The sequence below is a fragment of the Megalobrama amblycephala genome, linkage group LG21 (genome assembly GCF_018812025.1).
Source record: "Megalobrama amblycephala isolate DHTTF-2021 linkage group LG21, ASM1881202v1, whole genome shotgun sequence".
NCBI lineage: Eukaryota > Metazoa > Chordata > Actinopteri > Cypriniformes > Xenocyprididae > Megalobrama > Megalobrama amblycephala.
The window spans coordinates 1,892,525-1,964,613 of record NC_063064.1 but is presented as its reverse complement, the minus strand read 5'-3'; the positions used below and the strand labels follow the sequence as shown (position 1 = coordinate 1,964,613).

Genomic DNA, 72,089 nt, shown 5'->3' with positions numbered 1-72,089 from the left:
TCTAGCAGACTTTCACCTACTTCTGTCTCCCTTCCTGATGTGGCTGACTCACCAGTTGGAAGAATCTGTTTTTCCCATCTTCCACATAATAATAAGAACATCCGTGCGTTATTTCAGAAAGAGATTGTTTCTATTCCAAATGTTACATTTTATTGGAACCGATTTGTAAATGACATTGACTGGAAAAAGGTTTGGATGATTCCTCACAGATATTTATTAGTAAACAAGGTGAAAGAAGTATCTTTCAGAATAATTCACAGATATTACCCTGCTAATCATTACATGATTAAATTTAAAAGGGACATCAATACAAACTGTTCTTTTTGTGAAGACCACCCCGAAACAGTTTTGCACCTATTTTGGTATTGCCCACACACCAGAACATTTTGGCAAAAGCTCAGCAGATTCATCATTGACCATATTTATAAAGACTTTGCCTTATTGTGGAAGGATGTTATTTTTTGTTTTTATAAAAGTCAAAGTAAAGAAAAAACGTACTTCCTTATAAATTTATTAATACTTTTGGCAAAATTTCACATTCATAAATGTAAATTCAGCTCTAAAAAACCTTGTTTTGTACTTTTTATCCATGAAGTTGAACATTATATTAATCTGATTTCTGGCTCAAACAACAAAAAGGCTGTTAAAACTATCAGCATATGGTCCTCCTTCACTTTGTAATGACCTGTAAGCTTCCCCTGGCTATTTTATTTTATTTTATTTATTTTTTATTTATTTTTCTCTCTGTTTATCTCTATGTTTTTTGTATGTTATGTATATTATGGCTAATCACCTGTGATTTGTACCTTTTTGCAATTAAAAAAAAAAAAAAACTCCCGCACAGCTGTCAATCATGACTTTACACCCTGTTTTTATAGCATCAAATAACTAACTAAAACCAAAGTTATCTGGAAAAAATGAACACTGGAACATGAGTGTGATAAGAACTACCTAAAATTACAGAAATTATCTTTGGAAAAAAAATATTTAAATTGTAATTTGATTGTTTAGTTTGGCTCACACCCCATTCGATTACACAGAGAGGGTGGGCTTTTGACCTATACTGCAGTCAGCCACCAGGGGGCGATTGAAATGCTTTGACTTCACTTTTCAGGACTTGTGCGGCACACTTGTGCTGCGTCCCAATTTGCATACTTATACTATCCCTAAAAGTATGTTCTGTTTTAATTTCACTCTTTCACTTCTTCCAAATCATTTTGTGGTTCAAACATGGCTGAACTAAAACATTAATTCCACTTGCCATTCTGTACGTTGTGTACAGTGTGTTTGACTGAGTGGATCTCTGAGCTGGTGTGGGTGAGTGGAGGCGGGGACAATTTGCATATTCATGGATCCGCGTATTCTAAATGAAGCAAGGGAGTAACATTCAAGCTATTTTAAGGCATGAACACATTTTTTAAATACATAAAAATGTTTAAATATGTAATTTTGCTGACCAAAAATGAGTTTTAAGGGATAAAATTATTGACTACAGTGGAACATTGTAAAAGTTCAAACAGTTTCTGAAGTCTAACTTTAAATTTTCATTTTCATCAGAAATAGATCAGCTCATAATGTCTTGCTCACACAAATGTAACAGTATCTGATCGTTCTCTGTCCAGAAGGAGGTGCTACATGAACATCAGCAGTCGGAGAGGAACGTCTCGGTTACGTATGTAACCCTCGTTCCCTGAAGGAGGGAACGGAGACGTACGTCAGTAGTGACCGACGAATTGGGATATCGCTTAGAGAGCCCTATCAGCTTCGTGTGAACTAAAACAAGCCAATGGAATTGGCGTGCGATATTTGCATAAAGCGCACCGCCCCCGACAGGTGTATATAAATAGGAAGTGGATGCAATCGCACTCTGTTTTTCGCTGAGGAGACAGCTGGTGTCCGCACAACAGCGAGGGTACAGAAACTGTGGCGACGGGACGTACGTCTCCGTTCCCTCCTTCAGGGAACGAGGGTTACATACGTAACCGAGACGTTCCCTTTCAGTCGGTCACGTTCGACGTACGTCAGTAGTGACCGACGAATTGGGATCCCAACTAAAGCGCCACAGTTACGAAACCCCTTCCAGTGCCCAGCGCAAGCTCGGCTACCCATAGCACCAGCTGGAACGGTGAAGGGGCGAGCTTACGCCGAGAGAGTCTACTGCTGTCTTACCGAATACCCACTAAGTAAACTAGACTACACTGGGGAAGCGAACCCGAAGGGACGCTGCGGAGGCCACTACCTACCCAATGGGGGAGGAGTTTACGTGGAGAATACACATATGGACTGGCCCGGGGGCAGTACACATATGGGGTCCCTGGGATGGCTCCACCTGGGTAGGGGGAGACTCATCTGACAGGTGACAGCAGAGCTGGCTCTGCTAAGGGAAAGACACGGGCTCGCCGTAGGGAGTTTAGACCCGTGGACAATTACACATATGGGACCGCTCACGTAGAGGGGTCATGACATATGGGCCCCAGCCAACAGACAGCGTCAGCGACGGATGTAGGCCTGGCATCAGACACTCCGCAATGTCCGAGCCGAAGGGGAGGCGGAGGAACTCGACAGGGTTCGCCAAGCGGGGAACACGACTGGAGTAAAAGTATGCACGTATCCGGCCAGGGGGCGGGAATGGCATTGCAAGCCGACACTTAGAGCGGGTACAACACGTCTACCGACTAGTAGATGCGAGTACACGTGAAGATACCGGCTCTACACGTAGGCTATAAAACCTAGCGAACGTGTTAGGTGTCGCCCAGCCCGCAGCTCTACAGATATCTGTCAGCGAGGCGCCATGAGCCAGCGCCCAGGAAGAGGCCACCCCTCTGGTGGAGTGGGCTCTCAACCCGAGCGGGCAAGGCACGCCCTGGGATTCATACGCCAAGGCGATGGCATCCACTATCCAGTGGGCCATCCTCTGCTTGGAGACAGCCTTTCCCTTCTGCTGGCCTCCGTAACAGACAAAGAGCTGATCTGAGGTCCTGAAGCTTCGCGTTCTGTCCACGTACACACGCAGAGCGCGGACGGGACAGAGCAAAGCTAGGGCTGGGTCTGCCTCCTCCGAGGGCAGCGCTTGCAGGTTCACTACCTGATCTCTGAAGGGAGTGGTAGGAACCTTGGGCACGTATCCAGGCCGGGGTCTCAGGATGACGTGAGAATCACCGGGCCCGAATTCTAGGCACAAGTGTTTCCCCAGGGACTTACCCTCAACTGCGTGGTGATGTGCAGCGATAGCGGCAACATACACCTTCAGGGTGGAGGGAGACAGCCTTCGCTCCAACCCTTCTTGCAGGAAGGAAAGCACAGATCTGACCGAGCATGATCGGGGGTCCTCTCGGCGAGAGGCGCACCATTCGACGAACAGGTTCCACTTCAGCGCGTAGAGACTCCTAGTGGAAGGAGCTCTAGCGGAAGTGATGGTGTCTACGACCGCTTGCGGGAGATCACTCAGAACCTCCGCATCCCGTCCAGGGACCACACGTGGAGGTTCCACAGATCGGGACGCGGGTGCCACAGGGTGCCCCGTCTCTGAGTCAGGAGGTCCTTCCTCAGAGGAATCGGCCAGGGAGGGGCTGTCGCGAGGAGAATGAGGTCTGAGAACCAGGTCCGAGTGGGCCAGTACGGAGCCACTAACAGAACCTGCTCCCCGTCCTCCCTGACCTTGCACAGGAGTTGTGCGAGAAGGCTCACTGGGGGAAACGCATATTTGCGTAGACCCGGGGGCCAGCTGTGTGCCAGGGCATCCGTGCCGAGCGTGCCGCCGGTCAGGGAATAGAACCACTGGCAGTGGGCAGTTTCCGGGGAGGCAAACAGGTCTACCTGGGCCTCGCCGAAACGCTGCCAAATCAGCTGAACCGCCTGGGGTGGAGCCGCCACTCGCCCGCAAGTGGAGGCTGCCGTGACAGCTCGTCGGCCGCACGGTTGAGCACACCTGGGACATGAGTGGCCCGAAGGGACCTCAGATGCTTCTGACTCCACAACAAGAGATGGCGGGCGAGTTGCGACATGCGACGGGAGCGTAGACCACCTTGATGGTTGATGTACGCAACGGCCGCAGTGCTGTCCGAACGGACCAGTACATGCTTGTCTGACAACAGCTCCTTGAAGCAGGACAGAGCAAGACGTACTGCTAGCAACTCGAGGCAATTGATATGCCAATGCAGCTGAGGCCCCGTCCAAAGACCCGACACTGCATGCCCGTTGTACGTGGCCCCCCATCCCGTGACAGAGGCATCTGTGGAGACCACAGCATGCCTGGACACTTGTTCCAGGGGTACTCCGGCCCGCAGGAACGAAGGGTCCGACCACCGGACAAGGGTGCGGCGGCAGCTCGGTGTCACGGGGACACGGAGCGTGCCGCGCTGCCACGCCCATCTCGGGACCCGGCCGCGGAGCCAGTGTTGAAGCGGTCTCATATGGAGCAATCCGAGCGGCGTGACCGCGGCTACAGATGCCATATGCCCCAGGAGCCTCTGAAAATCTATCAGTGGAGCCGCTGTCCTGCGCTTGAGCGAGCTCAGGCAGTTCAACACCGACTGGACGCGCGCCTCGGTGAGACGCGCAGTCCGTGCGACCGAGTCTAGCTCAAGACCGAGATAAGAGATCCTCTGCCCGGGGGCGAGTTTGCTCTTGTCCCAGTTGACCCGAAGACCCAACCGGCTGAGGTGAGCTAAAACCATGTCCCTGTGTTCGCACAACTGCTCTCGCGAGCTGGCCAGGATCAGCCAGTCGTCGAGATAGTTGAGGATACGAACGCCCTGTTCCTTGAGGGGAACAATGGCCGCCTCCGCAACCTTCGTAAAGACACGGGGGGACAGGGCCAGCCCGAAGGGTAGGACTTTGTACTGATATGCCCGACCCTCGAACGCAAACCGCAGGAAGGGTCTGTGTTGAGGCAGAATCGAGACATGAAAGTACGCGTCCTTCAGGTCGATTGCTGCAAACCAATCCCGGGGACGGACGCATTCGAAAATGCGCTTCTGCGTGAGCATCTTGAACGGCATCTTGTGGGAGATACCGGTTCAGGACACGCAGATCCAAGATTGGCCGTAGCCCACCGCCCTTTTTCGGTACAATGAAGTAGGGGCTGTAAAACCCTGACTTCATATCGGCTGGAGGGACCGGCTCGATTGCATCCTTCGCCAGGAGGACAGCAATCTCCGCCCGGAGAACAGGTGCACTGTCCAACGACACCTGAGTGAAGTGGACACCCCTGAAGACCGGGGGACGCCGGGCGAACTGAATCGCATAGCCGAGTCTGATAGTGCGAATGAGCCAGCGGGACGGGCTGGGAAGCGTGATCCACGCCTCCAGACTCCGAACCAGCGGGACCAAAGGCACCACAGACGCACCGGGGTGGGGCAGCAAGGTAGAGTGGGACCCAACTCGGACGGCATGGGAGCGGCCCGGAGTGTGGTCGAACTCTGGGAGGCAGCAGTGCGTATGGGAGACGGCGCACGGGGCGCGGGCTGCACCATCACACTGCCACCTGCTGCCGAAATGGGAGGGGGCTGCGAGTGGCGAGGCGGGGCCTGGCACACTGGCAGGCGCACCCTGTTGTGACCTGGAGTTTGAGGAAACTGCTCTTTTTGTGATAAAGTGGGTACCGCTGGACTCCGGGGAGCCAGCGGCGGTAGATGGACAGACATCACAAATTCCCTCCGGCCCTCCTCCGGGGGTGGGAGAGAAGGTGGAAAACTCTCCCGAAGAGCAAGATCCTTCCCGTCCGGGCTGGGCACCACGTCCACGACCGGCACCCTGCTGCTTGGCTGGTGTAGGCTGCTGCTTTGCCGAACCAGCAGGGGCGGAGGACGACGCAGGCGGGGCCCTCGGCGACGGGCGGGCTGAGGCTGAGCCACGGGCGGGTGGGTGGAGGCAGCAGCGGACCGCCGTGGCATGACGTGTTTGATAGCCTCAGCCTGCTTCTGTGCAGCGGAGAACTGTTGGGCGAAGTTCTCCACCGCGTCGCCGAAGAGGCCGACCGGGACACGGGGAATTCAGGAACCGCTGCTTGTCGGTTTCCCGCATGTCCGCCAAGGTCAGCCAGAGATGGCGTTGCTGGACTACCAGGGTAGACATCGCATGACCAACAGCGCGTGCTGTCACCTTCGTCGCCCGGAGGGCAAGGTCGGTGGCAGCGCGCAGCTCCCCAAGCAGTTGTTGGTCAGGCCCTTCCTGGGGCATCTCCGACAGCATTTTTGCCTGGTACACCTGCAAAAGGGCCATCGCGTGCAGGGCGGAGGCAGCCTGCCCACAGGAGCTGTAAGCCTTCTCAGTCAGACCGGCTGAGAACTTACAGGCCCGGGACGGGAGGCGCGGCTCACCACGCCAGCCAGTGGCCGTTGGACACAGCTGCATCGCAACGGACCGCTCGACTGGCGGGATCCTCGCGTACCCCCTGGCTTCTCCGCCATCCAGGGAGGAGAAGGCGGACGAGGGACCGGGCCTCGCACGAACACTATAGGGTGTTTGCCAAGACCTGGTCACCTCATCGTGCACTTCCGGGAAGAAAGGCATTGGGGCGGGACGCTGGACCTGACCAGCGCGACCCCCCCCCAAGTACCAATCATCCAACCGAGATGGGCCGGGGCAGGGTGGAGGGTTCCACTCGAGCCCGACACACAAGGCGGCCCGGGAAAGCACAGCCGTCAACTCGGGATCCGACTCGGCCACCGCTACCGTCCCGGAGGGCGGCAGCGCGTCCGGATCTTCCTCCCCCGAGGACTCAGGCTCACCTTCCGATGCAGAGATCGACATCTGCTCCGCCGCGGGCGCACCAAAGGTAACGGCTGGACAGTCCATAGAGGGCCCAGCGGAAACCAACGGTGGCACAATGGGTTGCGGTGCTAATGAGGCGGCAGGGGCCCGCGGAGCGTTTCCGCTCGGCGGGGAAGCCCTGACCGTAATCCTCAGGTCGCCCTTCCTATACGCCGCCGATCCGTCATTCCGCCCGGGGCCGGAAAAAACGGTCGAACGGGGCATAGGGGAGGGGGCCCCCGCTTCCTGAGACCTCAGGAAGGAGAGCCTAGACCTCAGCACCGCGATAGTCATATTCCCGCAATGGGAACATGAACCATCCACAAAAGCTGCTTCAGCGTGCTGAACGCCCAAACACGAGATGCAGCGATTGTGCCCATCAGCAGGGACCAGGGAACGACCGCAACCAGTAACGCACAGACGAAATGACATACTGTCAGGGTTCGTCTGTAAAGCTCTTTTAGAAGGGGAAAGATCAGCTCACTTGTGCTGAAGCACACAGGGAGTGACGCGATGCGCTCAGGTACACCACTCCCTGAACACACCGAGGAACCGGCCCAAATCGCAACACGCACACACACTTTTAGAGTGTTGCTGTTACAACAGCAGTTGAGAGCTTATAGCTCGGCTCCTCGGAAACTCGCGACCTCACTGGAGTGCCTTCACTACCAACACGGACAGCTCGCTGTAAATCCTCTTCTGAGGCAGTTTTAGTTTTAAACAAAAGTCTGAAGCAGGACACCAGTGTATGGCTCCGAAGCGAAAGACAGAGTGCGATTGCATCCGCTTCCTATTTATATACACCTGTCGGGGGCGGTGCACATTATGCAAATATCGCACGCCAATTCCATTGGCTTGTTTTAGTTCACACGAAGCTGATAGGGCTCTCTAAGCGATATCCTAATTCGTCGGTCACTACTGACGTACGTCGAACGTGACCGACTGAAAGGGAACTAGATATTCAAATTGCAATTCAGCATGAAAAATCCAGTCTGATAGAGTTCATGCAAATGCTTTTGTGTGCTAAAACACTTTTGTGAACTTTACGGTATGTCTAATGTTAAAATTCATACTCTCTTCCTTTGTTTATTCATATAATATTGTGTACACAGAGTCATATTCTCTGTAAAGATGCACTGGAACAAAAGAAAAGTGATCAAATAAAATGATTTTAAAGCCACTTACAGTTCATTAATTAATGAGCAAACTGACAATAAAAATAGATTGAACTGGGTTTTGTCAGATTGCACTATGAGCATGGATACAGTACATTTAGAGGAACCGGCTAGTTCACTTTTGTCTCGAACATGATTCTGAGAAAACAGGAGGATCTCAGTGAATCTGCATTGCTCAAATTACAGTTCTAGTTCACTCTGTGATGCTTACAAAACAGTCTCTGACATCTGAAGCGTGAAGAGCTGCTGAACGTCTCTCTGATTCTCAAACATCTTCTGTTCTTTGCTGTATTTGTGTGTTTTATATATATATATATATATATATATATATATATATATATATATATATATAATATCCGACAGTCAAGAGATGAAAGCTGCTGGAGTTTCACATATCAAAGTATCTCTAGAAGTGTAAAGACTGTCATCGGACAGTGCTGTTCAGAGTCAGTGTGTTCGTAACCCTGAAATGATGCCCTCACCCTTTAAACATTTCAAGCAGAACAGTTTTACTGTAAACAGACAGCATACAGTCAGTTCATTTAAAAGAACATTAATGAATTTCTTTTTTATGCTGACAACAGGCCAACAGTATATAAGGTGCAACATAAAAGGAAACAAACTGCATGTCTACAACTTTAATATAAATGAAAGATATATGACAGTGCTGACTCAATAAAGACATGTTTGTTCTTTAATTCACATTTGTTCTTTTATTATTTAATAGATATAGTGTTTTAACCATTTGTAAAATTTGACATGTACTACATTTTTCATTTACTAATCCATCTGGAGAAACACTGTGATCCAGTGATCTGCCCACCTAATTAGGCCAAATAAGAGAGAATAAGTAATTATTTGCTTATTCTAATCAATTTATTTATCTTAATTTAATCAACAATTAAAAGTAATATTAAATAAATACATAAAATAGATGAAAATGAATTAATATGATTTGTACATAGCTTTTACAAACAAAGTGGTGGCATGATTCTTGCAGACAATTAATTAATGAAATTCATGGTGGAGGGAGTGGAAATGTTTAGTCACTTGTTGCCATATATTAAAACTGGCCATTTATTATAGCATATTCTTGGTTTTTCACAACACCCTCCCTGACCATTTTACAACCAAAAGTTATTAGCCATAAATAAATAAAATACAATGACATTTCAGCACAATAATGAACAGACAGAGAATTGAGTAGTTTTTTTTTTTTTTGTACAAATGCTGGCCCGAATAAATATGGGATTTTTTTTTTTTTTTTCAATTTAGATGCTTTTATAACAAAATTACTTTTTTAGAACTGTCTCCATTACTGTGTGAATGTTCATATATCACCCGTGTGCAATTTGCGAAGGGAAATATTTAGTGTTACAACTGTACACTATTACAACTGTACTAATCTACCTTGGCATTTAAGGCTGTGTTTGTTAAATCTGACACAGAGACAGTTTGGACTCAAAAACCTTAAAACCAGCATAGAGGGGTTCAGTGAATGTTGTGTTGAATGTGTGTGTGTGTGTGTCAGAGACGCTGTAGAAGGACAGAGTGCCGGCTGGCACATCCACATACACTCCTACTCTGTTAGATTTTGGTGCATAGGTTGGTATGTTATAGCTGACATTATTGTGCCAGACAACAAATCCATTACTTGTGCAGAAAAGACACCAGGATTTGTCATTGTATCCAAACTTACAGACAGCCCCTTCTTTCCTGCTGATTCCTTTATAGGCCACTGCTATACGAGCCCAAGAGCCCTGTTCAACCTCCCTGAAGCCCCATTCAACCTCCCAGTAACAGCGTCCAGTCAGACTCTCTCGACACATAACCTGAGGATTAACAGTAAATCTCTCTGGATGATCAGGATACGGCTGATGATCTTTCACAAATTTGATCTTCCTGTTCCCCTTATACAAGATGAGTTGAGTGTGTGCTGTGTTTGGATCCATTGTGAGATCACAGGCATCTGAACACAAGATGGCAGATAAAAACAGTTTATTAACCTCATTTGTTTCCATTAAATGTGCAAGAGTGAGTCAGAGAAAGAACCTACATTTTCGTAGTACTGGTTTTATCCTGAAGTGCCCTCCATAATCCAAACTAAAAGACAAACAAACATACAGTCAAAACAAATTGTAAGTAGTTTAAATAGATATTCACATAAAGACTATTAATATAAATATTCAAGCCATGCTTATTTGTATAGCCTATTTCTCAATACATATAGTTCTAATGCAGCTTCACAGAGCCATATGTCTCAATGTCTGGAGATTTTCTTGATATCTTGATATCTTCAGGCCCCAGTGAACAGCTTTACAGAAAAATATGCTGCAGTGTTTTTGAGCTCCTAGTGAACAGCCAAAGTTGCTAAAATGGAAATAGTATATGCATATAATCGTAAAGCAAATTATTTAATATTTAGTTGTAAATTATGTGCATTCAATAACTCTGTAACCAATAAATAACACTACATGGGCATCTCTACCATCTTCAAATTCTTAATAACCCAATCTATATATTCTACTGGGCAAACTCAGTGTTTTTATTTGTAATTTCAACAAGCACTTTCTGCCAATTTTACACTTCTACTGTAAATATGTAAAAGCAGCAATGAAGAATATGGTGTAAATACATTTTGCAAGTTAAAATATGGATTTAATTATTACATGCAGACATCGGAAGAACCAGATGAAGAAATAATGATTTTACTTTCAAAGCAAAGTTTGATTATAAGCTCCTACCTAAACTATTAGTGTTCTTAACTTGTACCCCACATACTTGAGTATCTGCAGTTTGTATTTTGGATCATTCAGTTTGTCATTGAGCAGCTGGACTCCTGATTGTCCTGGGTGATTGTAGCTCAGATCCAGCTCTCTCAGGTGTGAGGGGTTTAAACTCAGAGCAGAAGACATATAACTACAGCCTTCCTCTGTCACCATACAGCCAGACAACCTACAGACACACACTCTCAGATCATCTACAGACACACATCAACATTATGACCGGCTGACTGTACATTATCCCTTATATGTTCTTAATACCTCAGTATCTCCAGCAGACAGTTTAAACTCTTCAGTCCATCAGAAAGCAGCTTCACTCCTGAATCCTGCAGGTCATTGTTACTCAAGTCCAGCTCTCTCAGGACAGAGTTTGAGGATTGTAGAGCTGATGACACAATTTCATATGATTGTTTGTTGAGATTACAGCCAGCAAGACTGAAAGACATAATTATGAATTATATGAATAATTTAATTCTACAATTATGATTTCAAAAACATTCTAAAAATAAACAAAATATACTTAAGATGTATCAGTTACACCAATTTATTGTAATTCCATTTACTCACAGGGATTTTGTGCAATTGATCACAGCTGGTATCAGTCTTCTTTTACCCTCATCTGATGTGTTGTATTTCTTGAGGTTCAGCTCATCCAGCACCTCCTCTGATATCTGAAGCATGTAGGCGATTGCTGTGCAGTGAGCAGGAGAGAGTTTCTTCTCTAAACATTTGTCTGATTTCACAAACTCCTGAATCTCTCTGGACAGTGTCTGATCTTTGACTTCCAGCAGACAGAGGAACAGATTGATAGATCTTTCAGTGGAGATTTCATGTTCATCGTTGATCTTCTCTTTAATATACTGTGTGGTTCTCCTGATGCTCTCTGAGCTGTTCACTGTGTGTGTCAGTATATCCTGTAAGAGTCTCTGATTAGACTCCAGTGAGATGCCCAGCAGGAATCTTAGGAACAGATCCAGCTCTCCATTCTCACTCTCAATGGCTTTATCTACTATGCTTTTATGTAGATTATGCACTACATCAATAAACTGCAATGTGTCAACATGTTTTATTACATAATGGTAAAACACATAAAAAGCAGCAAGAAACTCCTGAATGCTCAGATGAATGAAGCTGTAGACTTTCCTCTGATGAATCACTGATTCCTCCTTAAAGATCTCAGTGCAAATCCCAGAATACACTGAGGAATCAGTGACGTCTATGCTGCTCTCTCTCAGGTCCTCCTCATAGAACATCACATTGCCCTTCATCAGCTGATTGAAAGCCACTTCAGCAAGTTTCACAATCATTTCTCTGTTGAACTTAAGGAGTTTCTCTGGATCTTTCTCATCATATTTCTGATTCATCATGTTGATCTGAATCAGCAGGAAGTGGATATACATTTCAGTCAGAGTTTGAGGAATATCTGAACTCAGCTCTTCTTTCAGGAGCTTTTGAAGCACAGTGGATGAGATCCAGCAGAAGATGGGTATGTGGCACATGATGTGGAGGCTTCTTGCTCTTCTGATGTGTGAGATGATTCTGCTGGATTGATGCTCGTCACTGATTCTCTTCCTGAAATATTCCTCCTTTTGAGGCTCATTGAATCCCTGAATCTCTGTCAGACGGTTGATGTATTCCGTAGGGATCTGATTGGCTGCTGCTGGTCTGGAGGTGATCCAGATGAGAGCAGAGGGAAGCAGCTCTCCTGTCATGAGGTTTGACATCAACACAGCCACAGATGAAGTCTCAGTTACATCAGAAACTTTCTGAGTGTCTGAAAACATCAGTGTCATTCTGCTTTTATCTAGACCATCCAAGATTAACACAACTTTACACTTCTCATAAATCTTTGAGTCCAGATCTTGAAGTTCAGGATGAAAGTCCAGCAGAAGTCTGTGAAGACTGTACTGATGATCTTGGATCAAGTTCAGCTCTTGAAATGGAAGCACAAACATGAAATCTACATCCAGATTGGCTTTTCCCTCGGCCCAGTCAAGAATGAACTTCTGCACAGAGACAGTTTTTCCGATTCCAGCGATGCCTTTAGTAAGAACAGTCTTGATTTGGTGTTTCTCCTCACATCCTGGTTCAGGTGAGGCTTTAAAGATGTCATTGCAGTCGATTGGAGTGTCTTGTGAGTGTTGTGTTCTGGCTGATTTCTCTATCTGTAAAACCTTGTGTTCTTCATTCACTCCTTTACTCTCTCCCACTATGATGTAGAGCTGTGTGTAGATACTGTTCAGGAGGGTTTCATTCTCTTGTAGTTTGGTTCCTTCAAATAATATCTCAAACTTTTTCTTCATGCTTGTTTTGAGCTTGTCTTTGACTCTCTGTATTTCATTCTTTACTGGGATCTGCAGGTCTCCAGTCTCCTCCTGCAGGGCTGCTTGTGTGTAACATTGAGCAGATCCAGCAGAACTGGATCCTTTCATGACTCTGTGTGTTTGTATAACAGGATGTGAGACGTTTTCAACAGTGATTACCATTTTACACTATATTCTTATTTTTACATGTTATACACCTTTAAATGTTGTAAATACATGCAAGAATATACAGGCAAATAGCTCATCCTTACACCATGCAAATAGTTGTTATACTTCCCTCATCATAACATCAATCGAAGGAGTCATATAATCTCTATTTATTTTCTTTATAAGATAAATTTAGTATCAGTGTTTGGTTTTACCTGCACTGTAAAAATTCACTCAACTTTTTGAGTTGAACGTTCCCATCGCCTGAGCAGAGGATGATTAAACAACTCCAAAAACAGCTTTACTAGCTTTACTTATATACAGACTGGTCTGATTTTATTTCTTCCATAAGTTGTTTCTGAGAATTAACAGAAGTTTATCTGTAATTAATGTTGATTTTTTTTTAATTAAAATTTTTGAATTCACCATTATAGTGAAAAGCGTTTGCTTTAGTTGAGCACTTGACCCTTGGCTTTTCTTAAATGATTTTTTACACCAAATGCAGCAGTGTTTCATTAAGAACACTTGTGCTTAGATAAAAAAAATGCTTTTACGACATTCAAATGCTTGTTGTACAGTGATTTAAATTACTGTTTAAATGTCTGTTCCAAAGTAAATACAGTAATAATAAGGTTAAAGCACTGTTGAATTATGAAAATATTTTCTTTAAACTAAACAAATTTAGCTGGAAGCACTAGTGTATTAACACTGACACAATCTGAGAATATCCAAATCATCTTTTATGCAATAATTTTAAATAGGGCATTTAGACACACTTTGACATCAACACTCATCATACAAACCTCAACAATGGTGACAAAACAACTACTAAAATTCATGCCGCAATGCATGCTGGGAGCCAAGGATAAGTTTTAATTGGTGCACCCAGAATGCACTGCAGCATGAAGCTGTGATTCATATGCTGTTTCTTGATGTTATTGTGTGTCTGAATGATGCTGTAGCTCAAAACTTACTGTCCAGCATGTTTTTAAAAAATTCTTCAGATCAGATTTTCATGAAACTGCTGGAGCAAATGCTGCAGTATCACAAGATTAGTAGAAAGTTTAGACGCACTAAAAACACTATGGGCCCTATAATACACCCGGCGCAATGCGACGCAAGGCGCAGCGCAAGTGTGTTTGCTAGTTTGCGTCCGGCGCCGTTCGCGTTTTCCCGTTCAGCGCCACGTCCTTAAATTAGTAAATGCATTTGCGCCAGTTAGTGCGCCCATGGGCGTGCTGGTCTAAAAAAGAGGTGTGTTCAGGCGCATTGCCGGCGCATTGCTATTTTAAGGAGCTGAAAATAGACTGCGCCATAGACCAACTCAAACCTGGTCTAAAGTCTAAAGTCAATGGCGTAATATTTTTTTGTTAGAGCGCGTTGGTAGAAACTGCGCCTCTGGGCGGGTCCACAGTGCGCGTTGACTTTGCTTATTACACACAGGGATGCGCATCACACAAACATGCCAAATATTAAAAACAAACGGATTACAGTGTAAAAGAATATTATTGATGAATAGTCATTGCGTGTATAAGAATTAGGCTACCTATTTTCAATTCAGCCTATTACTACTTATAATGATGAACGAAATTGGCTAATTAATTGAACAATCGTGCCAATACACACACATATATATTAACTGACTCATCGCACGAGCAGATCGGTTTCTTCGCTTGAAAAGCGTTCAGCTTTTCCGCCAACAAATTCCGTCATGTAAATAGCAATCCGCCATGGCGCGAGCGCATCTCGCTCTTAAAGGGAATGGGAGATGACACTCTGATTGGTTTATTGAACGTTACGCCCATTACTCATTAAGAGAATAGGGACAACCCATTTCAAAAACGCACGGACCGTTTTTCCGTCTTTAAAATAGCAAAAGTGGATTTGGACACGCCCTGAGTGCACCTGCGCCGTGCGCTTTACACTTTGCGTTTAGATCGTTAAAATAGGGCCCTAAATCCTAAAAATCAGTGATGATGTTTTTAGATATGGTCAATGAAGCAAACCACTTTATAATGCTTATATCTTTAATATGTAGCAAGCATCTGTTTTCTGGCTTTATTCTAACACAATAATTGTGTTTTTTTAAACAGTGTTAAAGAAACCAAAAAAAAAAAAAAAGAAAAAAAGGAAAGTTAATTGGAAGATTCAAGGATCAAGAGCACAACTAAAGGAAATGCTATTCACCAAAATGGTGATTGAGATATATTAGATATATTATTTTCAATTGTAAATAAATAAAGTGAAGCTGGTAAAGCTGTTTAATGGAGTTGTTAATCATCCTCTCCTGAGATCTTGAGTGATTGTTTGCAGTTGATGTTTCAGTGGCTGACATCAGATCAGCTATTATTTACAATAAAAAATGAATTTTAATGGAAAAGATCTCAACGAAACATGGCTAAAACATTTGAAATAATTTACTTGTTTTGCCTGTAGCTCGCATTCCAAATCATTTTGCCAGCATGGGTCACATATTTGTTTTCAAAGCAGTGCCATGATTTACAGAATTTCTACCACTAATAGTACCATTACAGTAAAAACTAAACTCAACATTAACACATAGTTATATTTTCCACCTCCGCTTACATATACTTACTGTAGATTAATGATATAGCCTACTGTAGGCATATAATAACCTGCACGTTTAACCCTTATGCACGGTTCGATTTCTGCCGACTCCCTGTATAGTCAGGGACCCTAACTGGATTCAATACAATTCCCCAAAAATCACACTATGAAAAAAAAAAAAATAATTCAACCAAGTACAAATAATTAACTTTTAATATCAGTCCTTTTTACACATTACAAAGAATAAATATCAGAATTTATGATTTATAAAAATGTTTTTAACCACTATTTTTAAAACTGTCCCTCCCCCCACATGTGGGCCATTTACCATTATACAATTATAATGATAATAATAATAATAATAATAATAATAATAAATATAGCTGCAAGCAGCAATTACGGGGCCAAGCACAAAAGCGGCACAACAAGCCAGCCAACACGGCCATGAGCATCAGACCAACTACAACAGTGAGCAATTAAAGACCTATTAGGATCATTTTAGGCAAAAGAGCTGAAAAATCACATATACAGTCAATAATAAAGATTTACTGGTTTATCACTTTCCACAAATAGGTGGCGCTGTGACCAAATTCATGCGGTATGATCAGAGTGAGTTGACAATGACAAACCGCAAAGTTTGGTGTCAATATGTCAAAGCATTGCAGAGATACAGCTTCAAGAGTGGGTTTTGCATCATGCCTCAAATTCATTGCTCTGGTATATGAAAATGATTTGATGCATCAACTTGAAATCCATAACTTTTTGTCGGCATGGTCTGAAGATGATACGGTTCGATTTTGGTGAAAATCGGAGCAACGGTCTAGGAGGAGTTCGAAAAAGCAAGTTTTTCAGAAAATTCAAAATGGCGCAAAAATTTTAGTCATATGATGCATTCGAATTGGCTTGACCCAAGGAATCAGAGGAAAAGGGAATTTTGTTTCTAGCCCTTACGGTTCAAAAGTTATTAGCATAAACATAAGTGCAACTTTGGACAGCTGGTGGTGCTAGAGGGATTGAGTTAGAGACTCCAAATTTGCTATGGACAAAGGTCAGACTGTCCTCTAACTGTGTGCCAAATTTCACAACTTTCCTTTTTAGACTTCAAGAACGGAAGAAGAAGAAGAAGAAGAAGAATCGAAAATAAAAACAAAAAGAACACCAACAGATACAATAGGTGCCTCTGCACCTTCAGTGCTTGGCCCCTAATAATAATAATAATAATAATAATAATAATAATAATAATAATATCCTAGTCTAAACCTAAAGTAATCTTGACAAACAATATATCATTTGAAAGCTTTCAGACTCTAGTTGTCATATTTGGTGACTGATTTTCAAAAGAAATGGCAGAGCAATAGATAATTAAATAGCAATTGAGTCTTCATGTGTGATGTGGAGCCAAACTATAACACACGCTCTGGGTCTGTACAGTTGCCTTAGAACATTAAAATATGCGGGTCAAATTGACCCGCCAACATCACCAATGTAACCATAATATTGTGTGTATATGTCAAAACACATCAGCATGTTGAAACTTTGCATGCATGTTCATGACCCTAAATGAGAAAAAGCCGCACAAAAAAACATAGGTTAAATGATGGTGAGGGTTAAAGAATTACATGAAATTGATGGTTGAGTTTTTATTGTGTAGAAGCCCATCTTCATCTAATGACTCAAATATTTTTTATTAATTCTCACATTATAAGGCTATATATTAGTGTCACTAGATATAATTTGGCATCTTCCATGGATTTAATATTTAAGCAGAAAAAGATTTTTGTTTTTTTTTAATTTAGAAAATCTAATCCTTTTGTGTATATTTTATAAATAATCTTCACACATTAACAGTTAAAAACTAACTTGATCGAGTGTGTTTATACTCACATAGGATCAGTGGTCGGTGGTTTATCACTGAGGTCAAAGGGATTATCCATGGATCTGTCACTCCTCACGGACACAAGGCTGGGTTCTGGAGATCTCCGGGACTGAGAACATCCTTCTGTTTTCTCATCAAGACTCATTTTAGAAGCAGTGTCACTCTTCTTTCTATCCAGAAAGCTATTAGTCCTGCCAATACATTTACTTTATGAATGAGGAAAATTCACATCCTTCATCCATACAAAGTTGGTCAAAGTTGTTCTAGATTAGTTTTAAAGATATTTCTGAACTTTAAAAACAAATACAATCTCAATGTAATATAGAAAACATGTTCTGAACGTAAATCTGGGATAATTATATTTTTCAAAAACAAAGTAGGCTATGTGTATCCACTGAATACAGTCTGTATATGATATCAGGGCAGTTCACACATGTGTGAATCAAGCAGGTACATTTTACACGAATGGCTTCACTTCAGAAACATATTTATAGTTGTTTTAAACTGTCTAACCAGTATCTTGTGTAACTTTAAATATGTACTTACCAGGAAAAAATATCCTGCTAGTTAATGTTGATTTGTTCAGCTTCTTTCCTTGCCGAAGTAAAGCTGCAGTAAGTTTCTGCTTTCAGTTTCATCTGATCTACCTGTTACACCTGCTTTACTCAGAATTCAAGGAGGAGTTTCATGAAGCAGTTCTAGAAAAAAGCAGAAGTGTCCAATAAAAACAAATGTTTTGAAAAAGGAATAATGCAAGTTTCATTTACATTTATCTTGTTTTTTTGTTTTTAACCCTGCTCACAGCATAAGCAATGTGTCAGAGTAGCATTTGTTTAGAAATTAAAGGGATAGTTCACCCAAAAATGAAAATTTGATGTTTATCTGCTTACCCCCAGGGCATCCAAGATGTAGGTGACTTTTTTTCTTCAGTCGAACGCAAATTATGATTTTTAACTGCAACCGCTGCCGTCTGTCAGTCAAATAATAGCAGTGGATAGGAACTTCAACTATAACAGTAAATAAAACTTGCTTAGACAAGTCCAAATTAACCCCTGCGGCTCGTGACGACACATTAATGTCCTAAGACACGAAACGATCGGTTTGTGTGAGAAACCGAACAGTATTTATATCATTTTTTACCTCTAATACACCACTATGTCCAACTCCGTTCAGCTTCCGGTGAGTGAGGTCAGATCGCGCTCTGACAACGGAAGTGATGTCTCGCGCTCATTGAAGTATATGGGCGAGACATCACTTCCGTCACCAGAACGCGTTTTTTGACCTCACTAGCAGGAAGCTGAACGGAGTTGGACATAGTGGTGTATTAGAGGTAAAAAATTATATAAATACTGTTCGGTTTCTCACACAAACCGATCGTTTCGTGTCTTAAGACATTAATGTGTCGTCACGAGCCGCAGGGTTTAATTTGGATTTGTCTAAGCAAGTTTTATTTACTGTTATAGTTGAAGTTCCTATCCACTGCTATTATTTGACTGACAGACGGCAGCGGTTGCAGTTAAAAATCATAATTTGCGTTCGACTGAAGAAACAAATTCACCTACATCTTGGATGTACTGGGGGTAAGCAGATAAACATCAAATTTTCATTTTTGGGTGAACTATCCCTTTAAGTGAAGTTCCTAAACGTAATTTAGGGAGGAGCGAGCCCATCTAATCTTCCAATCAACAGCCAGAGTATATAAGCAGCTGCTTACCTCTCTTCAGTCTCAGCTGTTTCAGCATCCCTCCACCTCCCCAAACTCCACCTTCATTTCAGGTACCTTGCCCTATGTAATCATATCCTATATTTATTCACTGGGGGGGTGTATCAGAGCTCGAGTTGAAGATGCTTCATCGAGCCCCTCCTCAGTGGACAGCAAGCCAAATTAGCTAACCTAATACCCTAAAGATTATATGGGCAAACGAACTCGTTAAATGTACATTATTTAATGTGTTACTGCAAGTACCATTTAAATCAAAAATATGTAAAGGCTAAAGTTAGATGGTTATCACTGCAAAATTAAGCCCTTATGGGTGATACAAGACCCATTCGCTCTGACCACCTCTATATACTGTATATACCAACCCCAATCCACAAATATTGCAGCATGTGCACTTAAAGCAGCTAGCTAGCCAATAAGTTGAAATGCATCCCCGATATTTTTTTTTTCTTTTGAACAGGATGAAGATGTCCAAAATTTTATGTTGAAATATCTTTTTTTTTTTTTTCATTTAGTACTGTTCTTTGAAAGCAACAGAAGATATTTGCATGTTTCCCTAAAGACAAATTAAGTACAATTTACCTTGATCTTCAAATTCAAAAAGTTTTCACCCCCCGGCTCTTAATGCATTGTGTTTCCTTCTGAAGCATCAGTGAATGTTTGAACCTTTTTTAATGTTGTTTGAGTCCCTCAGTTGTACTCAGTGTGAAAAGACTGATTTCAAAATCATACAGTCACTGCTGGAAAGGGTTCAAATATGCAGAAGATGCTGGAAAATCCAAGATTATGCAGGAGCTGGAGGATTTTTCTGAAGAACAGACCTCAGTTTAACTGCTCAGGACAAACAAGAGACTCATGAACAACCATCACAAAACAAACAAATAGTCGTGGATCTTCCAGGTAACCACACACAGTATTAAGAATCAAGGGTTCACAAACTTGGGTCATATTCATAAATTCAGCTATTTTTTGTCTTGTGGAATATGTAAACATCTTTTATGTAAAATATCTTACTCAGGAAAATAAAAAATAAAATGCATTTTGTATGATCTCTTATTTTGTTAAAAATTATTAAAAATTATTTTGTTAAAATTATTCACATTTTCACAGATTCTGCAAGTGGTTCACATACTTTTTCATGCAACATAGAGTCATATTCTCTGTAAAGATTGGAGCAAAATAAGTAATCAAACAAAATGAATTTAAAGCCATTTACAGTTCATTAATTAATGAGCAAACTGACAATGAAAAAAAACTGAACTGGGGTTTTTCAGACGGCACTGTGTGGATGGATACAGAACACAAAACACTGCATATTTACAATAAAACACTGCAGTAATGGTCCATTTAGAGGAACCAGCTAATTCACTTTTGTCTCGTACACAATTCTGAGAAAACAGGAGAATCTCAGTGAATCTGCATTGCTCAAATCACAGTTCTTGTTTCACTCTGTGATGCTTACAAAACACTCTCTGACATCTGAAGCGTGCTGTCAATCAAGAGATGAAAACTGCTGGAGTTTCTTCACATATCAGAGTATCACTAGAAGAGTAAAGTGCAACACTTTACAATAAGAGTACATGAGTAATCATGTGATTAATGGCAAAATAATCATGCATTCCAATTATTTTCCGCATTAATCCAGAGTAGTCACCTTTATTTTTATAAAGCTTTATACAATACATATTGTTTTAAAGTAGCTTTACAGTGATCAACAGGAAAATGATGATTCAATGATGCAAACAGAGTTGAATTCTGCTGTAAAGCAGCTTTGAAACGATCTGTATTGAATAAAGCACAATAAAAATAAAGCTGACTTGACTTCTAACATCTGTTCCCTATGTTCCCTGCTCCCTTTCTTGTTGAGTCCTCTTTAGTCTGAGTGTTGTCACCTGTTCCTCATGTTCTTTGCCTCCTTTATATTGTGCCCTCTTTCCCTCTTGTCTTTGCCAGTTTGTTAAACCTTGTGTCTGTGTACTAGTCTTTTGTTCACTGAAGCTTATAGCATTTTTGTAGGAGTTACTTGTATCCATTTGTCATTGTAGTCATGCCTTGTTCCTAACCATCTAACCACCTGTCTTGTCAAGTCCTGGTACTGTGTCTTTGGTCTCCCCATGTCCTGTCCAGCAGGCTGAGCTTCCCCGGCCGCTCTTCCATCCTCCCAAGCAGCCAGACCTGTGCAGTGCCTGTGAGTCCACGAGTGACTATCTCCTCAAACAGTGTGTTCCTGCCTGGGCTATGCTGTTTCTCTCCTGTCTTGCACTGCCATACCATCTCTGCTCTCCAACTTCCTGCCAACCTGGGTTGGACTCAGCGGTCGCTCTCTCAACTGGCCTGTCATCGTGCCTCATTCCCTTCCTACTGTTTGGACTGTTTTCACCTTCTCTCCTCAATATCTTGTCTAGCATCTTGTCTTCTCAATAAACCTGTAACATTCATCCTGCGTTTGAGTCCTCCCTCACAGATCCTTGACAATATGCATTTAATTAGTAATCTGACTTTGAATTAAACATTATTACAGTGTCAAAATTTAAACTATAATAAAATCTGTCATCTGCAGACAAATCACAGGTGTTCCTTGTTTGTCATTAGTCCCCCTGTATAAATAGCCCTCATGTTCCATTGTAATCTTGTCTAGCTTTGTTTTATGTAACCCGTTGTTGGTGAGTGTATGGTCAAGTCAAGTCAAGTCTTTGTTTTTGTTCATGTTATGTTTCTGTTATGGATTATTTACGTCAATAAACTACACATGGGCTCTACACTACGCTCGCCTCCAGTGGACTCCCTCTCCGTTACAGATTATTTTGCCATTAATTACATAAATCCTTCCAATCAAATGTGTAAAACAGACTAAAAACTACCACTAATAGTTTGATCTCAACCATTTTTTTTTTGGTTGAGATTAACCATTAAGTCCTCAAATTAAACATTCAACATTTGAAATAAAAAAATTATTTACAATTGACATAAGAACAATTTAAATAAAATTATTTATTTGGTTGATTTAATAAAATAAGTCAAATTAGCTTGCATGAACATGAACTTTGGTATTGAAAACTATTGAACTAAGTTCAAATAACTATTTGTCAAGTTGAGAATACTGAATATTTTAAGTAAACACAACTTAACTGAGTCAAATATGTCAATTATAAGTTAAAAAATTAAGTTAAATGAACATAAACGTTGGTACTGAAAACTTAAAAAAAGTTCATATTACTTTGATAAAGTTCATCCAACTAAACTTTATAGTTGAGTGAACAAAAATAAATAAATAAATAAATAAATAAAAATAAATGAACATTTAAAACTTAAAAAGGTAAGTTATGAATGTCCCTGGGCTGATCTGTCTGTTTTTTCCCTGTCTGTCATGTGGTTGTGTTTGTTTGGAGCACATCATTGTCATCATTGTCTCTGTCCACTTGTTGTCCACTAGATTTTGTTTTAGAGTTGCAGAGGTCTGAAATGTTTTTCAGTGTAATACTAATGCAATCAGCTTGATTCAGTCATATTAATTATTAATGTATAATTTATTTGCACTCTAATGAAATATAGATGTTTCACTAAGCTCATGAATCACATTTTAGGTTTAATATAAATGAATGTTTTGGCAACACTAATCCAAAACAGGAAAAATAAATATAAAAACCTAAACAGCACAATATTAACAGTATACAAAAAGAGTTATTAGTGCACAAAACTGATGGAAGGATGCCATCTTGTGGTGCACCGCAGTGTTGTTTAAGAACTGAAAGCCTGACATGTACAGACAGTTCAAACAGTTGCTTATTGATAAAATAAACTAGTTTGCATTTGTGTTTTATATCATATTTGATACATCTGGCTTTTATGGCTCATTTAGTATGATATATGGTGAGAATATAGAGGAGGAAAAAACCTGAAAACAAAAAACAGTGACGCTAAAAGATCAAATTAAGTATACAGTTTATTGATGATGCAGACTATATACAGATAAACAGATGAACCCAGAATATGAACACAACATGCAGTTACCTGTTAAGCATTTTTACATATAAAACTATTATAAAGAAAACACTTAAACTTTTCGGCGTGTTGCCTTCATGTTCTATATTGAACTATATATTGTACTATAATATCACTGTTTTAGTCATAGGCTGTAAAACATGTCTCCACTTCCTAGAAAAATTAAGCCAAAATATCCCAGAAATAACAGTTGACATCTTGCGTCAATGACATCATTTGGAGCCCGCGGCCTGCCCACACTCCCGCTCAGCCGTGTGTAGTGTAACCAAAGTATGTTCTGTTTTAATTTCACTCTTCCACTTCTTCCGAATCATTTTCTGGTTCAAACATGGCTGAACTAAAACATTATTTCCACATGCCATTGTGTACGTTGTGTTCAGTGCGTTTGACCGAGTGGATCTCTGAGCTGGTGTGAGTGAATGGAGGCGGGGACAATTTGCATATTCATGGTTCCACGTATTCTAAATAAAGCGAGTTACATTCAAGCTATTTTAAGGAATGAATACATTTTTTAGATATATAAAAATGTTTAAATATGTAATTGTGGTGATCAAAAATGAATTTTAAGGGATAAAATTATTGACTACAGGGGGACTTTAAAAAAAAACATTGTAAAAGTTCAAACAGTTTCGGAAGTCTAACTTTACATTTTCATTTTCATCAGAAATAGATCAGCTCATAATGTCTTACTCACACAAATGTAACAGTATCTGATCGTTCTCTGTCCAGAAGGAGGTGCTACATGAACATCAGCAGTCGGAGAGGAACTAGATATTCAAATTGCAATTCAGCATGAAAAATCCAGAGTTTATGCAAATGCTTTTGTGTGCTAAAACACTTTTGTGAACTTTACTGTATGTTTAATGTTAAAATTCATACTCTCTTCCTTTGTTTATTCTTATAATATTGTGTACACAGAGTCATATTCTCTGTAAAGATGCATTGGAACAAAATAAAAGTGATCAAATAAAATGATTTTAAAGCCACTTACAGTTCATTAATTAATGAGCAAACTGACAATAAAAATAGATTGAACTGGGTTTTGTCAGATTGCACTATGAGCATGGATACGGTACATTTAGAGGAACCAGCTAGTTCACTTTTGTCTCGAACATGATTCTGAGAAAACAGGAGGATCTCAGTGAATCTGCATTGCTCAAATTACAGTTCTAGTTCACTCTGTGATGCTTACAAAACAGTCTCTGACATCTGAAGCGTGAAGAGCTGCTGAACGTCTCTCTGATTCCAAAACATCTTCTGTTCTTTGCTGTATTTGTGTGTTATATATAATAGATTGTCTGCTATCTAACAGTCAAGAGATGAAAGCTGCTGGAGTTTCTTCACATATCAAAGTATTTCTAGAAGTGTAAAGACTGTCATCAGACAGTGCTGTTCAGAGTCAGTGTGTTTGTAACCCTGAAATGATGCCCTCACCCTTTAAACCTTTCTAGCAGAATAGTTTTACTGTAAACAGACAGCATACAGTCAGTTCATTTAAAAGAACATTTGTATGAATTTCTTTTTTATGCTGACAACAGGCCAACAGTATATACAGTGCAACAGTGCAACATAAAAGGAAACAAATTGCATGTCTAACATTTTTATGTAAATGAAAGACATATGACAGTGCTGACTCAATAAAGACATGTTTGTTCTTTAATTCACATTTGTTCATTTATTATTTAATAATCAGGCCAAATGAGAGAGAATACGTAATTATTTGCTGATTCGAATAAATGTATTTATCTTAATTTAATCAACAGTTAAAAGTAATATTAAATAAATACATAAAATAGATGAAAATGAATTCATATGTATGTAAATAAATAAGACGTCCACAATGATTTGTACATAGCTTTTACAAATAAAGTGTTGGCATGACTCTTGCAGACAACTAATTAATGAAATTCAGGGTGGAGGGAGTGGAAATGTATAGTGACTTGTTGCCATATATTAAAACTTTTATTATAGCATATTCTTGGTTTTTCACAACACCCTACCTGACCATTTTACAACCAAATGTTATAAATAAAGTACAATGACATTTCAGCACCTAATGAACAGACAGAGAATTGAATATTCAGTACAGTTTTTTTTTTTTTTTTTGCTGTTTTGTGCAAATGCTGGCCTGAATAAATATGGGATTTTTTCAATTTAGATGCTTTTATAACAAAATAACTTTTTGAGATCTGTCCCCAGTACAGTGTGAATTTGCATATACAATAATCACCCGTATTCAACTTGTGAAGAGAAATATTTAGTGTACTCCATTACATCTGTACTAATCTACCTTGGCATGTAAGCCTGTGTTTGTTAAATCTGACACAGAGACAGTTTGGACTCAAAAACCTTAAAACCAGCATAGAGTGGTTCAGTGAATGTTGTGTTGAATGTGTGTAAGTGTGTGAATGTGTGTGTGTGTGTGTCAGAGACGCTGTAGAAGGACAGAGTGCCGGCTGGCACATCCACATACACTCCTACTCTCTTAGATTTTGGTACATGGGTTGGTATGTTATAGCTGACATTATTGTGCCAGACAACAAATCCATTACTTGTGCAGAAAAGACACCAGGATTTGTCATTGTATCCAAACTTACCAACAGTCACTTCTTTCCTGCTGATTCCTTTATAGGCCACTGCTATACGAGCCCAAGAGCCCTGTTTAACCTCCCTGAAGCCCCATTCAACCTCCCAGTAACAGCGTCCAGTCAGACTCTCTCGACACATAACCTGAGGATTATCAGCAAATCTCTCTGGATGATCAGGATACGGCTGATGATCTTTCACAAATTTGATCTTCCTGTTCCCCTTATACAAGATGAGTTGAGTGTGTGCTGTGTTTGGATCCAGTGTGAGATAATGGGCATCTGAAAACAAGATGATCAAAACCGTTTATTAACCTCATTTGTTTCCATTAAATGTGCAAGAGTGAGTCAGAGAAAGAACCTACATTTTTGTAGTCCTGGCTTTATCCTGAAGGGCCCTCCATGATCCAAACTGAAAAGACACACAAACATATGTGACCAGTCACGGAAAGTAGGGACACAAGTCGGTTTTGGGGCATTTTGAGTTATTCACAGATTCTGAAAGTGCAGTCTCCAAGCTTTCCAACGATGTGTGACACATGGAAATCTGATAATATTTGGAGAAGTTGTGGCCATTTGAAGGTAGGCAATCAAGAAAGCTCAAGAGGGAGAAAAACCCCTTTAAAGTTTGTGCAGTTCTCACCTGTTCTCACCTGCTGGGAGTGACAATAGGGCTCATTTACATCTCATTTAAATAAGCCATACCCCCTGTAAAGCTGCATGGACCGCATACTATTAATAATAAAGGTTAATGTGCATTGTAAATGTCAGTAATTTTTTTTTTTTTACTTTTATAAAAATGATTTAGAGGCTGAAATATGTGACTTTTTTGTCAAAACTCTATTTGAACTTGTGCATTGTAGATAACATGTTGCAAGACACTCCTTTAAAATCTGCCCATCATTTTTAATGTTATTATTTTAATGTTTATGTAAAGAAAAAGTACATATTGATGCTAATTTTATTTTTTATTTGCTGGTTTTCCACATAAAACTTGGTGAATTGACTTTTTGAACAGGATTCTGTGATAACCGTGATCATTCTGGTCACTAATCATGAAATGAAATGTTCTCACCTGAGAAGCCTGTTAAAGAAGAATAGGCAATCCAGGAAATAACTGGACTAACAGAGGCCAGAGATCGCTAACTATGGCTATTCAAAACACTTTTCAAGACAATAAATACACGATTGAGGCGATGAATGCATGTATTGACTGAATTTGCGTCTGAATAGCGCTGGCTCCGTGGGCGTGGCCGCATTAGCGGATAATGAGCTGAATCACGGACTTCTGACATGGCTCTCTTTTCATACAGATTACATAAACACAGAAGGTTTGTTTTCGATTTGACTTACACATTTTAAAACTTGACATTTCAACGTTTTTTCAGACATAAGTATAATTTTTGTATGATTAGTATTCACTAAGTTACAGTTCATTTTCTGAGAACTATCAGATTGGACTTCGTTCAGAGGGAGATGAGAGATCACGCATCATGTTAGTTTTCTTTATTTTTCAAAAAGCACAACATTTTGTTTTTACTCTGAGTGTACACAAATAAAAGAAGACATTCTATAGTTTCAATTGATATATATTACTTATGTCTCTATGACAAAATATGATGGAGTATTTTAAGTCTGTTTTGCTGCAATGTGAAAAAAACCCTGCAAACGCGCCGGCGCGTTACCCGACTCCAGAGAGGTAATGTCTTATTATGCCGCTTTCATCGTCGCTCAGATCGTCTTCAGAATCAGTGAGCGCTTGTTCATAAGCATCCGGCTTGTCGAAGAAGTACTTCAAAACATTTTCGGTGTAACGGCCACGGTTCTTCATTGAATTTTGATATCAGCTAGAGCCGGCCAGAGCGCTGCATAATAAGTAGCCACGCTTCCCAGTATGGAAATACACACAGACAATGACACGCCCCTACTGCGTGCTAGAATCTCCGAAAAACAAGCCGATTTCGACCTCAAAATGTACGCTTTTAAATATACCAATACTGCTATCTCAAACACGGAAAGGCTTCTTCATGATCTCAACTAACAGATTCTGCAAAAAAACGAAAATCACCAATTTTGAAAAAAAAATGCTTCTTTCTCATTTTGCTCGAGAGTTGTGCTGCCGACTTGTGTCCCTGGATTCCGTGACGGGTCACATATAGTCAAAACAAATTGTAAAGTAGTTCGAATAGATATTTACATACAGACTATTAATATAAATAGTCAAGCCACGCTTATTTGTATAGCATATTTCTCAATACATATAATTCTAATGCAGCTTCACATATGACTCAATGTCTGGACAGCTTTACAGGAAATATGCGCCCCTAATAAATTTGAGCCCCTAGTGAACAGCCAAAGGAGCTAAACGGGAATTGATATATACATATAATCATAAAGCAAATTATTTAATATTTAGTTGTAAATATCTCTGTAACCAATAAATAACACTACATGGGCATCTCTACCATCTTCAAATTCTTAAAAACCCAATCTATATATTCTATAAGGATTATAATATTATATGATAATAATAATAATAATAATATTACTTTCAAAGCAAAGTTTGGTTAAAAGCTCCAACCTAAACTATTAGGGTTCTTAACTTGTACCCCACATACTTGAGTATCTGCAGTTTGTAGTTTGGATCCTCCAGTTTGTCATTGAGCAGCTGGAATCCTGATTGTCCTGGGTGATTGTAGCTCAGATCCAGCTCTCTCAGGTGTGAGGGGTTTGAACTCAGAGCTAAAGACACATAACCACAGCCTTCCTCTGTCACCATACAGCCAGACAACCTAAAGACACACACTCTCAGATCATCTACAGACACACATCAACATTATGACCGGCTGACTGTACATTATCCCTTATATGTTCTTAATACCTCAGTATCTCCAGCCGACAGTTTGGACTCTTCAGTCCATCAGAAAGAAGCTTCACTCCTGAATCCTGTAGGTCATTGTTACTCAAGTCCAGCTCTCTCAGGAGAGAGTTTGAGGATTGTAGGGCTGATGACACAATTTCACATGATTGTTTGTTGAGATTAGAGCCAGCAAGCCTGAAAGACATGAGAATTAAATTGATAACTCAATTCTACTATTATGATTTCAAAAATATTCTTGTAAAAAGACATTCTAAAAATAAATCAAGCATCGCGTTAGTTCAGGCAGGCCACGTCAGTCAAGCTTGCACCAGCTGTCAGTCAGCTGTTTCATAATGTGTACCAATCCAGTTGTGACACCCATCACAGCGGTTCATTTAAATCCCCATTCATTCTGCCTCTCTCTATTGCTTAGCTGCACGCTGCATTTAACTCCCTCCTCCATCCCCAACTCCACCTATCTGGATTCTTTAATCTAATCTGTTGTCTGTTTACGACTGTCATTTGCAGACAGTAATTTTATTTATCATCCTTCCCTGTGTATTTAGCTGTTTACAACACTAATGTAATTATGTATGTATGTATGATACTAGATCTGTTCTGTACCCCAGGGGGGTTTGACTTGCTGCTCTCCCCGCTCTGTCCAAGCAGGGCTGCATGGACGGGCGTGTGGAGTTTGCCCAGAACAGATCCATACTGCCAACACTAACTGTATGCATTTATCATTATAATAAATATACATTTGATGAAAGTGGCCTGATAGAAACATAAAATATACTCAATATGTATCAGTTACAACAATTTATTGTAATTCCATTTACTCACAGGGCTTTTGTGCAATTGATCACAGCTGGTATCAGTCTTCTTCTACCCTCATCTGATGTGTTGTATTTCTTGAGGTCCAGCTCATCCAGCGGCTCCTTTGACATCTGAAGCATGTAGGAGATTGCTGTGCAGTGAGCAGGAGAGAGTTTCTTCTCTGAGTGTTTATCTGATTTCACAAACTCCTGAATCTCTGTGGACAGAGACTGATCTTTGACTTCCAGCAGACAGAGGAACAGATTGATTGATCTTTCAGTAGAGTGCTTACTATCTTCTTTGATCTTCTTTTTAATGTATTGTGTGGTTCTCATGATGCTCTCTGAGCTGTTCACTGTGTGTGTCAGTAGATCCTGTAAGAGACTCTGATTGGACTCCATTGAGATGCCCAGCAGGAATCGGAGGAACAGATCCAGCTCTCCATTCTCACTTTCAATGGCTTTATCTACTATGCTTCTATGTAGATTATGCACTACATCAATAAACTGGAATGTGTCAACATGTTTTATTACATAATGGTAAAACACATAAAAAGCAGCAAGAAACTCCTGAATGCTCAGATGAATGAAGCTGTAGACCTTCTTCTGATGAATCACAGATTCCTCCTTAAAGCAAATCCCAGAATACACTGAGGCGTCAGTGACATCTATGCTGCTCTCTCTCAGGTCCTCCTCATAGAACATCACATTGCCCTTCATCAGCTGATTGAAAGCCACTTTAGCAAGTTTCAAAATCACTTCTCTTTTGGACTGCAGGAGTTTCTCTGGATCTTTCTCATCATATTTCTGATTCATCATGTTGATCTGAATCAGCAGGAAGTGGATATAAATGTCAGTCAGAGTTTGAGGAATTTCTGAACTCAGATCTTCTTTCAGGAGCTTTCTAAGGACATTGGATGAGATCCAGCAGAACACAGGTATGTGGCACATGATGTGGAGGCTTCTTGCTCTTCTGATGTGTGAGATGATTCTGCTGGCTTGATGCTCATCACTGATTCTCTTCCTGAAATATTCCTCCTTCTGAGGCTCATTGAATCCCTGAATCTCTGTCAGACGGTTGATGTATTCCGTAGGGATCTGATTGGCTGCTGCTGGTCTGGAGGTGATCCAGATGAGAGCAGAGGGAAGCAGCTCTCCTGTCATGAGGTTTGACATCAACACACCCACTGATGAAGTCTCAGTCACATCAGAAACTTTCTGAGCTTCTGAAAACATCAGTGTTATTCTGCTTTCATCCAGACCATCCAAGATTAATACAACTTTACAATCCTCATAAATCTTTGAGTCCAGATCTTGAAGTTCAGGATGAAAGTCCAGCAGAAGTCTGTGAAGACTGTACTGATGATCTCGGATCAAGTTCAGCTCTCGAAATGGAAGCACAAACATAAAATCCACATCTGGATTGGCTTTTCCCTCAGCCCAGTCCAGAATAAACTTCTGCACAGAGACGGTTTTTCCAATTCCAGCAATGCCTTTAGTAACAACAGTCTTGATTTGGTTTTTGTCCTCACATCCTGGTTCAGGTAAGGCTTTAAAAATGTCATTGCAGTTGATTGGAGTGTCTTGAGAGTGTTTTGTTCTGGCTGTTTTCTCCATCTGTAAAACCTCATGTTCTTCATTAACTCTTTCTCTCTCTCCCACTATGATGTAGAGCTGTGTGTAGATTCTTTTCAGGAGAGTTTCATTCTCTTGTAGTTTGGTTCCTTCAAATAATCTCTCATATTTTTTCTTATTTATTCTTATTTAAGTTTTAATTACTTAGAATATTAAGTATTTTCAAATTGACACATTTAGTTACTTTAATTTACTTTTTATTAATTCAACCAAATAAATAATTATTTTATTTAAATTGTTCTTTTATGTCAATTGTAAATTATTCTTTTATCTCAAATGTTTCAGCCATATTTTGATTGAGAACTTAATTCCCATTTAAATCCCTTTCTACTGCAAATAATAATTGATCTGATTTCAGACACTGAAACTAAAGAGCTGAGCAGAGGATGATTAAACAATTCCAAAAACAGCTTCACTTATTACAGAAAAGTTTGACTTTATTTCTTTCATAGGTTGTTTCTAAGAAATAACAGAGGTTTAGCTCTAATTAATGTTGATTTTTTTTAATTGAATTTTTTATATATATATTTTAAGCCATCATTTTGGTGAATAGCATTTGCAGTATCACAAGATCAGTGTTAAAAAACACACTTGTTGTGTTAAAATAAAGCCAGAAAACAGATGTTTGCTACATATTAAAGATATTAGCATTATAAAGTGATTTGCTTCATTGATCATATCAAAAAAACTCATCACTGATTTTTAAGGTTTAGTGTTTTTAGTGCCTCTAAACTTTCTGCTGATCTTGTGATACTGCAGCATTTGCTCCAGCAGTGTCATGGAAATCTGATCATTTGAAGATTTTTTTAAAAAAACATGCTGGACAGTAAGTTTTGAACTCTGGCATCATTCAGACACACACTGATCTGTGTGTGTCTGATATAGACAAATATATATATATATTATATTCAATTGTAAATAAATAAATAAATAAAGTGAAGCTGGTAAAGCTGTTTTTTGGAGTTGTTAATCATCCTCTGCTGAGATCTTGAGTGATTGTTTGCAGTTGATGTTTCAGTGGCTGACATCAGATCAGCTATTATTTGCAATAAAAATGAATTTGAATGAAAAAGATCTCAATGAAACATGGCTAAAACTTTTGAAATAATTCACTTATTTTGCCTGTAGCTCAAAATTAGCCTGTGCACATTCTGAATCATATTGCCAGCATAGGTCACATATTTGTTTTAAAAGCAGTGCCATGATTTACAGTATTTCTACCACTAATAGTACCATTACAGTGAAAACTAAACTCAACATTAACGCATATTTATACTTTCCACCTCTGCCTACAAAGGTCAACTGTAGATTAATGATATAGCTCACTGTAGACATATAATAACCTGCACATTTAACCTTTATGCATTGTTCAATTTCTGCTGACTAGTTGTATGGTCCGGGTCAAATTGACCCTAATTGGATTCAATACAATTCCCCAAAAATCACACTATGAAAAAAACAAACAAACAAACAAAAAAAAAAACATACAATCATGTACAAATAATTAACTATAAATAATTACAATAATTCATAATAATAATTTTAATATCAATACACAAGTATCTGAATTTATGATTTATAAAAATGTTTTTAACCACTGTTTTTAAGACTGCCCCTCCCCCACTCATGGGACGTTTGGCATTATACATTTATAACAATAATATATATGAGTCTAAACCTAAAGTAATCTTGGCAAACTACATCATTTAAAAGCTTTCAGACTCTAGTTTTCATATTTGGTGACTGATGTTCAAAAGACATGACAGAGCAATAGATAAATAGTGATAGTTTCTTCATTTGTGATGTGGTGCCAAACTATAACACACATTTGTTTTAGGGATTTAATTCAAATCAAATATTAACATTACTGCCCAAACTTCTTCTGTATAGGATGTCTACTTCATAAATATTTTGAAAAGTATGAAAAAATATGGTTCAGATTACTCAAACCATATATGTCATGATTTATGGGAAATTGTATGGGAAGCCAATGCAAGTTATAAAGTACGGGGGAGATATGTTGATGAGCAGTTGTATAAGTCAATAGCCGGGCGGCTGAGTTCTGAATGTATTGTAATTTCTTGCATGTCATGTGCAAGGCTCCATAGAAAAATCATTTTCATATCTATGCTCAAAAAGTGGACCAGACAATTAACAAGTAAAACAACTTTATATTTTCACAAACTTTGAAAATAAAAAGTTGTTACACTCAGTAAGACACTGGCACTTCAGGACTAGAGTTGAAGAGCTGTGACATACAACACAGAAGTGTTTTGAATTTTGGGTCTGTAGTTGTTTTTGAATGGCTGTCTATGGGTCAAAAATGACCCACGAAAAGTAAGAAGTATAAAATTTCGTATTGCACATTTCACAACACATCAGTGTGTTAAAACTTTGCATGCATGTTCATGATCCTAAATGAGAAAAAAGTCACAAAATTTCAAGAAAAACAATGTAGGCTAGATAGTATTTTAGATAGATTGAAAAAAGAAATAATAGCTAATTTTTACCATGTGTGGCTGACAAAATATTTTTTTGTATTAAAATAAGTGAGGAAAAGCTCCTTTTTTTAGCTTCTTAGGGTAGTAAAAAACTAAAATAACAAAATATAACCAAGAAATGTTATAGTTTTGGGTCTGTACAGTTGCCTTAGAACATTAAAATATGATGGTCCAATTGACCTGCAAAGATCACCAACGTAACCATAATATTGTGTGTATATGTCAAAACACATCAGCGTGTTGAAACTTTGCATGCATGTTCATGACCCTAAATGAGAAAAAGTCACAAAAAAAAAAAAAAAAAAAAAATTAAATTGAGGTTAAATAGGTTAAATGTTTCCGACAACTCAAAATCAAAACAGGTCAAATTGACTCACAACAGTACACGAGGGTTAAAGAATTACATTAGAGTTTTTAATGTGTAGAAGTCTATCTTCATAATGACTCAAATACTTGTTATTAATTCTCACAATATAAGGCATTATACAACAGTTCTGTCTGGTTCTCGAATCTGATTGGCTGATAGCCGTGCAATATTTCAGTGATAACAGCACTCCTACCTTTTGTATCACTTTTGTATCACTCCGCTTGAAGTGACCATCATGGCGGCCGAGCAAATCCACCGTCATTTTTGCTAATACTACTTGTTGTACCACGAACTGTAGTTTTAATAGTTTTTTTAGACGAGAATGTAGCAGTGTTTAGACCTGAAATATGTGACTCATATTTAATAATAGCACCTATTTTACAATTTGTTTTGACATTTTCGGAGATGCGAGCTCCAGGGCGTCAGCGGCCGTTCAGGGGTCGTGTACCCACCGAGAACAGCTTCATCTCGGCTAGTGCTTCTGGGATTTACCGCTGTCTCTTATAGTGGTTATTAAACATGAGACATAATTCAATTTGAATACATTAAACGGGCAATCTTTGGTATTATTAATCTATTATTTGTTCCAGAGCAAATTGTGCTATGTTTAATTTGATAATAATTACCTTATCCTTTATATAGCATAGCTTCTTATAGCTTCTCCGCTTCCTCTTCTTGCTCCCTTTAAATACATATGCATGTTTTTTGAGTAAAGAAAACGCTTTACAATTTTTTTTTTTTCAAACATCAGATCTTTATTTACCTTTGCGTTGCATAGATGAGATGACCAAACTGCGTGCGCACTTCAGTCACGAGGTGAGGCGGATTTATGAGGTTTGATTGACAGTTTGAGGATCCAGAGTTACGAGGTTTTGTCACAAGCTCTTTAAAATCCTTTTCATTCATTAAATATTTGTAAAACCCACATACAAGCGTAAAAGGTGACCTATATCATTGTTCTTTTTTTTTTTTTTTTTTTTAAATGAAATAAAACAAACATTAGGAAATATAGAGATACGAGGTGTAGCATTTATTTTACTTTTTTATTTTTTGGCATTTGGTAATTATCCATGGCACACTTGACAACTGTCACGGGCACACTAGTGCTTTACATTTGACTGAACTGTACAATTGTGTTTATTTTTTGTTCAATAAATATTTTATATAAATATGTCCATTAGTGCGTAATATGGATTGAGTGAAAGTTACATCAATACGCCATTAGATGGCGGCAACACTTTACAGGTGAATGAGTCAGTCAGTCACAAGAGACTTTTAAATTGAAAGGAACTTTTGCAAAGGAAGTTGTTTCAGCGCTGTGGTGTTGATAGATTTTATGTTGGTCTCAGCATTGAAAGTATGTGGACTGAGGCTCCTTTTTTTTTCCTCTGTCAAAGTTGTATACTATGTTTTAAACATATGGTTTTCTATGTACCAGAACCATTTCCATATAAGGCTCTACTAGGAGTGAATGTGAAACAGGGAATGGTCCCTGCTTAGGAGAAGGTCCTTGGGATGCTAAGGGACCTCATGGGTACCTGACCAGTAGATGACCATATTTAGACTTGTTTTTCTATATGTATCACATTCCTATAACATGATCTATATGATGTATTCTCTTTCTCATTGGCTGAAACTATACTACACCCCTTGTACTCTTTCTATATATTCTCTCTTTTCTTATCAATAAAAGGAGACTATATTCTCCCTCAGCGCTGAGTGATTGCTCATTCAATTGCCAAATAAGAGGTCTGGGATGAGGCACGAATTAGGAGCAAAAACCTAACAGGTGTTATGGATGTTATGGAAAATTCCCATAGCTGTAAAAAGGACAAATACAAGATCGCTTTCTTCAGCGGACATTCAAACGGACTTGTATAAAGGATATAATATTATGGACATCGACTTGAAGAATGAATGTTATGCAATATATCAGACAGGTCTCTCATGCGATCTCTCTCTCAATACTGTACAAAATTCAATGAGTTTCAATGAAGCGACTCAACGTTCCTTCGTTACTAGTTCTAAAGTGACGTTTTAGAATTAGTAATGGAGGCTTGGTCCAACTGTCAACTTGAGAATTGAATCCATGGCGGAAGGAAGTAGTGCTGCACAAAAGAGGGTTTTAAAGACACTCCGTTGTTGTTTTTATTTGTTTACACACTCGTGCCATTGAACTGTTGTATAAACGCAATATCACACAAGTAGCCATGCAATATGGCTGTATATCAGCACGCTGTGATTACCTGCGGCCTCGTGCCTACGGACAAATCACAGCCGTGCTGATATACAGCCATATCGCATGGCTACTCGTGTGATATTGCTCATGTATATTAATGTCACTAGATATAATTTGGCTTCTTCCTTGGATTTGATATTTAAGCAGAAAAAAGATTTTTTTATTTTATTTAGAAAATCTAATCCTTTTGTGTATATTTTGATATTTTGTAATTAATTTTCACACATTAACAGTTAAAAGCTAACTTGATTGAATGTGTTTATACTCACTTAGGATCAGTGGTCGGTGGTTTATTACTGAGGTTTAAAGGATATTCCTTGGATCTGTCACTGTTCACGGACACACAGCTGGATTCTAGAGATCTTCGGGACTGAGAACATCCATCCTCTGTTTTCTCATCGAGACTCATTTTAGAAGCAGCGCCACTCTTTCTATCCAGAAAGCTATTAGTCCTGCCAATACATATACTTTATGAATGAGGAAAATTCACATTCTTCATCCATACAAAGTTGGTCAAAGTTGTTCTAGATTAGTTTTAAAGATATTTCTGAACTTTAAAAACAAATACAATATCAATGTAATATAGAAAACATGTTCTGAATGTAAATCTGGGATAATTATATTGTTCAAAAACAAAGTAGCCTAGCAAAAGTGTATATGATATCAGGGCAGTTCACACATATGTGAATCAAGCAGGTACATTTTACACGAATGGCTTCAGTTCAGAAACATATTTATAGTTGTTTTAAACTGTCTAACCAGTATCTTGTGTACCTTAAATATATGTACTCACCAGGAAAAATATCCTGCTGGTTAATGCTGATTTGTTCAGCTTCTTTCCTTACCGATGTAAAGCTGCAGTAAGTTTCTGCTTTCAGTTTCATCTGATCTACCTGTCACACCTGCTTTACTCAGAATTCAAGGAGGAGTTTCATGAAGCAGTTCTAGAAAAAAGCAGAAGTGTCCAATAAAAACAGATGTTTTACCTTGTTTGTTTGTTTTTTACCCTGCTCACAGCATAAGCAATGTGTCAGAGTAAAACACAAGCTATTCTGAATAAGTATACTAGCAGTAAGGTTAGCAATTAAATGTACATTATTTAAAGTGTTACTGCAAGTACCATTTAAATATATGTAAAGGCTAATGTACAGTTAGCTGGTAATCATTGCAAAATAAATCCTTATGGGTGATACAAGTCTCATTCGCTCTGACCACTTCTATATACTGTATATACCAATCCCAATCCACAAATATTGCAGCACACGTGCACTTAAAGCAGCTAGCCAATGAGTCGAAATGCATCCCCGATAAAATGTCTTTCATGGTCTTCTAAAGACAAATAATCTGACTTTTATCTGATTAAATGCAATGAAATATGTACAGTTGCATGAAAAAGTATGGAAGCCACTTGCAGAATTTGTAAAAATGTAAAAATAACATGCATTTTGTATGATCTCTCTTATTTTGTTATAATTATTCACATTTTCACAGATTCTGCAAGTGGTTCTCATACTTTTTCATGCAACTATATTGCATACGTAATATTCTCTGTAAAGACTGGAACAAAATAAGTAATCAAACAAAATGAATTTAAAGCCATTTACAGTTGACAATGAAAAAAAATTGAACTGGTTTTTGTCAGACTGCACTATGTGGATAGATACAGGACACAAAACACTGCATATTTACAATAAAACATTGCAGTAACGGTCCATTTAGAGGACCGGATAATGTGCATTGTTACACACACAATTCTGAGAAAACAGGAGAATCTCAGTGAATCTGCATTGCTCAAATCACAGTTCTGGTTTCACTCTGTGATGCTTACAAAACACTCTCTGACATCTGAAGCGTGCTGTCATTCAAGAGATGAAAACTGCTGGAGTTTCTTCACATATCAGACTATCTCTAGAAGAGTAAAGTGTAACACTTTACAATTAGGGTACATGAATAATCATGTGATTAATGGCAAAATAATCATGCATTCCAATTATTTGGCACATTAATCCAGAGTAGTCACCTTTATTTTTATAATGCTTTATACAATACATATTGTTTTAAAGTAGCTTTACAGTGATCAACAGGAAAATGATGATTCAATGATGCAAACAGAGTTTAATTCTGCTGTAAAGCAGCTTTGAAACAATCTGTACTGAATAAAGCACAATACAATAAAGCTGACTTGAATTTTTATATATATAGGCTATATATATGCATTTAATTAGTACTCTGACTTTGAATTAAACATTATTACATAATGTCAAAATTTAAACTATAATATAATCTGTCATCTGCAGCATATCACAAATAATATTGGAATTGTGCATGATTATTTTGCCATTAATAACATAAATCCTAAACAGACTAAAAACTACCACTAATAGTTTGATCTAAACCATTTTGTTTTTGGTTGAGATTAACCATTAAGTTCTCAAATGAAACATGACTAAAACATTTGAAATAAAATAATTGTTTACAATTGACATAAGAACAATATAAATAAAATTATTATTTATTTGGTTGATTTAATAAAATAAGCCAAATTAGCTTGCATGAACATGAACTTTGGTATTGAAAACTATTAAACTGTAAGTTCAAATAATTAATTGTCAAGTTGAAAATACTTCATATTTTAAGTAAATAAAACTTAACTGAGTCAGTGCAAAATTATAAGTCAAAAAATTAAGTTAAATGAACATAAACATTGGTACTGAAAACTTAAAAAATATGTCCATCTTACTTTCATAAAGTTCTTCCAACTAAACTTTATAGTTGAGTGAACAAAAAAAAAGTAAAACTTAAAAAGGTAAGTTATGAATGTCCCTGGGCTGATCTGTCTGTTTTTTCCCTGTCTGTCATGTGGTTGTGTTTGTTTGGAGCACATTGGTTCGAATTGACAGTTCACCATGTTCTTCATTGTCATCTTTGTCTCTGTCCACTTGTTTTCCCACTCACTACCTCCTTATTGTTTCACTCTTTCCAGCTGTTCTGTGTTAATTAAATCCTTTAGTCTCCTATTTAATCCTCTATGTTTTCATTTTTTAATCTCTGTTTTTCTACTACACCTCCTGATTTCCCAGACTGTTTTCCCCCGCATTCAGTCCTGATTCTTCAATCTCTCACCTGTGTTTGTGCCCTGCTGCACATGCCGCCTGAGCGCCGCCCGCCTCAACAGCGCCCTCTGCTGCACGACACCGTTTTGTTTTGGCTCTTCTGCAGTTGTCATTTTCTGAAGAAAGATACTCTGAAAATTCCTCTGGAATTGTTCCTTTCTGGATTACACACAGCTTTTGTATTGACTGTATGTTTCTATTATTTTCAAATAAACTTTTGAGTGCTTTGGTGTCCGTATTCTGACAAGTTCACCTTACTTTCATAACTAACTTTAGTTCAAACAACATTAAATTTGTCACGTTAAACATACATAATATTCTACGTTAATACAACTTAACTGAGTCAGTGCAAAAAAGATAACTCAAAAAGTTACGTTCAGTGGATATTTTACAATGTGTTTGAGCCCATGTTAACAGACTGTTGCCACAATTGATAAAATTCAATTCACAGAAATTAATTAGGCCAATTGAAAAATCAATAGATTTTTTCATATTAATTATTAACGTATAATTTATTTGCACTCTAATGAAATATAAATGTTTCACTAAGCTCATGAATCACATTTTAGGTTTAAATGAATGTTTAAACACTAATCCAAAATAGGAAAAATAAATATAAAAACCTAAACAGCACAATATTAACAGTATACAAAAAGAGTTATTATGCACAGCAAGTACAAAACTGATGGAAGGATGCCATCTTGTGGTGCACTGCAGGGTTGTTTAAGAACTGAAGGCCTGACATGCACAGACAGAAAAAAAAAAGAAAAAAGTTGCTTATTGATAAAATAAACAAGTTTACATGTGTGTTTTATATCATATTTGATACATCTGGCTTTTATGGCTCATTTAGTATGATATATAGTGAGAATATAGAGGAGGAAAAAACCTGAAAACAAAAAACAGTGATGCTAAAAGATCAAATTCAGAATACAGTTTATTGATGATGCAGACTGTATACAGATAAACAGATGAACCCAGAATATGAACACAACATGCAGTTACCCGTTAAGAAATTTTACATATAAAACCATTATAAAGAAAACACTTAACCTTTTTGGCGTGTTGCCTTCATGTTGGGTTCATCTGCTCACCTGTATAGTATGCATCAGCTGTACTATATTGAACTATATATTGTACTATAATATCACTGTTCTAGTCATAGGCACTTCCTAGAAAAATGAAGCCAAAATATCTCAGAAATAACAGTTGATATCTTGTGACGATGACGTCATTTGGAGCCCAAGTCTGGCATCAAGGTCCCGCACACACTCCCGCACAGCCGTGTGTAGTGTAACCAAAGTATGTTCTGTTTTAATTTCACTCTTCCACTTCTTCCGAATCATTTTGTGGTTCAAACATGGCTGAACTAAAACATTATTTCCACATGCCATTGTGTGTGTTGTGTTCAGTGCGTTTGACCGAGTGGATCTCTGAGCTGGTGTGAGTGAATGGAGGCGGGGACAATTTGCATATTCATGGATCCGCGTATTCTAAATGAAGCAAGGGAGTTACAAGCTATGACCATCAGCAGTCAGAGAGGAACTAGATATTCAAATTGCAATTCAGCATGAAAAATCCAGTCTGATAGAGTTCATATAAATGCTTTTGTGTGCTAAAACACTTTTGCGAACTTTACTGTATGTCTAATGTTAAAATTCATACTCTCTTCCTTTGTTTATTCTTATAATATTGTGTACACAGAGTCATATTCTCTGTAAAGATGCATTGGAACAAAATAAAAGTGATTGAATAAAATGATTTTAAAGCCACTTACAGTTCATTAATTAATGAGCAAACTGACTACATATACATTGAACTGGGTTTTGTCAGATTGCACTGTGTGGATGGATACAGGAGACAAAACAGTGCATATTTACAATAAAACATTGCAGTAACAGTACATTTAGTGGAACCGGCTAGATCACTTTTGTCTCACACACAATTCTGAGAAAGCAGGAGGATCTCAGTGAATCTGCATTGCTCAAATCACAGCTCTGGTTTCACTCCGTGATGCTTACAAAACACTCTCTGACATCTGAAGCGTGAAGAGCTGCTGAACGTCTCTCTGATTCCCAAACATCTTATTTTCTTTGCTGTATTTGTGTGTTATATATAATAGATTGTCTGCTGTCTGACAGTCAAGAGATGAAAGCTGCTGGAGTTTCTTCACATATCAAAGTATCTCTAGAAATGTAAAGACTGTCATCGGACAGTGCTGTTCAGAGTCAGTGTGTTTGTAACCCTGAAATGATGCCCTCACCCTTTAAACCTTTCTAGCAGAACAGTTTTACTGTAAACAGACAGCATACAGTCAGTTAATTTAAAAGAACATTTGTATGAATTTCTTTTTTATGCTGACAACAGGACAACAGTATATAAGGTGCAACGTAAAAGGAAACAAATTTCATGTCTAAAACTTTAATGTATATGAAAGATAAATGACAGAGCTGACTCAATCTAGACATGTTTGTTCTTTAATTCACATTTGTTCATTTATTATTTAACAGATATATTTTAACATTTGTAAAATTTGAAATGTACTACATTTTTCATTTACTAATCCAAGAGAAGTGAGAGAAACACTGTGATCCAGTGATCTGCCCACCTAATCAGGCCAAATGAGAGGGAATGCTGATTCTAATAAATAAATTTATCTTAATTTAATCAACAATTAAAAGTAATATTAAATAAATACATAAAATAGATGAAAATGAATTATGTATGTAAATAAATAAGACGCCCAGAATGATTTGTACATAGCTTTTACAAACAAAGTGGTGGCATGATACTTGCAGACAATTAATTAATGAAATTCAGGGTGGAGGGATTGGAAATGTATGACTTGTTGACTTATTAAAACTGGCCATTTATTATAGCATATTCTTGGATTTTCACAACACCCTACCTGACCATTTTACAACCAAAAGTTATTAGCCATGAATTATTAAAGTTATTTTATTTTTTTTTATTTTTTTTGCTGTTTTATACAAATGCTGGCCATAATAAATATGGGATTTTTTAAAATTTAGATGCTTTTATAACAAAATTACTTTTTTAGTACTGTCCCCAATGAATGTGCATGACACACATGTGCAAATTGTGAAGAGAAATATTTAGTGTACTCCATTACATCTGTACTAATCTATCTTGGCATTTAAGGCTGTGTTTGTTAAATCTGACAAAGAGACAGTTTGGACTCAAAAACCTTAAAACCAGCATAGAGGGGTTCAGTGAATGTTGTGTTGAATGTGTGTAAGTGTGTGAGCGTGTGTGTGTGTGTGTCAGAGACACTGTAGAAGGACAGAATGCCGGCCGACACATCCACATACACTCCTACTCTCTTAGATTTTGGTGCATAGGTTGGTATGTTATAGCTGACATTATTGTGCCAGACAACAAATCCATTACTAGTGCAGAAAAGACACCAGGATTTGTCATTGTATCCAAACTTACCAATAGTCACTTCTTTCCTGCTGATTCCATTATAGGCCACTGCTATACGAGCCCAAGAGCCCTGTTTAACCTCCCTGAAGCCCCATTCAACCTCCCAGTAACAGCGTCCAGTCAGACTCTCTCGACACATAACCTGAGGATTAACAGTAAATCTCTCTGGATGATCAGGATACGGCTGATGATCTTTCACAAATTTAATCTTCCTGTTCCCCTTATACAAGATGAGTTGAGTGTGTGCTGTGTTTGGATCCAGTGTGAGATCATAGGCATCTGAACACAAGATAGCAGATAAAAACTGTTTATTAACCTCATTTGTTTCCATTAAATGTGCAAGAGTGAGTCAGAGAAAGAACCTACATTTTCGTAGTCCTGGCTTTATCCTGAAGGGCCCTCCATGATCCAAACTGAAAAGACACACAAACATACAAATTATAAGTAGTTTGAATAGATATTCACGTACATACTATTAATATAAATAATCATGCCATGCTTATTTGTATAGCATATTTCTCAATACATATAATTCTAATGCAGCTTCACAGAGCCATATGTCTCAAAGTCTGGAGATTTTTGATATCTTGAAATCTTCAGGCCCCAGTGAACAGCTTTACAGGAAATATGCTGTAGTGTTTTTGAGCCCCTAGTGAACAGCCAAAGGAGCTAAAGGGGAACTGATATATACATATAATCATAAAGCAAATTATTTAATATTTAGTTGTAAATTATTTCCATTCAATAACTCTGTAACCAATAAATACACTACATGGGCATCTCTACCATCTTCAAATTCTTAAAAACCCAATTTATATATTCTATAAGGATTATAATATTATATGATAATAATAATAATAATAATAATAATAATAATGATTTTACTTTCAAAGCAAAGTTTGGTTAAAAGCTCCAACTTAAACTATTAGGGTTCCTAACTTGTGCCCCACATACTTGAGTATCTGCAGTTTGTAGTTTGGATCCTTTCCAGTTTGTCATTGAGCATCTGGACTCCTGATTGTCCTGGGTGATTGTAGCTCAGATCCAGCTCTCTCAGGTGTGAGGGGTTTGAACTCAGAGCTGAAGACACATAACCACAGCCTTCCTCTGTCACCATACAGCCAGACAACCTACAGACACACACAGTCAGATCATCTACAGACACATATTAATATTATGACCGGCTGACTGTATATTATTCCTTATATGTTCTTAATACCTCAGTATCACCAGCCGACAGTTTGGAGATAGTCCATCAGAAAGAAGCTTCACTCCTGAATCCTGTAGGTCATTGTTACTCAAGTCCAGCTCTATCAGGAGAGAGTTTGAGGATTGTAGAGCTGATGACACAATTTCACATGACTGTTTGTTGAGATTAGAGCCAGCAAGACTGAAATACATGAGAAATATTTTGATAACTCAATTCTACAATTATGATTTAAAAAATATTCTTGTAAAAAGACATTCTAAAAATAAATCAAGTATCGCGTTAGTTCAGGCAGGCCACGTCAGTCAAGCTTGCACCAGCTGACAGTCAGCTGTTTCATGACGTGTACCAATCCAGTTGTGACACCCATCACAGCGGTTCATTTAAATCCCCATTCATTCTGCCTCTCTCTATTGCTTAGCTGCACGTTGCATTTAACTCCCTCCTCCATCCCCAACTCCACCTATCTTGATTCTTTAATCTAATCTGTTGTCTGTTTACAACTGTTTTTTGAATACAGTAATTTTATTTATCATCCGTCCCTGTGTATTTAGCTGTTTACAACACAAATGTAATTGTGACTGTAATTATGTATGTATGTATGTATGTATGATACTGGATCTGTTCTGGACGGGCGTGTGGAGTTTGCCCAGAACAGATCCATACTGCCAGCACTAACTGTATGCATTTATCATTATAATAAATATACATTTGACGAAAGTGGCCTGACTGAAACATAAAATATACTCAGTATGTATCAGTTACAACAATTTATTGTAATTCCATTCACTCACAGGGCTTTTGTGCAATTGATCACAGCTGGTATCAGTCTTCTTCTACCGTCATCTGATGTGTTGTATTTCTTGAGGTTCCAGCTCTTCCAGCACCTCCTTCTGATATCTGAAGCAATGTAGGCGATTGTTGTGCAGTAAGCAGGAGAGAGTTTCTTCTCTGAGTGTTTGTCTGATTTCACAAATTCCTGAATCTCTGTGGACAGAGTCTCATCTTTGACTTCCAGCAGACAGAGGAACAGATTGATTGATCTTTCAGTGGAGAGTTCATGTATCATCATTGATCTTCTCTTTAATGTAACTGTGTGGTTCTCATGATGCTCTCTGAGCTGTTCACTGTGTGTGTCAGTAGATCCTCTAAGAGTCTCTGATTGGACTCCAGTGAGACGCCCAGCAGGAATCTCAGGAATAGATCCATGTTCTCCATTCTTCACTTCTCAATGGCTTTATCTACTATGCTTTTAATGCAGATTTATGCACTACATCAACTAAATTCTCCAATGTCCCTCAACATAGTTTGTATTTAGATAAAATGGTAAAAGGCACATAAAATGCAGCAAGAAACTCCTGAATACTTCAGATGAATAAAGCTGTAGACCTTTCCTCTGATGAATCACTGATTCCTTCTTAAAGATCTCAGTGCAAATCCCAGAATACACTGAGGCATCAGTGATGTCTATGCCGCTCTCTCTCAGGTCCTCCTCATAGAACATCACATTGCCCTTCATTCAGCTGTTTGAAAGCCACTTTCAGCAAGTTTCAACAATCACATCTCTGTTGGAACTGCAGGAGTTTCTCTGGATCTTCTCCACATCATATTTCTGATTCATCATGTTGATCTGAATCAGCAGGAAGTGGATGTACATTTCAGTCAGAGTTTGAGGAATTTCTGCACTCGGATCTTCTTTCAGGAGCTTTTGAAGGCACAGTGGATGAGATCCAGCAGAAGACAGGTATGTGGCACATCATGTGGAGGCTTCTTGCTCTTCTGATGTGTAAGATGATTCTGCTGGCTTGATGCTCGTCACTGATTCTCTTCCTGAAATATTCCTCCTTCTGAGGGCTCGTTGAATCCCTGAATTCTCTGTCAGACGGTTGATGTATTCCGTAGGGATCTGATTGGCTGCTACTGGTCTGGAGGTGATCCAGATGAGAGCAGAGGGAAGCAGCTCTCCTTTCATGAGGTTTGTCATCAACACACCCACAGATGAAGTCTCAGTCACATCAGAAATTTTCTGAGCATCTGAAAACATCAGTGTCATTCTGCTTTCATCAAGACCATCCAAGATTAATACAACTTTACAATCCTCATAAATCTTTGAGTCCAGATCTTGAAGTTCAGGATGAAAGTCCAGTAGAAGTCTGTGAAGACTGTACTGATGATCTCGAATCAAGTTCAGCTCTCGAAATGAAAGCAGAAACATGAAATCCACATCCAGATTGGCTTTTCCCTCAGCCCAGTCAAGAATGAACTTCTGCACAGAGATGGTTTTTCCAATTCCAGCGATGCCTTTAGTAAGAACAGTCTTGATCTGGTGTTTCTCCTCACATCCTGGTTCAGGTAAGGCTTTAAAGATGTCATTGCAGTTGATTGGAGTGTCTTGTGAGTGTTGTATTGTGGCTGATTTCTCCATCTGTAAAACCTCATGTTCTTCATTCACTCCTTCTCTCTCTCCCACTATGATGTAGAGCTGTGTGTAGATCCTGTTCAGGAGGGTTTCATTCTCTTGTAGTTTGGTTCCTTCAAATAATCTCACAAACTTTTTTTTCATGCTGGTTTTGAGCTGCTCTTTGACTCTCTGTATTTCATTCTTTACTGGGATCTGCAGGTCTTCAGTCTCCTCCTGCAGGGCTGCTTGTGTGTAACAGTGAGCAGATCCAGCAGAACTGGATCCTTTCACGACTCTGTGTGTTTGTAGAACAGGACGTGAGACGTTTTCCACAGTGATTACCATTTTATAAGATACTCTTATTTTTACATGTTATACACCTTTAAATGTTATAAATTCATGCAAGAATATACATTCAAAATAGCTCATCCTTTACATCATGCAAGTAATTGTTATACTTCACTCATCATGACATCAATCAAAGGATTCATATAATCTCTATTTATTTTCTTTATAAGATACATTTAGTATCAGTGTTTGGTTTTACCTGCAATATAAAGAAGCAAATTCTAAAAATTAATTCTCTCAACTTTTTGAGTTATCTTTTTTCCACTGACTCAGTTAAGTTGTATTTGCACACAATATTAAGTATGTTCAATTTAAGTATGTTAAGTATGTTTGATAAAGTTGCCAAAATTAATGTTGTTTAAACTTATAAAGTTTAGTTGGATTAACTTTACGAAAGTAAGGTGAACTTACTTTTTTAAGTTTTCAGTACAAACGTTCCCTGAACGTTCCCATCACCTGAGCAGAGGATGATTAAACAACTCCAAAAACAGCTTTACTAGCTTCACTTATTACAGACTAGTCTGATTTTATTTCGTTCATAAGTTGTTTCTGAGAAATAACAGAGGTTTAGCTGTAATTAATGTTGATTTTTTTATTGAACATTTTTGAAGTCACCATTATAGTGAAAAGCGTTTGCTTTAGTCGAGCACTTGACCCTTGGCTTTTCTTAAATGATTTTTTACACCAAATGCAACAGTGTTTCATTAAGAACACTTGTGCTTTGATAAAGTAATCAGCTGCTTTTACGACATTCAAATGCTTGTTGTTCAATGATTTAAATTACTGTTTAGATGACTGTTTCAATGTAAATACAGTAATAATAAGGTTGAAGCACTGTTGAATTATGAAAATATTTTCTAAACAAATTTAGCTGGAAGCACTAGTGCATTAACACTGACATAAACTGAGAATATATGAATCATATTTTATGCAATAATTTTAAATAGGGCATTTAGACACACTTTCACACTCATCATACAAACCTCAACAATGGTGACAAAACAACTACTAAAATTCATGCTGCAATGCATGTTGGGAGCCAAGGACAAGTTTTAATAGGTGCACCCAGAATGCACTGCAGTATGAAGCTTTTTGCTGATTGTCACCTTTGCTGAGATTCATACTCTGATTCTTGATGTTAGTGTGTGTCTGAATGATGCTGTAGCCCAAAATTTACTGTCCAGCATGTTTTTTTAAAAAAATATTCAAATGATCAGATTGTCATGACACTGCTGGAGCAAATACTGCAGTATCACAAGATCAGTAGAAAGTTTAGAAGCACTAAAAACACTAAACCCTAAAAATCATTGGTGAGTTTTTTTTAGATCAGTGAAGCAAATCACTTTATGATGCTAATATCTTTAATATGTAGCAAGCATCTGTTTTCTGGCTTTATTTTAACACAAGTGTTTTTTTAAACATGGTGTTAAAGAAACAAACAAACAAACAAAAAAAGTTAATTGGAAGATTCAAGGATCAAGAGCACAACTAAAGGAAATGCTATTCACCAAAATTGTGACTTAAAATATTATATATCTATCTGCTGAGATCTTGAGAGATTTAATTTAATTGTTTTCAGCTGATGTTTCAGTGGCTGACATCAGATCAACTATTATTTGGAATATAAATTAATTTGAATGAAAAAGATCTCAATGAAACATGGCTGAAACATTTGAAATAATTCACTTGTTTTGCCTGTAGCTCAAAATTAGCCTGTGTGCATTCCAAATCATTTTGCCAGCATGGGTGTCATATTTGTGTTCAAAGCCTAACAGTGTCATGATTTACAGTATTTCAACCACTAATAGTACCGTTACAGTGAAAACTAAAATCAACATTAACACATAGTTATATTTTCCACCTCTGCTTACATATACCTGCTGTAGATTAATGATATAGCCTACTGTAGGCATATAATAACCTGCACATTTAACCCTCATGCACTGTTCGATTTCTGACGACTCCCTGTAAGGTCAAATTGACCCTAACTGGATTCAATACAATTCCCCAAAAATCACACTATGAAAAAAAAAAGAAAAATCAACCAAGTACAAATAATTAACTTTTAATATCAGTCATTTTTACACATTACAAAGAATACATATCTGAATTTATGATTCATAAAAAATGTTTTTAACCACTATTTTTAAAGCTGCCCCTCCCCCACACGTGGGCCATTTACCATTATACAATTATAACAATAATATCCTAGTCTAAACCTAAAGTAATCTTGACAAACAATATGTCATTTGAAAGCTTTCAGACTCTAGTTGTCATATTAGGTAACTGATTTTCAAAAGAAATGACAGAGCAATAGATAATTAAATAGCAATTGAGTCTTCATGCGTGATGTGGTGCCAAACTATAACACATGCTCTGGATCTGTACAGTTGCCTTAGAACATTAAAATATGCGGGTCATATTGACCCGTGAACATCGCCAATGTAACCATAATATTGTGTGTATATGTCAAAACACATCAGCATGTTGAAACTTTGCATGCATGTTCATGACCCTAAATGACAAAAAGTCGCAAAAAAAAAAAAAAAAAAAACATAGGTTAAATGATGGTGAGGGTTAAAGAATTACATGAAATTGATGGTTGAGTTTTTAATGTGTAGAAGTCCATCTTCATCTAATGACTCAAATATTTGTTATTAATTCTCACATTATAAGGCTATATATTAGTGTCACTAGATATAATTTCGCCTCTCCCATGGATTTGTTATTTAAGCAAAAAAAGATTTTTTTTTTTAATTTAGAAAATCTAATTCTTTTGTGTATATTTTGTAATTAATCTTCACACATTAACAGTTAAAAGCTAACTTGATGGAGTGTGTTTATACTCACATAGGATCAGTGGTCGGTGGTTTATCACTGAGGTCAACAGGATAATGCATTGATCTGTCACTCCTCACGGACACACAGCTGGGATCTGGAGATCTCCGGGACTGAGAACATCCTTCTGTTTTCTCATCGAGACTCATTTTAGAAGCAGTGTCACTCTTCTTTCTATCCAGAAAGCTATTAGTCCTGCCAATACAAATACTTTATGAATGAGGAAAATTCACATCCTTCATCCATACAAAGTTGGTCAAAGTTGTTCTAGATTCGTTTTAAAGATATTTCTGAACTTTAAAAACAAATACAATCTCAATGTAATATAGAAAACATGTTCTGAATGTAAATAATAATAATAATAATTTATTGAAAAATATATTATTTATATTTTTCAAAAGCAAAGTAGGCTAGCAAAAGTGTATTCACTGAATACAGTCTGTATATGATGTCAGGACAGGTCACATATATGTGAATCAAGCAGGTACATTTCAGTTCAGAAACATATTCATAATTGCTTTAAACTGTCTAACCAGCATCTTGTGTAACTTTAAATATGTTCTTACCAGGAGAAATATCCTGCTGGTTAATATTGATTTGTTCAGCTTCTTTCCTTGCCGATTTAAAGCTGCAGTAAGTTTCTGCTTTCAGTTTTATCTGATCCGTTACACCTGCTTTACTCAGAATTCAAGGAGGAGTTTCATGAAGCAGTTCTTCTCATTTACATTTATCTTGTTTGTTTGTTTTTAACCCTGCTCACATTTGCAGTGTGTCACAGTAAAACACAAGCTATTCTGAATAAGTAGCATTTGTTTAGAAATTAAATGTACATTATTTAATGTGTTACTGCAAGTACCATTTAAATAAAAAATATCTTTATAATAGTTATAATAATATTTATTTTGCAGTTATCATTGCAAAATAAAGCCCTTATGGGTGATACAAGACCCATTCCCTTTGACCACCTCTATATACTGTATATACCAACCCCAATCCACAAATATTGCAGCGTGTGCACTTACTTACTTATCCCCGATAATTTTTTTTTCTTTTGAACAGGATGAAGATGTCCAAATTTTTATTTTGTTGAAATATCTTTTGTTTTTTTCATTTATTACTGTTCTTCTGAAGCAAAAGAAGATTTGCATGTTTCCCTGCAGAAAAATTAAGTACAATTTATCTTGATCTTCAAATTCAAAAAGTTTTCACCCCCCGACTCTAATGCATCGTGTTTCCTTCTGGAGCATCAGTGAATGTTTGAACCTTTTTTAATAGTTGAGTTTGAGTCCCTCAGTTGTCCTCAGTGTGAAAAGATGAATCTCAAAATCATTCAGTCACAGCTTGAAAGGGTTCAAATATGCAAAAGATGCTGAAAAACCGAAGAATCTGCAGGACCTGGAGTTTTTTTCTGAAGAACAGAGCTCAGTTTAACTGCTCAGAACAAACAAGAGACTCATGAACAACCATCACAAAACAAAAAAACAGTCGTGGATCATCAGGTGACCACACACAGTATTGAGAATCAATGGTTCACAAACTTGGGTCATATTCATAAATTCAGCTATTTTTTTGTCTTGTGGACTATGTAAACATCGTTTATGTAAAATATCTTACTTGGGAAAAGAAAAAAATAACATTCATTTTTGTATCTCTCTTATTTTGTTATAATTATTCACATTTTCACAGATTCTGCAAGTGGTTCTCATACTTTTTCATGCAACAGAGTCATATTCTCTGTAAAGATTGGAACAAAATAAGTAATCAAACAAAATGAATTTAAAGCCATTTACAGTTCATTAATTAATGAGCAAACTGACAATGAAAAAAATTGAACTGGGTTTTGTCAGACTGCACTGTGTGGATGGATACAGGACACAAAACACTGCATATTTACATTAAAACACTGCAGTAATGGTCCATTTAGAGGAACCAGCTAGTTCACTTTTGTCTCGTACACAATTCTGAGAAAACAGGAGGATCTCAGTGAATCTGCATTGCTCAAATCACAGTTCTGGTTTCACTCTGTGATGCTGACAAAACACTCTCTGACATCTGAAGCGTGCTGTCATTCAAGAGATGAAAACTGCTGGAGTTTCTTCACATATCAGAGTATCTCTAGAAGAGTAAAGTGTAACACTTTACATGAATAATCATGTGATTAATGGCAAAATAATCATGCATTCCAATTATTTGGCACATTAATTTAGAGTAACCTTTATTTTTATAATGCTTTATACAATACAGATTGTTTTAAAGCAGCTTTACAGTGATCAACAGGAAAATAATGATTCAATGATGCAAACAGAGTTGAATTCTGCTGTAAAGCAGCTTTGAAATTATCTGTATTGAATAAAGCACAATAAAAATAAAGCTGACTTGACTTTATACATACACACACATATATATATATATATATATATATATATATATATATATATATGTGTGTGTCAGGGTTCTACCCTAACAGCATTTAATGTGTCTTTGTTTGTGCTGTGTCTGAGTTTGTGTTTGCCATGTGCTCCTTTGTTCCCTCCTCATTTCCAGTTACCACACCCCCTTGTTTAGTCGTTGTCCAGTCCTCCTTTGTAATGAATGTTCATCTGTTCCCTATGTTCCCTGCTCCCTTTCTTGTTGAGTTCTCTTTAGTCTGAGTGTTGTCACCTGTTCCTCATGTTCTTTGCCTCCTTTATATTGTGTCCTCTTTCCCTCTTGTCTTTGCCAGTTCGTTAAACCTCATGCCTGTGTACTAGTCTTTTGTTCACTAAAGCTTATAGCATTTTTGTAGGAGTTTGTTGTATCCGTTTGTCATTGTAGTCATGCCTTGTTCCTAACCATCTAACCACCTGTCTTATCAAATCTTGGTACTGTGTCTCTGGTCTCCCCCTGTCCTGTCTAGCAGGCTGAGCTTCCCCAGCCGCTCTTCCGTCCTACTAAGCAGCCAGACCTGTGCAATGCCTGTGAGTCCACGAGTGACTATCTCCTCAAACAGTGTGTTCCTGCCTGGGCTATGCTGTTTCTCTCCTGTCTTGCACTGCCATACCATCTCTGCTCTCCAACCTCCTGCCTGTCATCGTGCCTCATTCCCTTCCTACTGTTTGGACTGTGTTCACCTTCTCTCCTCAATATCTTGTCTAGCATCTTGTCATCTCAATAAACCTGTAACATTCATCCTGCGTTTGAGTCCTCTAGTACTCTGACTTTGAATTAAACATTATTACATAGTGTCAAAATTTAAACTATAATATAATCTGTCATCTGCAGACAAATAATATTGGAATTGCACATGATTATTTTGCCATTAATTACATAAATCCTTCCAATCAAATGTGTAAAACAGACTAAAAACTACCACTAATAGTTTGATCTCAACCATTTTGTTTGGTTGAGATTAACCATTAAGTCCTCAAATGAAACAATGATTAAAACATTTGAAATAAAATAATTATTTACAATTGACATAAGAACAATTTAAATAAAATTATTTATTTGGTTGATTTAATAAAATAAGTCAAATTAGCTTGCATGAACATGAACTTTGGTATTGAAAACTATTGAACTAAGTTCAAATAACTATTTGTCAAGTTGAAAATACTGAATATTTTAAGTAAATAAAACTTAACTGAGTCAAATATAAGTCAATTATAAGTTAAAAAATCAAGTTAAATGAACATAAACGTTGGTACTGAAAACTTACAAAAATAAGTTCATATTACTTTCATAAAGTTCATCCAACTAAACTTTATAGTTGAGTGAACAAAAAAAAAAAAAAAAAATAAATAAATAAATAAATAAATAAATAAATAAATAAATGAACATTTAAAACTTAAAAAGGTAAGTTATGAATGTCCCTGGGCTTATCTGTCTGTTTTTTCCTGTCTGTCATGTGGTTGTGTTTGTTTGGAGCACATGGGTTCGAACTGACATTTCACCATGTTTTCATTGTCATCATTGTCTCTGTCCACTTGTTGTCCACTAGATTTTGTTTTTGAGTTGCAGAGGTCTGAAATGTTTTACAGTGTAATACAACCTAATGCAATCAGCTTAATTCAGTCATATTAATTACTAATGTATAATTTATTTGCACTCTAATGAAATATAGATGTTTCACTAAGCTCATGAATCACATTTTAGGTTTAATATAAATGAAAGTTTTGGCAACACTAATTCAAAACAGGAAAAATAAATATAAAAACCTAAACAGCACAATATTAACAGTATACAAAAAGAGTTATTAGTGCACAGCAAGTACAAAACTGATGGAAGGATGCCATCTTGTGGTGAACCGCAGTGTTGTTTAAGAACTGAAGGCCTGACATGCACAGACGGAAAAAAAAAAGAAAAACAGTAGCTTATTGACAAAATAAACAAGTTTGCATTTGTGCTTTATATCATATTTGATACATCTGGCTTTTATGGCTCATTTAGTATGATATATGGTGAGAATATAGAGGAGGAAAAAACCTGAAAACAAAAAACAGTGATGCTAAAAGATCAAATTCAGTATACAGTTTATTGATGATGCAGACTATATACAGATAAACAGATGAACCCAGAATATAAACAACATTACCCATAACTGTTACCCGTTAAGATTTTTTACATATAAAACTATTATAAAGAAAACACTTAACCATTTTGGCGTGTTGCCTTCATGTTGGGTTCATCTGCTCACCTGTATAGTATGCATCAGCTGTACTATATTGAACTATATATTGTACTATAATGTCACTGTTCTAGTCATAGGCTCTAAAACATGTCTCCACTTCCTAGAAAAATGAAGCCAAAATATCTCAGAAATAACAGTTGACATCTTGTGTCGATGATGTTCATTTGGAGCCCAAGTCTGGCATCAAGGTCCCGCCCACACTCCTGCACAGCCGTGTGTAGTGTAACCAAAGTATGTTCTGTTTTAATTTCACTCTTCCACTTCTTCCAAATCATTTTCTGGTTCAAACATGGCTGAACTAAAACATTATTTCCAACTGCCATTGTGTACGTTGTGTACAGTGCGTCCGACCGAGTGGATCTCTGAGCTGGTGTGAGTGAGTGGAGGCGGGGACAATTTGCATATTCATGGGTCCACGTATTCTAAATGACACAAGCGAGTTACATTCAAGCTATTTTAAGGTATGAATAAAATTTTTAGATATATAAAAATGTTTAAATATGTAATTGTGGTGATCAAAAATGAGTTTTAAGGAATAAAATTATTGACTACAGGGGGACTTTAAAAGAAACATTGTAAAAGTTCAAACAGTTTCTGAAGTCTAACTTTACATTTTCATTTTCATCAGAAATAGATCAGCTCATAATGTCTTGCTTACACAAATGTAACAGTATCTGATCGTTCTCTGTCCAGAAGGAGGAGCTACATGATCATCAGCAGTCGGAGAGAAACTAGATATTCAAATTATAATTCAGCATGAAAAATCCAGTCTGATAGAGTTCATATAAATGCTTTTGTGTGCTAAAACACTTTTGTGAACTTTACTGTATGTCTAATGTTAAAATTCATACTCTCTTCCTTTGTTTATTCTTATAATATTGTGTACCCAGAGTCATATTCTCTGTAAAGATGCATTGGAACAAAATAAAAGTGATCAAATAAAATGATTTTAAAGCCACTTACAGTTCATTAATTAATGAGCAAACTGAATACATATACATTGAACTGGGTTTTGTCAGACTGCACTGTGTGGATGGATACAGGACACAAAACAATAAAACACTGCAGTAACGGTACATTTAGTGGAACCGGCTAAGTTCACTTTTGTCTCACACACATTTCTGAGAAAGCAGGAGACATGAGGATCTCAGTGAATCTGCATTGCTCAAATCACAGTTCTGGTTTCACTCTGTGATGCTGACAAAACACTCTCTGACATCTGAAGCGTGAAGAGCTGCTGAACGTCTCTCTGATTCCCAAACATCTTCTGTTCTTTGTATTTGTGTGTTATATATAATAGATTGTCTGCTATCTGACAGTTAAGAGATGAAAGCTGCTGGAGTTTCTTCACATATCAAAGTATCTATAGAAGTGTAAAGACTGTCATCAGACAGTGCTGTTCAGAGTCAGTGTGTTCGTAAACCTGAAATGATGCCCTCACCCTTTAAACCTTTCTAGCAGAACAGTTTTACTGTAAACAGACAGCATACAGTCAGTTCATTTAAAAGAACATTTGTATGAATTTCTTTTTTATGCTGACAACAGGCCAACAGTATATAAGGTGCAACATAAAAGGAAACAAATTTCATGTCTAAAACTTTAATGTATATGAAAGAAAAATGGCAGTGCTAACTCAATAAAGACATGTTTGTTCTTTAAATCACATTTGTTTATTTATTATTTAACAAATATGGTATTTTAACATTTGTAAAATTTGAAATGTACTACATTTTCATTTACTAATCCAAGAGAAGTGAGAGAAACACTGTGATCCAGTGATCTGCCCACCTAATCAGGCCAAATGAGAGGGAATGTGGTTTTTTAGAATTTATTTATCTTAATTTAACCAACAATTAAAAGTAATATTAAATAAATACTTAAAATAGATGAAAATGAATTATGTATGTAAATAAATAAAACGGCCACAATGATTTGTACATAGCTTTTACAAACAAAGTGGTGGCATGACTACTTGCAGACAATTAATTAATGAAATTCAGGGTGGAGGGATTGGAAATGTATAATGACTTATTGACTTATTAAAACTGGCCATTTTTTATAGCATATTCTTGGATTTTCACAACACCCTACCCGACCATTTTACAACCAAAAGTTATTAGCCATAAATTATTAAAGTTATTATTACTATATATATATATTTTTTTTTTTTTGCTGTTTTATACAAATGCTGGCCAGAATAAATATGGGATTTTTTAAAATTTAGATGCTTTTATAACAAAATTACTTTTTTAGTACTGTCCCCAATGAATGTGCATGACACACATGTGCAAATTGTGAAGAGAAATATTTAGTGTACTCCATTACATCTGTACTAATCTACCTTGGCATTTAAGGATGTGTTTGTTAAATCTGACAAAGAGACAGTTTGGACTCAAAAACCTTAAAACCAGCATAGAGGGGTTCAGTGAATGTTGTGTTGAATGTGTGTAAGGGTGTGAGTGTGTATGTGTCAGAGACGCTGTAGAAGGACAGAATGCCAGCCGGCACATCCACATACACTCCTACTCTGTTAGATTTTGGTGCATGGGTTATTATGTTCTTGCTGACATTATTGTGCCAGACAACAAATCCATTACTAGTGCAGAAAAGACACCAGGATTTGTCATTGTATCCAAACTTACCAACAGTCCCTTTTTTCCTGCTGATTCCTTTATAGGCCACTGCTATACGAGCCCAAGAGCCCTGTTCAACCTCCCTGAAGCCCCATTCAACCTCCCAGTAACAGCGTCCAGTCAGACACTCTCGACACATAACCTGAGGATTATCAGCAAATCTCTCTGGATGATCAGGATACGGCTGATGTTCTTTTACAAATTTGATCTTCCTGTTCCCCTTATACAAGATGAGTTGAGTGTGTGCTGTGTTTGGATCCAGTGTGAGATCACACGCATCTGAACACAAGACGACAGATAAAAACAGTTTATTAACTTCATTTGTTTCCATTAAATGTGCAAGAGTGAGTCAGAGAAAGAACCTACATTTTCGTAGTCCTGGTTTTATCCTGAAGGGCCCTCCATAATTGAAACTAAAAAGACACACAAACATACAGTCAAAACGAATTGTAAGTAGTTTGAACAGATATTCACTTACAGACTATTAATATAAATAGTCAAGCCACGCTTATTTGTATAGTCTATTTCTCAATACATATAATTCTAATATAGCTTCACAGAGCCATATGTTTCAATGTCTGGAGATTTTTTATATCTTTATATCTTCAGGCCCCAGTGAACAGCTTTACAGGAAATATGCTGTAGTGTTTTTGAGCCCCTAGTGAACAGCCAAAGGAGCTAAAAGGGAATTGATATATGCATACAATCGTAAAGCAAGTTATTTAATATTTAGTTGTAAATTATTTGCATTCAGTAATTCTGTAACCAATAAATAACACTTTGTGGGCATCTCTACCATCTTCAAATTCTTAATAACCCAATCTATATATTCTATAAGGATTATAATAATATATGATGATAATGATAATAATAATGATTTTACTTTCAAAGCAAAGTTTGGTTAAAAGCTCCAACTTAAACTATTAGGGTTCCTAACTTGTACCCCACATACTTGAGTTTGTAGTTTGGATCATTCAGTTTGTCGTTGAGCAGCTGGACTCCTGATTGTCCTGGATTATTGTAGCTCAGATCCAGCTCTCTCAGGTGTGAGGGGTTTGAACTCAGAGCTGAAGACACATAACCACAGCCTTCCTCTGTCACCATACAGCCTGACAACCTACAGACACACACAGTCAGATCATCTACAGACACATATCAATATTATGACCCGCTGACTGTACATCATCCCTTATATGTTCTTAATACCTCAGTATCTCCAGCCGACAGTTTGGACTCTTCAGTCCATCAGAAAGAAGCTTCACTCCTGAATCCTGTAGGTCATTGTTACTCAAGTCCAGCTCTCTTAGGGCAGAGTTTGAGGACTTTAGAACTGATGACACAATTTCACATGACTGTTTGTTGAGATTACAGCCAGCAAGACTGAAAGACATGAGAATTATACTGATAACTCAATTCTACAATTATGATTTCAAAAACATTTTTGTAAAAAGACATTCTAAAAATAAACAAAATATACTCAATATGTATCAGTTACAACAATTTATTGTAATTCCATTCACTCACAGAGCTTTTCTGCAATTGATCACAGCTGGTATCAGTCTTCTTCTACCCTCATCTGATGTGTTGTATTTCTTGAGGTCCAGCTGATCCAGCGGCTCCATTTGCATCTGAAGCATGTAGGTGATTGTTGAGCAGTGAGCAGGAGAGAGTTTCTTCTCTGATTTCACACACTCCTGAATCTCTCTGGACAGAGTCTGATCGTTGACTTCCAGTAGACAGAGGAACAGATTGATGGATCTTTCAGTGGAGAGTCCATGTTCATCATTGATCTTCTCTTTAATGTACTGTGTGGTTCTTCTGATGCTCTCTGAGCTTTTCTCTGTGTGTGTCAGTAGATCCTGTAAGAGTCTCTGATTAGACTCCAGTGAGACGCCCAGCAGGAATCGCAGGAACAGATCCATGTTTCCATTCTCACTCTCAATGGCTGTATCTACTGCTCCTTTAAGCAAATTTTGCACTGAAGCAAAATTCTTCAGTCCCTCCATAGTTGTACTTACATGAAAGTAAAACACATAGAAAGCAGCAAGACACTCCTGAACGCTTAGATGAATGAAGCTGTAGACTTTCCTCTGATGAATCACAGATTCCTCCTTAAAGATCTCAGTGCAAATCCCAGAATACACTGAGGCGTCAGTGACGTCTATGCCACTCTCAAATAGATCCTCCTTATAGAACATCACATTGCCCTTCATCAGCTGTTTGAAAGCAACTTCAGCAAGTTTCACAATCACTTCTCTGTTGGACTGCAGAAATTTCTTTGGATCTCTCTCTTCATACTTCTGATGCCCCATGTTCATCTGAATCAGCAGGAAGTGGATGTACATTTCAGTCAGAGTTTGAGGGATTTCTGCACTCAGATCTTCTTTCAGGAGCTTTTGAAGCACAGTGGATGAGATCCAGCAGAAGACAGGTATGTGGCACATGATGTGGAGGCTTCTTGCTCTTCTGATGTGTGAGATGATTCTGCTGGCTTGATGCTCGTCACTGAATCTGTTCCTGAAATATTCCTCCTTCTGAGACTCATTGAATCCCTGAATCTCTGTCAGACGGTTGATGTATTCAAAGGGGATCTGATTGGCTGCTGCTGGTCTGGAGGTGATCCAGATGAGAGCAGAGGGAAGCAGCTCTCCTTTCATGAGGTTTGACATCAACACACCCACAGATGAAGTTTCAGTCACATCAGAAACTTTCTGAGCATCTGAAAACATCAGTGTCATTCTGCTTTCATCCAGACCATCCAAGATTAACACAACTTTACACTCCTCATAAATCTTTGAGTCCAGATCTTGAAGTTCAGGATGAAAGTCCAGCAGAAGTCTATGAAGACTGTACTGATGATCTTGGATCAAGTTCAGCTCTCGAAATGGAAGCACAAACATGAAATCCACATCCGGATTGGCTTTTCCCTCGGCCCAGTCCAGAATGAACTTCTGCACAGAGACGGTTTTTCCAATTCCAGCGATGCCTTTAGTAAGAACAGTCTTGATTTGGTCTTTATCCTCACATCCTGGTTCAGGTAAGGCTTTAAAGATGTCATTGCAGTCGATTGGAGTGTCTTGAGAGTGTTGTGTTCTGGCTGTTTTCTCCATCTGTAAAACCTCATGTTCTTCATTCACTCCTTCTTTCTCTCCCACTATGATGTAGAGCTGTGTGTAGATACTCTTCAGGAGGGTTTCATTCTCTTGTAGTTTGGTTCCTTCAAATAATCTGTCATACTTTTTCTTCATGCTGGTTTTGAGCTGGTCTTTGATGCTCTCAAGGACATCTTGCGTGTAACATTGAGCAGATCCAGCAGAACTGGATCCTTTCATGTCTCTGTGTGTTTGTAGCACAGGACGTGATATGTTATACATTTTGAAATGTTATAAATTCATCCAAGGATATACATGCAAAATAGCTCATCCTTACATCATGCAAGTAGTTGTTATACTTTACTCATCATAACATCAATCAAATGATTCATATAATCTCTATTTTCTTTATAAGATATATTCAGTATCAGTGTTTAGGTTTACCTGCACTGTAATTATTATTATTTTTTTTTTAATTCATTCACTCAACTTTTTGAGTTATCTTTTTTCACTGACTCAGTTAAGTTGTATTTACGTAGAATATTAAAGGATTAGTTCACTTTTAAATAAACTTTTCCTGATAATTTACTCACCCCCATGTCATCCAAGATGTCCATGTCTTTCTTTCTTCAGTCGAAAAGAAATTAAAGTTTTTGATGAAAACATTCCAGGATTTTTCTCCTTATAGTGGACTTGAATGGGCACCAAACGATTGAAGGTCAAAAGTAGTTTCACTGCAGCTTCAAATTGTTCAACATGATCCCAGATGAGAAATAAGGGTCTTATCTAGTAAAACCATCGCTCGTTTTCTGAAAAAAAATTGAAAATTATATAAGTTTTAGCCATAAATGCTCATCTTGAACTAGCTCTCTTCTTCTTCTTCTCCTCTATTAGAATTCCAGCAGTGTAGACACTGCTAAGCGTAATACTGCCATCCACAGGTCAACGTTTGAACTAATTGTTATATACTATTGAACTAGCATATTGCATATAACAATTAGTGTAGACACTGTTGGAATTCTAATAGAGGAGAAGAAGAAGAGAGCTAGTTCAAGATTAGCATTTATGGCTAAAACTTATATAATTTTCAATTTTTTTCAGAAAATGAGCGATGGTTTTACTAGATAAGACCCTTATTTCTCATCTGGGATTGTGTTGAACAATTTGAAGCTGCAGTGAAACTAATTTTGACCTTCAATCGTTTGGTGCCCATTCAAGTCCACTATAAGGAGAAAAATCCTGGAATGTTTTCATCAAAAACTTTAATTTCTTTTCGACTGAAGAAAGAAAGACATGGACATCTTGGATGACATGGGGGTGAGTAAATTATCAGGAGAAGTTTATTTAAAAGTGAACTAATCCTTTAAGTATGTTCAACGAGCCAATGTTCCTTGTAAAATATGTTTTTCATTCACTCAGCTTAACTCTTTGAAGTACTAATTTCCAGTGACTTATTTAATTTTAATTACTTAGAATATTAAGTATTTTCAAATTGACACATTTAGTTTCTTGAATTTATTTTTTATTAATTCAACCAAATAAATAATTATTTTATTTAAATTGTTCTTTTATGTCAGTTGTAAATTATTCTTTTATCTCAAATGTTTCAGCCATATTTTGATTGAGAACTTAATTCCCATTTAAATCCCTTTCTACTGCAAATAATAATTGATCTGATTTCAGACACTGAAACTAAAGAGCTGAGCAGAGGATGATTAAACAATTCCAAAAACAGCTTCACTTATTACAGAACAGTTTGACTTTATTTCTTTCATAGGTTGTGTCTAAGAAATAACAGAGGTTTAGCTCTAATTAATGTTGACTTTTTTAATTGAATTTTTTATATATATATATATATATATATATATATATATATATATATATATATATATATATATATATATATATATATATATTTTAAGCCACCATTTTGGTGAATAGCATTTGCAGTATCACAAGATCAGTGTTAAAAAACACACTTGTTGTGTTAAAATAAAGCCAGAATACAGATGCTTGCTACATATTAAAGATATTAGCATCATAAAGTGATTTGCTTTATTGATCATATCATTTTTAAGGTTTAGTTTTTTTTTAGTGCCTATAAACTTTCTACTGATCTTGTGATACTGAAGCTTTTGCTCCAGCAGTTTCATGAAAATCTGATCATTTGAAGATTTTTGTATTTTTTTTAAAAAAACATGCTGAACAGTAAGTTTTGAACTACGGCATCATTCAGACACGCACTGATCTGTGTGTGTCTGATATAGACAAAAATATATATATTCAATTGTAAATAAAAAAATAAATAAAGTGAAGCTGGTAAAGCTGTTTTTTGGAGTTGTTAATCATCCTCTGCTGAGATCCTGAGTGATTGTTTGCAGTTGATGTTTCAGTGGCTGACATCAGATCAGCTATTATTTGCAATAAAAATGAATTTGAATGAAAAAGATCTCAATTAAACATGGCTAAAACTTTTGAAATAATTCACTTATTTTGCCTGTAGATCAAAATTAGCCTGTGCACTGTTACGATCACGTCTGTTCGTGTCATGTTCCTGTTCACTCTGGACTCCATTTCCCATAATCCCTTTTCCCTTGCTTATCACCTGCACTCACTCCACAATCACTCCACACTAATCACCACACCCAGCTGCAGCTCATTACCAGGACTATAAAGGACTTTCACACACACCACCTCACGGTGAGGTCTTGTTAACTGTTGTTGCAATTCCAAGCATTCCCCTGTGTTTACTGTCTGCCTGTCTGCCTGCTTGCTGTTACCGTTCCTGCCTGTTCCCTGTTTATTGACCCGTTGCTGCCTGTCCTGACCCTTGCTTTTGTATACCGACCTGTGAGTGATATCTGCCAGCCCTGACCTCTGCCTGTACCTGGATTACGATTCTGTCTACCCTCTGCTGTACCTGTTTGCTCCTAGTTGACCCTGCTTGTAGGACCACGCTTACCTTAAATAAAACGCTGCAGTTGGATCCCCTGCCTGAGTCTCCCATTCATAACATGCACATTCTGAATCATTTTGCCAGCACGGGTCACATATTTGTTTTCAAAGCAGTGCCATGATTTACAGTATTTCTACTACTAATAGTACCATTACAGTGAAAACTAAACTCAACATTAATGCATAGTTATACTTTCCACCTCTGCATACATAGGCCTACTGTAGATTAATGATATAGCCTACTGTAGACATATAATAACCTGCACATTTAACCCTTATGCATTGTTCAATTTCTGCTGACTAGTTGTATGGTCCGGGTCAAATTGACCCTAATTGGATTCAATACAATTCCCCAAAAATCACACTATGAAAACAAACAAACAAACAAACAAACAAAACATACAATTATGTACAAATAATCAACTACAAATAATTACAATAATTAATCATAATAATTTTAATATCAATACACAAATATCTGAATTTATGATTTATAAAAATGTTTTTAACCACTGTTTTTACGACTGCCCCCTCCCCCACTCATGGGACGTTTGGCATTATACATTTATAACAATAATATATATGAGTCTAAACCTAAAGTAATCTTGGCAAACTATATATCATTTAAAAGCTTTCAGACTCTAGTTTTCATATTTGGTGACTGATCATATATGAAAGCATGAAAAAATATGGTTCAGATTACTCAAACCATATATGGAAATCAGAGTCCCCGATTTACTATTTTGTTCCTTCGATTTACTAAAACGTGTGCACGATTTACTATTTCGTTCCCTCGATTATTAAATCATGCGCATGATTTATAAATCGAGAGAACAAAATAGTAAATCGTGCGCACATTTTAGTAAATTGTGCACATGGTTTAGTAAATCGAGGGAATGAATTAGTAAGCCGGTGCACACAATTTAATTTTTTTCTTGCATGTCATATGTGCAGGGCTCCATAGAAGATCATTTTCATATCTATGCTCAAAAAGTGGAACAGACAATTAACAGGTAAAACAACTTTACATTTTCACAAACTTTGAAAATAAAAAGTTGTTACACTCAGTAAGAGACTGGCACTTCAGGACTAGAGTTGAAGAGCTGTGACATACAACACAGAAGTGTTTTGTATTTTGGGTCTGTAGTTGTTTTTGAATGGCTGTCTATGGGTCAAAAATGACCCACGAAAAGTAAGAAGTATAAAATTTCGTATTGCACATTTCACAACACATCAGTGTGTTGAAACTTTGCATGCATGTTCATGAGCCTAAATGAGAAACAAATTCACAAAATTCACAAGAAAAACAATGTAGGCTAGACAGTACACTGTAAGAAAAAATACACCATATCTACTCAATAAAAATGAGGCAACAGATTACAAGCAATATTATTAATTAAATTTCACAAGGTTTGGTATTGAGTAAATATTAATTAAATGAGACCCTTAATAGTTATCCATTTAATATTAGTAGATTTGAATAGAAAACAGTACAGAATTAATTATAACCTAAACAAAAATATTGAGTTGATTTGAAAAAGATAAACTCCCTAATGTGTAAATAGTACTAATAAAAATTAATTTAATTCTACATATCATAATTGAGTAATCATCATCTACACAAATTAAAATGCACACTGAATGCACATTTGAATTTAATCAATGCAATGAATTAAATCTGAATATTCCTTTCTTATGAGTAATATGGCCCATACAGAACTTAAATATAAAATAATTTTATTAACAATTCTCTTTTGTGCTTTACATAGCAAAAACTGCAGTGTTAATTTAACTCTCCTGGGAATACATGTGAGACTATACTCAAGAGTGTTAAAGTATTAAATGAACACTGAAGCGACATCAAGAATTAGCCTGTGAATCTCAACGACGGTGACAAGCAACATATTCTGATCAACAGATCAACTCTGAACATTAGAAAACAAGCTACTAAAAAGTTGCATAAACAGAACAAAATAAAATATGAGAATAAAGGAAATTACTAAGACAATTCAGCTCATAATTTATTCATGCAGCAATGCATGATGGGAGCCATGGATGAATTTTGATTGGTGGCACACAGAATGTATGCGTTCTTCTTACTAGCCCAGTGATAACAAAATAAGTTTTCTTACCTAAAGTCAACCAGTTAAATTTTGCAAGATGAGCAATGTAGAAGAAAACGAACATTCACTGTCTATAGCCTAATGTTACTCTCTTCAAATGTCTTGTAGGCCAGCTGCATAAAAAAAGGCGCACTTTGACAGGAAGTGCTTTTCAATTAAAAATTGCCTGATTACATTCATTTGAATTCACTCAATATTCTCTCCATTTGGGATTAGGTAAATATAATGCTTAAGTTTTATTTAACTACAATGGGTAGATTTTATTCCAACCATTTTTATTTGAAATTTAATTAAATATTTGCCTCAAAATCATAAACACAATTATATTGAATACATTTTAACCAAAAACATTAATTCAAATCTACATGACCACAGAATCATTTCTTACAGTGTATTTTGAAAAAGACAGTAAATTTTTACCATGTGTGGCTGACAAAATATTTTTTTGTATTAAAATAAGTGAGGAAAAGCTCATTTTTTTTAGCTTCTTAGGGTAGTAAAAACTAAAATAACAAAATATAACCAAGAAATGTTATTGTTTTGGGCCTGTACAGTTGCCTTAGAACATTAAAATATGATGGTCAAACTGACCCGCGAACATCACCAACGTAATCAAAATATTGTGTGTATATGTCAAACACATCAGCGTGTTGAAACTTTGCATGCATGTTAATGACCCTAAATAAGAAAAAGTAAAAAACAAAACAAACAAAACCATAGGTTAAATGATGTTTCCAACAACTCAAAATCAAAACAGGTCAAATTGACTCACAACAGTACACGAGGGTTAAAGAATTACATGAAATTGATGGTTGAGTTTTTAATGTGTAGAAGTCCATCTTCATAATGACTTAATATTTGTTATTAATTCTCACAATATAAGGCTTTATACAACAGTACTGTCTGGTTCTCGAATCTGATTGGCTGATAGCCGTGCGATATTTCAGTGATAACAGCACTCCTACCTTTTCACCATTTGTATCACTCCGCTTGAAGTGACAGTCATGGCGAGCAAATCCAACGTAATTTTTGCAAATACTGTTGTACCACGAACTGTAGTTTTAATAGTTTTTTAGACTAACTTGATCAAGTGTGTTTATACTCACTTAGGATCAGTGTTCACTGGTTTATCACTGAGGTCAGCAGGATAATCCATGGATCTGTCACTCCTCACGGACACACAGCTGGGTTCTAGAGATCTCCGGGACTGAGAACATCCTTCCTCTGTTTTCTCATCAAGACTCATTTTAAAAGCAGTGTCACTCATCTTTCTATCCAGAAAGCTATTAGTCCTGCCAATACATATACTTTATGAATGAGGAAAAATCACATCCTTCATCCATACAAAGTTGGTCAAAGTTGTTCTAGATTAGTTTTAAAGATATTCCTGAACTTTAAAAACAAATACAATATCAATGTAATATAGAAAACATGTTCTGAATGTAAATCTGGGATAATTATATTTTTCAAAAACAAAGTAGATAACAAACAGTCTGTATATGATATCAGGACAGGTCACACATATGTGAATCAAGCAGGTAAACTTTACACAAATGGCTTCAGTTCAGAAACATATATAGTTGTTTTATCTTGTGTAACTTTAGATATGTACTCACCAGGAAAAATATCCTGCTGGTTAATGCTGATTTGTTCAGCTTCTTTCCTTGCCGATGTGAAGCTGCAGTAAGTTTCTGCTTTCAGTTTGATCTGATCTACCTGCTACACCTGCTTTACTCAGAATTCAAGGAGGAGTTTCATGAAGCAGTTCTAGAAAAAAGCAGAAGTGTCCAATAAAAATGTTTTACCTTGTTTGTTTGCTTATGCTGTGAGCAGGGTTAAAAACAATGTACCAGAGTAAAACACAAGCTATTCTGAATAAGTAGCATTTGGTTAGAAATTAAATGTACATTATTTAACGTGTTACTGCAAGTACCATTTAAAAATATGTAAAGGCTAATGTACAGTTAGCTGGTAATCATTGCAAAATAAAGCCCTTATGGGTGATACAAGACTCATTCGCTCTGACCACCTCTATATACCGTATATACTAATCCCAATCCACAAATATTGAAGCAGCAAGCTAGCCAAAGAGTCAAAATGCATCCCAGATAAAATGTCTTCCATGATCTTCTAAAGAGAAATAAGCTGATTAAACACAATGAAATCTGTACAGTTGAATGAAAAAGTATGTGAACCACTTGCAGAATCTGTGAAAATAACAGGCATTTTGTATGATCTATTATTTTGTTAAAATAATTCACATTTTCACAGATTCTGCAAGTGGTTCCCATACTTTTTCATGCAACTGTATATTGCATACTTAGAGTCATATTCTCTGTAAAAATTTGAACAAAATAAGTAATCAAACAAAATGAATTTAAAGCCACTTACTGTTCATTAATTAATGAGCAAACTGACAATTAAAATAGATTGAACTGGGGTTTTTCAGACTGCACTGTGTGGATGGATACAGGACACAAAACACTGCATATATTTACAGTAAAACATTGCAGTAACGGTCCATTTAGAGGAACCGGATAATGCGCATTTGTCTCACACACAACTCTGAGAAAACAGGAGGATCTCAGTGAATCTGCATTGCTCAAATCACAGTTCTGGTTTCACTCTGTGATGCTTACAAAACACACTCTCTGACATCTGAAGCATACTGTCAGTCAAGAGATGAAAACTGCTGGAGTTTCTTCACATATCAGAGTATCTCTAGAAGAGTAAAGTGTAACACTTTATATTGTGAGAGTACATGAATAATCATGTAATTAATGGCAAAATAATCATGCATTCCAATTGTTTGGCACATTAATTCAGAGTAACCTTTATTTTTATAATGCTTTATACAATACAGATTGTTTTCATCATACAGTGATCAACAGGAAAATAATGATTCAATGATGCAAACAGATTAACTCTGCTGTAAAGCAGCTTTGAAGCTTTCAGTCATTCCTTACTTAATCTACATAATAATCCTTAAACTTTATAAAATATATACAGCATGGAAAAACTAACCTGCTGGTCAATGCTTTTTCACCATTGTTTATTTATTTATTTAATCAAAATCAAAGTAAGAGCATTCATTGACAAGTCTTTATGTGATATGAGGACAGGTCACACATTTGTATACCAAACAGGTCAATCCTACACAAATTGCTTCAGGTCAAAACATATTCATAATTGTTTTGAACATTTTATGTAGCTTCAAAAATGTACTTACCATAGAAAAACTCCCACTAGTCAATGTTGTTTTTTTTTCAGCATCGTTCCATGCAGATGAAAAGCTGCAGTGTTTGCTTTCAGTTTTAGCAGTTCTACCTGCTTTACTTAGAATTCAAGGAGGAGTTTCATGAAACAGGAACAGAGTCCAATAAATATTTTTAAAATGTTTTGAACCCGTACATGAGAAGCAATGTGATTCAGAGCAAAACACAGGCAATTCAGAATGTGTTTGAATAATGATAGCCAAACAGCATTTAGTTACCAATGAAATTTTCCATTATTTTTTGTCTTTCTGCAAGCATTTACATCACAAATATGTAAATAATAATGTACAGTCAGGCAGTGCTGTTTATGTGATCACAAGTGTCAAACCTTCCAAACACATATTTTTGTTTCTCTTTTTTAAGATAAAAATAGTGCAGTTCAAAGCACCAGTCACGTGACTGAAAACAGAATTGTCTGCAGGATGTAATTTGCACTGACCTGTTTTGGGGAATAAAATCATGCACAAAAAATTATTTACATAGCCTATATTGTTACCGCTGACTGGCCAAAGAAGTTCTCAGCAAAAGCTCATATGAGAAACCTTTCGGCAAGACCATTTCTCCGACCTTATTCGCCAACTGCGTTTTATAGCCTGTCTTCACTCTGGTCCACTTCAGTAACCTGTTGAAACAATCAGAATATGCTGGTTAGGTACGTTTTGAAGCATGGAAGCTGGTTTTAGCAGGTCATGAGCTGGTCTAAGCTGGTCAAGAGCTGGTCCTAAGCAACTAGCTCCAGCTCAAGACCAGCTTAAACCGGCTCATGACCTGCTTCCATGCTTTAAAACATACATAACCAGCATATGCTGATTTTTTCAACAGTGTAGCCTCCAGAGTGACCTGTAAAGGTTATTACTATCGTGCAGACAATGTACTCTCTAAAAAATCTGCAAAAATAGGGCACAATATACTATAGGCCTATTACAGTTTTTCTCAATTGCTAAAACACTAAAACCCATTGGCTGAACAAAGTTCTCAGTTGCCTGACCTCATTTAGCTAATTTTGCAGTCTGTTGTCAATACATTAAACCATTTCACATGGTAAAACACAATTTGCAGATCTCACTTCAGCAAAACTCTAAACACATTCTCATTCTCAAAACACATTCTGCACTCTAATGCACGTCATCCATATTGGTAAACACAAGTGGCAACAATCAAATATAAATAGAGAACACATGTCATTGATTGAACACAACCACTCAAAATTGATGTAACCTTTTTCAAATGATGTGACACAACCAATATAAGGCAGTTCAGAGAGCAGACAGGTTGTTGAAGGTGGGAAGGAGAAAGTCTGAGAATGGATAGAAGAAACAATGTTAGGGGATGAGGACGAGTGCGTATGTGAGGTGGGTGATGAGGAGGAGGAGGAGGAGGAGGAGGAGGAGGAGGAGGAGGAGGGTAAGAAAAGGAATAGGAGGAGGAGGGCAAGAAAGAGGAAGAGGATGAGGAAGAGCAAAAAAAATTGCAAAGAGCAAAGCAGAGTAGTAATTTCTGATCAATTTTGAGCTACTATGATTTGACAAGTTTTCGTTCATCAAAAGACAATGACGGAGAAATATTACATTTGTTTTGAGATTAAAAATGTACTTCTCCCTGAGAACTATATGTTTTGAACAATGTGTTTTCTGTTTTGTTTACTGACTGCTTGATAGTGTATATCATTTTGATCACTTTGTTTATGATTTGAGAGCAGTGCTTGATTTTGAACACAAGTAAAACTGTTTTGAGGCGAAAGTTTCATTTTGTGAGAGGAGTCAGAGGTTTTGTAAATAGTGCTTCAAGATGAGGTTTTGTGTTTAATGGTTTCAGAAAATGGAGCAAGGTTTCAGAAACTGTGTTTTAGCAATTGAGAAGAACTGCAATTTGACGGAATTTTCCATATTTTTTTACAGGTATTTTAGCCTACCTGTAGGCCTATTTTGAATTTTGAACCTCATTGCGTTGGGTTTTAGGCTTAAGGAAATGTCCATAAAATTATTGAAATTTTTTTTTTTCATGGAATATTTTTTTACAGTGACTCCCATTTACATAAAATAAAAGCGAATAAAAAAGCATTTTGAGATGTGCATATCACAGTGCAGGATGCAAGAAATGTCATTTCAGTAGAAACATCTGAATTATCATAAATCAGAAACTATCAACAGGTATCAAAACTTTACATTCAGTCTAATGGGCAAATGACATCAGTGTTTCAGCTCCTCAACCTCAACAGTGGTGGTCGTCGTCTCTTTTGGATCTGATGGCTTTCCGTACTCAAGGCTGTTTATTTCTGTCCTATTCCGCTACTTCTACATTTCACTCTGTGATAAAAGCTTTACTCTTGAATTATCTGCGCTACTTTAACAGCGTCCTTCAGCTGTTGTATTTCAGAGATCATTCAATGTGCACAACATGAACGAAGATCCTGAGCACTTGTTTCCAGCAGACGATGGTTTATTCGAGGAGACGTTCAGCGCAGACAGCACATACCGAGTTTCAGGACAGAACATCAGAATTCATCAGTATTACTGCGCAAACCTCGGCGTAGCGGCTTCAGTGTGGGACTCCGTGAGTTACTTTATTAATATATAACTATTTACATATTGAGACAGAAGCTTCTATGCATAGAGAAGTACGGTGACCGACTATAAAATACATATTTGATATAAAAATTATTCATAAATCATTTTCATAAACTTTTCAGTTTCTGTAGTGCAGTATAATTCCATGCGCATTTGCGCAATCAATTCTGCTTATTTCCATACATAAATTAGGCTATTCTAATTTCTGCTGCCTATTACCCCCACAAATAAGTTTATATAAATATAAAACTAGAATGAAACATTTAGGCAGCTTTAAAACAATCATCTTTTGGTGTAGCTGCAGAATTTTGCCTTAAACATTATAATACACAAGGGACTGTATGAAAATTCCACTTACTCCGCAAAAAACGTTTTTGGCGTCCAACCTTAAATTCTTCACATGTATTTAACATTAAAAATAGTAAGAAGAAACAAGAATAATAAAACAAATGCTGGGAAAGTGATAGCATTGTTTCCAGTACCGCAGGAAGTAGGGGTGGCACGGACTCAGCACTGCCAGCCATGGAGCCCAAGAAAAAAATAGATCTAGGATCAATAACACTATTTTGATCTTTAACTAAAACCGTTTTTGTCATGATGCTACAGAAGACAATAGAACCCGTTATAATCACTGATATTGTAAACACTGGATGCTGCGTGTGCAACACAACAAATCCCAGCATAATGCGCCATGCCCCATCAAGTGTAGACAATACCATTTATTATAATGGGTGTATACCTGAATTAACACAAATAAATGAAAGGTGTTCCCGTCTTTGTATTTTCCCCTTATTTTAAAACGAATGCTTTGATAATAATAATGAAACCATATCAACAATTAAATAGTATAATTACAAATTAGGTTATATTAAACATTGAGCTTTTATTAAAATAACAAAGTGAAAATAGGCTAAATAAAATATCTTTGAATTTTCCCTTTACTTTAAAACAAATGCTTTTGTGGTTCATTAGCCTAATATTTTAATAACAACACAACAACAATAATACAAAGACAAACTATTAAATTAAACTTATATTAAATGGAGTGCAACTATTACTAAAAAGTTTTCTGGC

The 72,089-nt window shown here is 37.3% G+C and overlaps 4 protein-coding genes across 4 annotated transcripts; all 4 read right to left on the bottom strand.

Annotated features, from left to right (window-relative positions):
- Nucleotides 1–9,221: 9,221 nt before the first annotated feature.
- On the bottom strand, nt 9,222–18,313 carry LOC125257156 (NACHT, LRR and PYD domains-containing protein 3-like). Its single transcript, XM_048173629.1, has 7 exons — nt 18,173–18,313; nt 17,635–17,817; nt 11,279–13,147; nt 10,973–11,146; nt 10,710–10,883; nt 9,985–10,031; nt 9,222–9,897 (listed from the first exon to the last, which is right to left on the bottom strand). The coding sequence occupies exons 2-7, from the start codon at nt 17,769–17,771 to the stop codon at nt 9,362–9,364; spliced, it is 2,937 nt and encodes a 978-aa protein (XP_048029586.1). The 5' UTR covers nt 17,772–17,817; nt 18,173–18,313; the 3' UTR covers nt 9,222–9,361.
- Nucleotides 18,314–25,159: 6,846 nt separating this feature from the next.
- LOC125257203 (NLR family CARD domain-containing protein 3-like) lies at nt 25,160–43,699 on the bottom strand. Its single transcript, XM_048173670.1, has 9 exons — nt 43,683–43,699; nt 43,277–43,323; nt 42,756–43,189; nt 39,474–39,622; nt 29,637–31,367; nt 28,815–28,988; nt 28,552–28,725; nt 26,299–26,345; nt 25,160–26,215 (listed from the first exon to the last, which is right to left on the bottom strand). The coding sequence occupies exons 1-9, from the start codon at nt 43,697–43,699 to the stop codon at nt 25,662–25,664; spliced, it is 3,327 nt and encodes a 1,108-aa protein (XP_048029627.1). The 3' UTR covers nt 25,160–25,661.
- A 2,154-nt stretch (nt 43,700–45,853) lies between these two features.
- Nucleotides 45,854–50,374, bottom strand: LOC125257052 (protein NLRC3-like). Its single transcript, XM_048173470.1, has 3 exons — nt 50,271–50,374; nt 49,717–49,899; nt 45,854–46,813 (listed from the first exon to the last, which is right to left on the bottom strand). The coding sequence occupies exons 2-3, from the start codon at nt 49,851–49,853 to the stop codon at nt 45,874–45,876; spliced, it is 1,077 nt and encodes a 358-aa protein (XP_048029427.1). The 5' UTR covers nt 49,854–49,899; nt 50,271–50,374; the 3' UTR covers nt 45,854–45,873.
- A 6,151-nt stretch (nt 50,375–56,525) lies between these two features.
- LOC125257051 (NLR family CARD domain-containing protein 3-like) lies at nt 56,526–66,475 on the bottom strand. Its single transcript, XM_048173468.1, has 6 exons — nt 66,280–66,475; nt 58,528–60,339; nt 58,210–58,383; nt 57,956–58,120; nt 57,370–57,416; nt 56,526–57,282 (listed from the first exon to the last, which is right to left on the bottom strand). Exons 1-6 carry the CDS (start codon nt 66,438–66,440, stop codon nt 56,735–56,737), a joined length of 2,907 nt encoding a protein of 968 aa, XP_048029425.1. The 5' UTR covers nt 66,441–66,475; the 3' UTR covers nt 56,526–56,734.
- Nucleotides 66,476–72,089: the final 5,614 nt, after the last annotated feature.

Coding starts and splice junctions, on each gene's coding strand:
- LOC125257051 (XM_048173468.1), bottom strand. CDS start 66,440: ATGAGTGACACTGCTTTTAAAATGAGTCTTGATGAGAAAACAGAGGAA. Junction 60,340..66,279: donor CCAGTGAACACTGATCCTAA/GTGAGTATAAAC, acceptor ACAAACACACAG/AGACATGAAAGGATCCAGTT. Junction 57,283..57,369: donor AAAACCAGGACTACGAAAAT/GTAGGTTCTTTC, acceptor TCTTGTGTTCAG/ATGCGTGTGATCTCACACTG.
- LOC125257156 (XM_048173629.1), bottom strand. CDS start 17,771: ATGAGTCTTGATGAGAAAACAGAAGGATGTTCTCAGTCCCGGAGATCT. Junction 10,884..10,972: donor TGTCTGCTGGAGATACTGAG/GTATTAAGAACA, acceptor GTGTGTCTGTAG/GTTGTCTGGCTGTATGGTGA. Junction 10,032..10,709: donor TACAAACTGCAGATACTCAA/GTATGTGGGGTA, acceptor TTTGTCTTTTAG/TTTGGATTATGGAGGGCACT.
- LOC125257203 (XM_048173670.1), bottom strand. Junction 28,726..28,814: donor TGTCGGCTGGAGATACTGAG/GTATTAAGAACA, acceptor GTGTGTCTTTAG/GTTGTCTGGCTGTATGGTGA. Junction 26,216..26,298: donor AAAGCCAGGACTACAAAAAT/GTAGGTTCTTTC, acceptor TCTTGTTTTCAG/ATGCCCATTATCTCACACTG.
- LOC125257052 (XM_048173470.1), bottom strand. CDS start 49,853: ATGAGTCTCGATGAGAAAACAGAAGGATGTTCTCAGTCCCGGAGATCT. Junction 46,814..49,716: donor CCACCGACCACTGATCCTAT/GTGAGTATAAAC, acceptor ACAAACACACAG/AGTCGTGAAAGGATCCAGTT.